The 72089-nt window shown below is 35.9% G+C and overlaps 2 protein-coding genes across 4 annotated transcripts; one reads left to right on the top strand and one right to left on the bottom strand.

Annotated features, from left to right (window-relative positions):
* The first annotated feature begins 8338 nt into the window (after positions 1-8338).
* On the top strand, positions 8339-12064 carry LOC109011616 (septum-promoting GTP-binding protein 1-like). The gene is made up of 6 exons (XM_018992895.2): positions 8339-8750; positions 8958-9078; positions 9394-9490; positions 9653-9692; positions 9866-9949; positions 11491-12064. Exons 1-6 carry the CDS (start codon positions 8421-8423, stop codon positions 11653-11655), a joined length of 837 nt encoding a protein of 278 aa, XP_018848440.1. The 5' UTR covers positions 8339-8420; the 3' UTR covers positions 11656-12064.
* Positions 12065-38089: 26025 nt separating this feature from the next.
* On the bottom strand, positions 38090-44252 carry LOC108982131 (homeobox-leucine zipper protein HDG2-like). Of its 3 annotated transcripts, XM_018953422.2 has the most exons (14): positions 43959-44252; positions 43549-43731; positions 43146-43403; positions 42389-42600; positions 42117-42234; positions 41719-41907; positions 41178-41618; positions 40967-41068; positions 40608-40808; positions 40345-40519; positions 39917-40188; positions 39296-39391; positions 38781-39181; positions 38090-38520 (listed from the first exon to the last, which is right to left on the bottom strand). In XM_018953422.2, the coding sequence occupies exons 3-13, from the start codon at positions 43248-43250 to the stop codon at positions 38810-38812; spliced, it is 2283 nt and encodes a 760-aa protein (XP_018808967.2). In that variant the 5' UTR covers positions 43251-43403; positions 43549-43731; positions 43959-44252; the 3' UTR covers positions 38090-38520; positions 38781-38809. The 3 variants fall into 3 exon arrangements, with proteins under 3 accessions (XP_018808967.2, XP_018808969.2, XP_018808970.2); XM_018953424.2 differs by lacking the exons at positions 43549-43731; positions 43959-44252 and having other exon boundaries at positions 42389-42652; positions 43146-43257; XM_018953425.2 differs by lacking the exons at positions 43549-43731; positions 43959-44252 and having other exon boundaries at positions 42389-42611; positions 43146-43248.
* Between the last annotated feature and the right edge of the window lie 27837 nt (positions 44253-72089).

Below are 72089 nucleotides of genomic sequence, written 5' to 3' on the forward strand. Positions count from 1 at the left end.
GATACAACTTGGGTGTAATGCACATTGAGAAAAACATATGCAACCTCATCCTTGGTACAATTATGAATATTGAAGGAAAGACTAAAGACAACTTCAAGGCATGTAACGATTTGATGGGACTTGGCAGAAAAGGGATCTAGAGTTATTGGAGCGTGATGTTTCCTGCCTATTACACATTGGTCAAGGATGCTAGGAAGAGTTTCTATGAATGATTGGAATCTGTCAAGTTTCCTGATGAATATGCCTCTAATATTTTCTAATGTGTGAATGAGACCGATTGTAAGATAGTAGGACTAAAGAGCCACGATTCACATATATTTTTTAAAAAACTATCTTTGCTCACAATTGGTAAGTATTTAAGGGAAGATATATGATTGGCATTGATAGAATTGAGTACTTTTTTCGAAGAACTTTGTGCTTGCATTTTGAACATGGGTAACTTGACCTAGATTCAGTTTGATATTGTTGTCATTCCGTGTAAGCTCAAAACAATATTCTCCCCCCTCCGCATTTTTTATATAATGGTCCACTTAACAATTCATCTACTGCACAAGGCCTTACTTTCAGATCTAGTTTAATATCGGTGGATGTACCATTTAGAGATATTTTTTGGTCGTTTTGCTTTGATCTTTTTGGGTTTACAATCAAAGCCTTCATTTCTTGGTGAAGGTAAAGATGCCCATGGTGATTTTTCTTATGGAGACGAAGCTGATGTCTGGAAAGTTTGATAGAATAAAAAGAAGGTTGGAGTTGGATAACAGCTTTGCAGTTAATTCTAGAGGAAGGAGTGTGGGATTGGCTCTTTTATGGAGTAGGGAGGTGGACCTTGAGATTGTAAACTTTTCTTTTTACCATGTTAGTGCCAATATAAGTTGTGAGGAAAGGAGGACCCATGGCTATTTACTGGCTTTTATGGCCATCCTGAGGTGAGTAAGAGAAGTGAATCCTAGAGATTATTGTCAATGTTAAACCTCTCTATCAATAAGCCTTGGTGTGTTATGAGGGATTTCAATGAAGTGGCTATTCAAGGAGAAAAAGTGGGGGGTAAACCAAGGGGGGATGGATTGGCTGCAGGTTTACATGGAGTAACAAGCACTCGGATAGTACCTTTACAAATGAGAGGTTGGATAGGCTGGTGGCCAATGGGAGATGGACATACATGTTTAGAGAGAGAACTATCGAGGTAATTCATGCTACTCAATTTGACCATAAGGCTCTCTTCATGAATTTGGCAGCTGGGTCCTTAAGGAGAAGAGTAAGGAAGAGATTGTTTAGATTTGAGGCAAGTTGGGCCTTGGATGAGGAGGGTAAACTTGTGATTGAGGAGGCTTGGGCAAGTAGGGTTGGAGATGAGGGGAACTTAAAGGGCATCCAAGAGAAGTTGATGGTGTGTGAGAAGTGTTTAGTGAAGTGGAGTAAAGGGAAGAGGCTGGAATCTGAGTTTGTCTTGAGGCAAAATCTCATATTGCTCCACAATGAACAGGAGGAGGAAGGCAGTCACAATGTGGGTTTGATTGATTAGTTGTAGTGCAAAGTGGGGCTAATTCTTGAACAAGTGGATATGAAATAGAGACAAAGGGCTAAAAAGAATTGGTACAACTTGAGAGACAAAAATACCAAGTTTTTCCACTCTTGTGCCAACCAAAGAAGAAAGAAAAACTAGATCAATGAATTATTTGATTCCAGGGGCAGCAAAGTGAAGGATAATGAGGGTATTGAAGATGTATTTCATGAGTACTTCAGCAAATTGTTTAGTTCTTCCAACCCTTCGAGAGAGGCCATTGAGGTATGCTTAAAAGACCTTAACCCTTGTGTTAGTTCTGAAATGAATGAAGATTTAGAGATGGTGTTTACAAGGGAGGAGGTGGACCTTACTTTGAGCCAGATGGCTCCTCTAAAGTCTCCTAGCTCTTATGGGTATGTAATTGCTTCTATAAGGCATATTGGGGTATTGTATGGCAGGAGGTCACTGCAGCTATTCTACAGTTTCTTTATAGTGAGATAGAGTTGGACAGTTGTGTTAATAGAACTTTTTTAGCCCTTATTCCTAAGGTGTCTAACCCAACTGTGGCTAATGAGTTCAAGCCAATTAGCTTGTGCAATGTCATCTACAAGTTAATTTCGAAAGTCCTAGCAAATAGGCTTAAGAAGTTGCTGCCCCATATTGTTTCTTACAACCAGGGTGCTTTTATCTTTGGAAGATTAATCACTAGCAATGTGATGGTTGCCTATGAGGCTCTCCACACCATGAAAACAAGGTTGAAAGGAAGTGTGAGAAGTATGGCCCTTAAGCTGGACATGTCCAAAGCCTATGACAGGATTGAATGAGTTTATTTGGAAGAGGTGATGAGGAGAATGGGGTTTGGGCAGAGGTAGATTAGCTGGATCATGAAATGTGTGTCCTCTGTCTCTTTTTTGTGCTTGTTAATGGGGAAGCTGGGAAGTGGTTCAAACTTGGTAGGGGGCTGAGGCAAGGGGATCCTTTCTCCTCTTACCTCTTTATCGTTTGTGCTGAGGGTCTTTCATCGTTAATTAATGGTCTTGAGGCAAGTGGCTCATTAAAAGGTGTTGCTGTGGCAAGGGGAGGTGTGAGGGTTAATCATTTTCTCGTTGCAGATGATTGTTTGATATTTGGTAGAGCCAAGTTATCTAAGTGGCAGTGCATCTATGGGTTGTTGAAGATAATGAAGAGGCATCGGGTCAAAGCTTGAATCTCAAGAAAACAACAATGTTCTTCAGCTTTAATGCTAAACTTTCCACTAGACTGAGCATAAAGAATGTGGTTGGGGTGTCTATCTGTGGCAATTACGAGAAATATCTTGGACTGCCTGCAATAGTTGGGAGATCCAAGTTTAACACATTTAGAGCTCTAAAGGAAAGGGTGTGGGCTAAGATAATTAATTGGAAGAATTCTTTTTTGTCTCAAGTTGGTAAGGAGGTTCTCCTCAAGGCTATGGCCCAAGCAATCTCTACCTTTGCTATGAGTGTATTTAGACTCCCTAAATGACTCTGTTATGATATTAACTCCCTTATGGCTAAGTTCTGGTGGGGCCATAAATAGAATGACAAGAAGATCCACTGGAGGGGCTGGCTAAAAATCAATAAGAGTAAGAGAAATGGTGGGCTGGGCTTTCGAGACTTAGAATGCTTCAACACTGCTATGCTTGCAAAGTAGTGTTGGGGATTCTTGCTTAATCCTTCATCCTTGGTTGCAACTGTAATGAGACAGAAGTATTTTAAGGATGGTGAGCTGTTAAATGCAAGATTAGGAAGAGGACCCTCTTATGTGTAGAGAAGTCTATGGTATGCTTTGGACCTAATTAGAGAAAGGGGTGCTTGGAGGGTGAGGAATGGCAGCAAGGTGCACATTTGGGGGGACAATTGGTTGCCAAGTGTGACATCCCCCATGATTTTGTCTCCTGTTAATAGATTGGATAGTGACTTAAAAGTTTGCAAGCTGATCAAAGAGGAGGAGAGGTCTTGGAATTTGAAACTACTTAATGATTCTTAGTGGAGGAGGTGGAGCTCATTAGAAGCATTCAGTTGTGCAGCAGTGTGACAGTGGATGAAAGGGTATGGGGATTCTCATTTGATGGTAGGTTTTCTATCAAGAATGCTTATCTCTTGGAGTACTCGAGCATTAAAAGGAAGAGGGGGGAGTCTTCAAGAGGGGAGGGTGATGGGGATATTTGGAAGAGTATATGGGGCCTCAAAGTGCAGCCATGTGTCAAGCATTTTGTATGCATGGAAAGCTTGCCTAGATGTGCTGCCCACTAGAGAGAATTTATGGAAGATATAAATGGTGGAACTAGAGTCTATTGTGCATGTTCTATGGGTATGTCCAGCTGCCTCTAATGTTTGGTATGAAGGTAATAGTCCAGTGTAAAAGTGGAGTAGCAGTGAAACCTGTTTCATGGAGTTGTGGAGGAAAATTATTTTGAAGTTGAAAATAGAAGACATGGAACTCGTAGCATGTATTATGAGGAAACTGTGGCCGAGGAGGAACTACTGGATCTTTGATAGAAAGTTCCTTGATACTAAAGGGGTGATGAGGTCTGCTGCGGAGCGCTACATAAAATATGCTATTGTATAAGAGCAAAGGTAGTGTTTGCAGGGGTCTGGGATCAATTGCAGTAAGGAAGATAAATGGGAAATGCCTGATATCTTTTGGGTTAAGGCTAATTGGGATGTATCTGTGAATGCTTCTCTTAAGAAAGTGGGTATTGGGGTGGTTCTAAGGGATGATGAAGGGGAGGTTTTGGCTTCCTTGTGTTCTGTGGTGAACTACTTGCAAAATCCTTTGGTTGGGGAAGCTTTAGCACTGAGAAGGGCTGTTTTGCTTTGTGGTGAGCTTGGTTTCTCAAAGATTGTACTAGAAGGGGACTCACAAGTTATAGTCAAGGCTGCCAATAGTAGTGAATCTCTCTTTGCAGATTATGGGAATCATGTGGTGGATGTGGTGAGAGGTCTACTAAAAGCCAGAGTGGATTGGAAGGTGAGGTTTGTATAGAGGAAGGTCAATAACATTGCTCATAAGTTTGCTAGATTAGCTTTCAATTTTCCAATAGAAAGGGTTTAGATTGAAGAAGGCCCTATAGAGTTTTTCAATACATTACAGTAGGAGAAATATTGTAATGGGTGACTATGTAAACGATATGAATGAGAATTGAGGTATAATTTTTTGTTTAAAAAAAAAAAAATCTGTTTTAATAGTTTAGTCAAATTTATAATTAATCCAATGTGAGGTGCATTTGAAATAGGTTAGGCAAAATAGTTAAAGTGGCTTCTTTAATTATGATTGGACTAAAATCTCGACTAAGCTAATGCTAGTAGAGCATTAAACCCTTGCTCAAGGTCCACGAAGAGGCCTAACCTATAAGAAAACTGATAAACTTACTACTTTTTTTATAATTATTTTACGACTCTATATAAAATGGAGTGTACGTAGTTATATAAACTTAAAATTAGTTCTACTGGATTGACATAATTACATTAATTGGTTGTAAAATGAGTTGTCTTAAGTTGATGACTTTGTAGATACGATAAACAATCTCGATTTTTATTTTATTTTTTATATGAAACACATGCATCGATTGTGTTTCTAGACTTTCCTTACGCGTACATGATCAGGCTTGTCTTTAATAAGTAGGCTAAATACATAAAATATTTAATTAATTAAATTTGGTTGAGTGTAGACTTAGGATTCAAATTCATGATTTTTATTTTGATGGCATGTTAAATCACTATGCTGAGAATAAGTTGTCTTAAGTTATATTAATATTTGAAAAGGATTAGTACTCGATTTATAATTAAATTTGGTTGCAATTATTATAAATCTCAGTTCTGTAAAGTGAGAGACTAATGTGAATGTGACACTCAATTAGACCTGCTGGGCGGGCCCCCGCATCTGGTTTGCTTGGCCCATCCACCTGCCCCTGCATGAGTCGAGGGGGCAATTCGTCGAGCCCAAGCAGACGAGCGGGTGTGATTTTCTTAGAAATTTAGAAGCGAGTGTGGGGTGAGAGTGGATAGCTCCACTCGCCTGTAGAGATCCAAGACTAGTCATGGTCGTAGTTTTTTGCTCAGACTCATCACCACGCCATAGACTGCAATGATTCATTTATTTTTTGTTTTAAGATTTTATTTTTTTGTTGGATTTGGTGGATGGTACTTTGGATTTAGTGAACAAATTTGTAGATCTGGGTTGTTTTGCAGATTTCGGATGGGTTGCAAGGCCATTCGTCCACCTAGCAACAGGGAGCGGGGCCACCTACCCATACACGACGGGGTCGATTGCTTGAGTCTATATGCGGCCCTCCAGCCATGCAAGAATGGCCGGGGGGCGGGGTGGCCACCTACTAGAGCGGGGGCATACCTTCTTATCATATTGATTTATTTCTACCATATATATAAAAAACTATATAATTAATCCACTTTCTACAATTTAGTGCCACGCAATTCAACCATACTTTCCTTTATTTTATGGGAGGTGCTACGTATACATAAAGATTCCACAAACGGATGGACTCGATGGGACGCTGGACAGGAGAATGTCGACTGTTCAGTTTCTTAAAAAAAAAAAAAAAAAGTGCTTGCAAACTTCTTTGGCAGCCAAATGCCTCTGCAAACTTCTTCAACAACCCAACGTCAGGTACCTCTCTCTCTCTCCCTCTCCCTCTCTCTCTCTGTGGCATTTTTTTCCAACTTTTCCACCCATTCTCTGGTTTGTCGTTTCTTGATGTTTTTTTTTTTTTTTTTCCTGTCTGTTTGTAGGGATCGCCGACGTCGTCCCTAACGTTGTCGCCGTAAGTTACATTCCTAACATTGGGAAATATTGGCAATGAAGGTGAGAAACTTCAGAAAATTAGACGAAAATAAAAGTGTTTTTTTTTTTTACCCAGTTTATTTACTTAACCTAATATCCTTGCTTTATTAGTTTATGGTTGTCTCTGTATTCTTGCTTTATTGGGAGGAGAGAGAGACAGAGGGATGGGCGGTGGATTGTTGGCGATGGCGACGGCAACGGCAACGGGTTGTGGGCTGGAAGAGAAAGGGAGGAGGGAGATGGGAAGGGAGAGCAGCGGGGGAAGTGAAAAAAAAAAAATTAAAACTGTCGGGGGAAGAGAGAGGAAGGGAGGGGGGGGATAAAGAGAAAAAATAAATAAAAATTGACTTGCCACGTCAGCATATGGGATTCCTTTGTTATTCTAGTGTTTTGCCTTATTTTATACCTTATTTAACTTCGTCATGAGGAGGACACATCGCTCTGATATCCCTTTCCTTTGGTAAACCATTATCGAGTTTGTGTTTTATCCCAACGACACGCGTTCAACTCTGATTTGAGTGTTGAAATTTTGTTGCATTAATCATGGTATGATGTCGAAGGCTGCTATACATTTTTTATTTTATTTTACTAAAATAAGATTATTCTGATACAAGTAGTGGCCATATGTCCACGTTGTTTTGTTTTATTTGTTTTATTGTTATTTGGTCGGGTTCCAAGTACCAACCTATATGATTGATGTTAACTTCAATTCTCTCCATTTTATCAAAACTATATTATAATCCATATTTTTAAAAAATAATAATCAATAATAAGACATCAACCAAATAAAATTAAAAAAAAATTAACTTTATAATATTTAAAATTTTAATGTATAAATTAAAGAACTTTTGTTGGAGTGCACCCATCAAACATATAGCAAGTTGATAGGTTTGTTAAATATGTTTGCAAAGAAAATAGCTAGGTGAAAGATAAAATGCCATATCCAAAAAAATAAAAAAAAAATGTAGATCTAGAAAAGATAAATGCTTAATACGTGACTTTTACATATTGATCATATTATACATGACAATTTAATAGATCGAGCTAAGAGAATTCTTATGAAAAGATTATCAGTCATCATGTCAAGATGTTTTCTCAATTGGAAAAAGAACGAAGTGATAAAGAAAAAAACTTATATATATATATAATATTAATTGGACAATCTCGAATAACTATATATAATTCAATTTAATCCACTTATTATTATTTTTATCCTATACAACCCACTTAAATTTTGAAACTCCAAGAATCCGTTAATTAGCCTCTCAACTTACAACTATTTTTAAATATTGTCAGATATTTATTTTTCAAATATCACTTAAATATAAAATATTTTTAATTTTAAATCTTCAACTTGTTTATCTAATCATTACAACTTTTTCAATCTCTCAAACCAAATATAAAAAATAATACTAATTTTTCAAATTTATAAATAAAAATTATATTGAAAAATTATATTCAAGCAATTTTTTAATTTTATAATATTTTAATTTAATTTTTTCTCTCTTTTCGCTTGAAACACAATAACATATTTTAAATTAAATCATTTCACTACTATTCACAGATATACTTATGAGATATTTGAAATATCCAAACAGGCCCTTAATTAGACCTCAGTAGTGTGAAATAAAAGCTGGGGATTTGGATTCTTCTAGATTATGAAGAGAAATGTTAGATCTATAAAATGATTTTATAAAAATAGACTTATAAATTGACATGACTTGATATGGTTTCAGATCTATTTTACGGTAAAATAAAGTTTACAATATGAAATATACCATGTCAAACTTTGTTTTACAATCTGATATATTGTATTAAATCATATCAATTTATGAGTTTATTTTTGTGAGATTTATGAAGAATTTTTTTATGATAAATATAAAATATAAATATATATTATTATTAAAATTAAAAAAAAACCAATAAAAGCAAATACTAAAAATACCCGCAGCGGCAGGCTTTGAGATCTCTCTCTCGTATGTGCGCCCGTGAGAGGCATTTAGAAGCAAAATTAGCTTTAGTTTCAACTGTTTCTCATGGTCAAAATAGTGGAATAAGAGAGGCTCACCCCACCCCCCCCCGCATAAATTGAAACATGTCTCAGCCTTGTTCTAAAGTTGTCAAGCTCAGCCTCAGGAAGAGAATTCAATGTCGCATGTTGATCCTCCGGCGATGGTTCCAGCGAGTTTTGGACCGTCTTCTCATCTGCTCCCTGGGGAAACCAATCCGGTACCGCATGTTACCACATGCCACCATGACGTCTCCGTCGCTGGGCGGCACCCCGGTGGGGAATTTTACGCCGGAGCAGCAAGTGACGCCGGCGCCGCCGGTGTGCCATAACCGCGACGTGGAAAGTTCTTCGGATTTAGTTTCCTTGAAGATCAGTCTCTTGGGTGATAGCCAAATTGGAAAGACTAGTTTTCTGGTTTGTATATTACCCTTTTCATCATAATTACAACATGCACGTACGTACGGACGTATATATGTATATCTGTATGCATTCTTTTGGGTTTCTGTATATATATATATATAATATATATAATGTGGTTCTGATCTTTGTTTTTTGATCCATTGATTCTTCATCTCTCTGTACATCTGAAATTTCGTTTCTTTCGATTTTCTTGGTTTGAAGGTGAAGTATGTAGGGAATGAGAAAGAACAGGAAGCTTTGCAGAAGAAAGAATTAAATTTGATGTATAAAACATTATTGGTTGGAGGTGCACGTATTTCCTATTCTATTTGGGAAGTTGGAGGTATTCTACTTTTTTCTTATATATTTTTTCTCTCTTTTAATTTCCTTGACGTCAATGACCTGTGTTCTTATATATGTTTCGTTTCCTTGGGCTGCATTTGGCTGCCCAGAGAAAATAGAATCCAAACTGCCCTTTGTTTTTTTAGGAAATTATAAAGAATTTAAAACTTTCCTGTGATGTTCATCGCTCAAAATTTGAATTAAAAATATTTAATGATTAAATAAGATAATATAACATGATAATGATTGTAAAACAAATGAGGATCAGACCCATTAATTAATTAATTTAAAAGGAAAATCATTAAATTGGTCGCAGGTGGTAACAAATCTTGGGATCACATTCCTGCTGCTTGCAAGGACTCTGTTGCAATTTTGTTCATGTTTGATCTGACAAGTCGATGTACGCTAAATGGGTGAGCTTTTAATCTTTTTGCATTTATGAAATCATGTAATTAAAAGAAAATTTGTGTTGATGGGTAGAGTTTCTTAAGCTTTTGAATTTACTGAAAAATGGAGAAAATTAAAAAATTAATGATCCTTTCTGAAACGTGGGGGTTTTCTGTGACTGCGCGCAGAGTCCTAAGGTGGCATCAAGAAGCAATAAAATGGAATCAAGTATGTGTATGACTAGCTCCTACAATTTTTTTAAAGAAAAACAAAATATCACAATTTCTTTATTAGTATTTTGGATCCACAATAGGGTTATACACAAACCTATCTGGCCATGTTTCGCTTGTTCTCAGATAATCATGTGTTATTTCTTCTTAATTTGTTTGATTCTTTTGCAGACGGCAATTCCTGTTTTGATTGGAACAAAGTTCGATGACTTTATCCAGCTTCCCATAGATTTGCAATGGACGATCTCAAGTGAGGTAAATATAACTTTCAAGTATAAGTTAGGATTGTTCGGATACAAAAATATTTTTCATCTATTTTATCTCATAATTATAATTTTTTTAAATTTTTATATAAAATATAATAAAAATTTAAAATTTTTAAATTTCAAAACAATAATAATATTAAAAAATAATATTCTAATAATATCTTATTTAACTAATATAAAATCATCTCTTCTCATTTAATAATTGTAATAGAATGAGATGATTTTAGATAAAAGATAAAAGTTAAAAAAAATATTATTTTTTATATTATTATTATTTTAAAATTTTAAAATTTTAAAAAATTAAATTATTTATTATATTTTATATAAAAATTTAAAAAAATTATAATAATAAAATACTTTTTAATCCAAACGAAGTCTATAAAAGTTCATGATACGTGAATCATCATCCATCGTAAACAATTAAAACCGGTTTGTTTTACCAAAAATATTCTCTAGTACGTAGTTTTGTGGGATTTGAATGGTCTTGATTGCGAGAGGGCAGGGAAGATGAAGATAAATAAAGAGCTAGAAAAAGGACAGACCAGTCAGAAATGGATAAGGATGGAGAAGACTGTGTGCATTACTGAGGGGTCAAGAAAGGGATAAGAATGATGTTGCATCTTTCTGCTTGAAACCCTATTTTTAAAGAAAAGAGACAATAATTGAACAGTAACCAACCACCCATGTTTTAAGGATACTTTTGGGCTCCATCCATGTTTTAAGTATTAACCAACCAAACCAACAACTCACTCCAAGGATTCTCCTCTACCATCTAACCATTTAATTAATAACCCATTTGAAGAAGTCACCTTATAGAGCCCAACCACTCCATAATTTTCAGTGATTGCATAGCATCTCCAACTACCTCTTTTAAAGGATCATTCATGGGCACTCACAAAGTAACCAACTTATCCAATTTTATTTAAAAGTTCATTCAAGTTCTTTTTAATTCCTTGTTTGGATTTAATTACTCAATTTCATATATAAATATATATATATATATATATCTGAAATTTTTTTTTTACATCACATTGCTATCTCACTATATAAAATATGTATATTTATTACTATTAAATAATTTTTTATTAGATTATTTTTTATTATCTAATAGTAATAAATATGTCACATCTTAAATAGTCGAATGAAAGTAAGATGAGAATGCAGTGTATAACATTACTATATATGAATAATGATAGTTACAATCGTGAGTGTACAAACGTCAATTAATCACTCTGAAAAAAAGTGAATAAATATGAGATCTATATGAAAAAAATTATTTTTTTAATAATAGATCACACTCTTTTTTAAAGTAATTGCACGATACTTGTATACTCTACGATTATATATAACATTACTCACTATATATATATGTGTATGACATTTAATACACATGGGAGATTTTATTATTCTAAAATCTTATACTAACGTCATTAAATACAGTAAAGCCACCTAATTTGGTCAGGCAATTGGTAAAACCTACCATATATATAATGATCTCAAAATTGTAACTTGGTTGATGATTTGTGACAGGCAAGAGCAATAGCAAAGGCCCTAAATGCGACCCTCTTCTTTTCAAGTGCAACCTACAACATCAATGTCAATAAGGTCTTCAAATTCATCACTGCAAAGCTCTTTGACCTTCCATGGACAGTGGAGCGTAATCTAACTATGGGAGAGCCCCTGATTGATTTTTAGAGGATTAATCTGTACATAGCAAAATCTTCCAAATACAAAAGAAAGAGAGTGACCAAAGTCGGAAAATTGCCGGAGTTGCCATCAGTACTAAATCTAGTCTGGCCTGTTGCTTTGCTTGCATATATGCCATGGAGAGAGGCTGCGGCGGGGGGATCGAATAGATCAGCCTTCATCTCTAACCATAAATAATATGTTTAGTTCAAGTCAGCAATTGTATAAAGATAAAGCTTTTTCCTTTTTTCTAGCTTTTTTCTTTCCGAAGATAGATTATTTTCTAACAACGAGGCTTTTCCTTGACCTGCAACCTTTCATGCGCACTCATCAGGTTATTTAGGATTTAGAGTACTATTACAGACATAAACAGATATATTATATAAAAGTAAACGTATAAATTGATTAAATTTTATGATATCTGTTAGATTTATTTTATAATAAAAATAGTTTTACACTCTGATGCATCATATCAAATCATGTCAGTTTGTAGGTTTATTTTTGTATAATTTTTTGTGACTAAAATATTTCTTAAAGCACTAAACACACTGCTAACCTCTAATGTGAAAGCCCGCCACATCAAATGGTACAAAAAATAATATATATATATGAAATGAATCTCACAAAAGTGTCATATTTACACACCAACACCGACTTGTAATTAACAGAACTTTTAAATACATGAATTCAAGTAACTATACTGATATTCTCCATCAATTAACTCACAATACTCAAGGAGAAAGGATTCCAATCAAGACATATCACATCATTCCTACAATCATGCATACACCTTTTTTCTAAGGAAAAGAAAGAAATACATTCAATCATGCACTTTTATTAAATGATTGGCCCCGTCACTTGAAAAGCGTGAAAAGTCCCATGTTTGAAGTTGCAAGAATTCCGAAATAAATGGAAAACCATTAATCTTTTGTCAAGGGATAACGATTAAACATATATGGACGAGTCTTTGGGCGCTACAGTTATACCAAGACTCTTTGAGGAACCGGAATTAGCAATTAAGTCACTTACCATCAGCCGAGATAGTTTCAAAATGCATATAGCATACGCTTCTGTAACAGGATCTTCATTTTCTAATACAGAATAGCCAACCATGAAGAATTAATTACGTACGTAAGATCATAAAAAAGTAAAAAAAAAAAATGCATAATGAAGACTTCTTACTTATTAAAGGAAAATACACAAAACTAATAGCCTCAACTATATTTACTCGATTCTGCTAGATACAAGCATTTTAGTATACCAAACGCGCATCGAACATGATGTGGAAATGTTTAGTTTTTTTTATTAAAAAGATAAAAAAGAAAGAGAAAAAGCAGAAGGTGAAAATGAAAGAAGAAGAGATTGACTGTATCGTTCTTCGTCTCCCCTTTGCTGCCCATTTTCACCATTTATGATCTTCCTCCCCTTCACCATTTAGCAAAAAAGTAGAGGTGCCTGCGGTCGTTAAATATGGAGCCAGCCCCCCTTCCTTCACTCTACAGTCCACACACAACTAACTCCTAGTCCTCTGTTTCCTCCCTCTTTCTCTCGCGTTCTACAAGACAACGGTGCGTTTTACTGTCTAGTCCTGCTTCTGGTCCACAAACCACTCGTTCTTCTGAATTTTACAGTGGGGTGGGAAAGAGACCCCAATTAGTTGGGTTTAAGAAACCGGAAAAAGTATATGACAGACTTTGAAGGGAGACTAGCTTTTTTTGCAAAGTGGGAAATTCATGGCCACATTCTCTCGTCTCCTCTTATCTTCTCTCTTCATCATCGTCTTTCTTTTGGGAATTTAAGAACATAGTCAAAATCTAGAAAGAAAGAAAAAAAGTTCTCGACTTTAGGAGGTCATAGCAGAGAAAAAAAAAAAGTTAGCTAAGCCTAACATCGACGGATTTTTACAAAGAAGGGCCTCGTGCTTTCGTCAAAATCTGGAAAGAAAAAAAAAGTTCTCAACTTCGAGAGGTCATAGAGGAGAAAAAAAATTCGCTAAGCCTAGCATTTAAGGATTTTTTTATTCGTGTGTGTACATCAGAAAGATCATGTAGAAAATTACTTTACTTCTGAATTGGATGTATTAGAAATAGAAAAATTTGGTACCAACCCGAATAGAGGCGACATTTTTACACTCGTGATAAGGTCAGAACGAAACAGAAATAGAATGTCATGTCAGAGGCTTTCAAAGGTCATATCATATCATATCAGAATACAAAACATATTTAGAACACAACATAATCAGATCATAGTCATATAATTATGCAAAAATTTTTATATTTGCTCATTTTTGCACAGTTCAGAAACAGAATGTAAAAAATAACTCATATCTATACCAATCATGACAGAAAATACTTTCTCTTCTAAATTGAGATTTCATGCGAATACAGATAAAATGATTGAGGTCGTTTTCAAGTTTTTCTTTTCATAACAAAACATGCACATCTCTCATAAAATCAAACTTGGTTCAGTCATTTTAGACAAAGTCTAGTATAGAAATTCCACTTACCTGAACTTTTTAATTTTTCAAAATTTTTTCACAACAATATCAAACGATTATTAATCTTCACCTATAAAATAATCACGTAACTTCCGTAAGTTTTCAATTGAACACGTATTTCGATACTTAAACCTGAAATACTAAAGTAACCTATTTTCCTAAAATTCTAAAATTCTCGTAACCTTAAAATATCTCCACTTCCTAAATTCATCAATATCCACTTAATTCTTCAACTATTAAACTCCAGATTATTTCAGTAAAATAAAGTATACGGCTAACATATTTACTCAATTAAACTTAAGTCCATGAAAAATAGATCTCTCCTAATTATTCACTTAACAAACAATATTTCCAACTCATGACAAGTCTATTGAAAAGAAATAGGCCCAAACCAACACCATATATTATAGGTGTTTTGTAACAAATGTAATTGGACTCACCATCCAGCCACTGAGCCAAAACCCATTAGAGATAAAATAAAACAATTCATACATATTAAAAAAAAGGAAAAAAAGAAAAAAAAAACCCTTAGAATCTTTCATTGAAAGTAGGGGTGTCAAATTGTGTTAACGGGTAGTGTTCGTGTCGTGTCAAGATATGTACATTACACTTAATAGGTCAACACGAACACGACCCATTAAGGATTTCGTATCAAAATTCTAAATCCGAACACAACACGGTAAGATAACAGGTTGACACGACACGACTCGTTAATGAATAAGAAATAAATTGACACGACGCGACACTACACGACCTGTTCCGTTTTAACCCGTTTACGTTAATGGGTTGAACAGACACGACACGACACGACCCGTTTGACTTAATTAATTTTATATAAATATTTAAATATAAATAATATCTATAAAAAGTAAAAAACTAACTACAAGTTTAAAATTACAATCCAAACAAATATGATCCACACAATTTGTAATAATATTCATTATTAAAATTATGACCTAAATATAATAAACAAAACATAGAATATAAATATATTAATGTTACAATTCCAAATATAATAAAAAATTAAAAACACAGATCTAAACAAATTTAGAACTTGAAGAAGGAAGTAGAGCCTCCTTGCCCTTTAGGTCTAAGAGTATAAAAGTAAATTTAATTTTCTTAACGGGTTATAACGGGTTGACCCGTTAAGCAATTGTGTCTTAACGGGTCAACTCGTTTTGACCCGAACCCGTTAAGGCTAAACCTTAACTCTCTTTTATCGTGTCGTGTTCGTATTGAGTTAACGGGTCGTGTCACATATTACCACCTCTAATTGAAAGCTGCACGTGATCTTAAGGGTATTACTGTAAAGATAAATAATTAGTGGTTATGAATCAAATATTTCAAAAGTTAGAAAAGACACAAATTCCAGAGAAACTACATATGGTGAGGGAGGAGGGACCGTGCGGTAACTGACCGAGAGAAAAAGGGAGAACTGTGCAATAAGAGACCTATTGGCCAGACAGAAGTTAAGTCCATGACAACTTCCCTCATGGGTGACGGTGCAGTTCTGAGTGGGAGAGAGAAAGTTGAGAGAGAAAGAGAGACAAAGAGTGAGAATACGGAAGAAGACATAAGGGCTTATAGCGGTGTAATTGCGATTGACTTGGCAGTGTCTCACGACAAGGGTTGTCGTGCGGTGCAACCTTGGTGGTTGAGAAGTGGAGAATCTAGGGTGGCTTAGAGCGGTTCCTATGGCAGTATGGCTCTCAGCCTTCTCGTTGCACTGTTGTGCAATGGGTGAAGGATGCAGCATGGTGGCTGAAGCCGGCAGTGGTGCTTAGTGCATTGGGTGTTCTATTTTTGGTAAGGGGAAACAGGGCTTTCGTGCATCGGTTGGGGCCGTGTACGGTAGCTTCCATTTGGTGTTGGGTGAGGGTGGTTGGGCACGACTGGGGTGGTGAACGTGGGGTTGAGGAAAAAGAATGGGCAATTGCAGTGTTAGTTTAGGGGTTTAATGGAGGAACTCCTTGTGCAACTACACATATATGCCATAAATATATATGTGGTACTCTAGGGCAGAGAAAGAAATTTGTTGTGTGATCTTGTGTTTGAGAGGAAGGAAAAGTGTGCATGAATGTATGTGTGTGTGTGTATGTAGTGCTACTATGAACCCTAGCGGAAGGAGACGTGCATGGTGAGGAGTTTATAAAAAAAACAGCAGGTTGGGTCTCCCGATTTAGAGCAAATGGGTGTGGGTCTTGGGGTGATCAGGTAGGTTTCATTTCAAATATTTGGGCCCAAGTCTTGGGTAGCGTATGAATCTAACAAATGGGTTGGGCGGTTAGAGAAATTCAAAATAATCTCATTAGTTTGTCCGTATTTTTATGGATTGTGCATTTAATAAATAAATATGGGTTAATTTCCAAATAAATAGATTTCACTTGGTCCATTAAATGATTTTAATATAATTATCAAGCCCAATGAAAAATCATATTCCGCCAAAAGAAATTTTGGATCAGTAGCCTATTTAAAAAATTCTTGTAAAAAATCAAGTGAGCTTCCCACACATATTAACCTTAAAAAAATTTATAGAACATGACATGACCTGGTTTGGTGCTAGGCCTGGGTGTTGAAAAGTTACTAGGTGCAGCCCTTGAATATTAGCACCCACTTTCCTAGTTTGCAAGCAAGTTATACAGTGGAAACCATACTTTTAGTTCATGAAAATAGGGGATAGAGATGATCTTCATTTTGGTTTTTTTCCATCAATCTCCAAGTTTAGTTCTTGACTTCTTTATCATACATTATTTGTTATAGCTTCACTTTTGTTCATCTCACACAACGCCTTTAATTTAGTGGGACAGTGGTGGTGTCTCTTGTGTAGTTGCAGTTATGGGTTTGTTGTTAATTTTTTTAGTTATTAGTGCAACCTATTATTTTGGGTAAGGGACCCACGAGTCTTGAAGTTTGTTACCTTTTTATTTATTTAATTATCTTTTGATTAATGAGAAAAAAGGCAGTGAAATTTCTTGCCACTTTTTGTCTTGGACTAGAACTTCCTTGAAGTGGTTAACTTCATATTTCCAGTACTTGAGAGACGTTACAATGGTATACGAGCTAGGTTGGGCACATGACAAAAGGTACTGGAACTCATTACTCATAATTAGTTGATGCCGTAGCTACGGTTAAACAAGCACGAGAGGTTTACCGGTAGAATCAGGAGTCATTGCAGTGAGCAGTGGATGGCTTTGCTCAACAACTGCAGACAATGGTGATGAGTGTGGATGCACTTGTTAAAAGCCAAGGCAAAAAAGGTGAAGATGTAGGGAATTATTTGGGATCACAAGTGGCCAACCCCTTTTATGATGATCATGGGGTATCCAAACTCCTGCTATCCGTTTGGATTTCCCTAGGTTTGATGGTGAGGATCCACCAAGGTGGGTCTACCAGGCCAAGGGTGGTGGGTCTACTAGGCTAGCATAGGGTCTTACTGGCTTCCTTCCATGTGGAAAGAAAGACACTTAATTGGTTTCAAGATATAGAGGGATATCTAGCTAGTAAGGCCTTGTGATGTCATTATACAGTAGGTTCGGCTCAACAACCTATGATGACCCTATGGAAGCCGTGATGAAGCTTAGGCAGACCACTACAGTTGAAGCCTAAAACTCAATTTTAAATCTTATCAAGTTAGTTAAGGGGCCTTCTTGAGCCATATAAGCTTAGCTGTTTCTTAACAGGTTTGAGAGAGGACATACAGTTCATGGTAAGGATGCTTAATCCCCAAACTCTCATAGCTACTTTCGGTATAGTTAAAATGCAAGAAGAGAATGTTGTTGCCTTTAGGAGATCTACCAGATTGGGACCAGGCCTAACGCGACTCCCAATCAGTTTACCAACCCAAGAAACAGAGACAATATTCCTGTACAAAGACTAACACTTGTGCAGATGAAGGAATGAAGGGATAAAGGCCTATGCTATAATTGTGATGAAAAGTGGAGACCAGGACACAAATGCAAGGTAGCTAGATTATTCATTATAGAATGTGATGATTCTAGCGATGATGAGAATGTAAGGCGTGGAAAGAAAACCAGGGTGGAAAAAGGTGAAGGAAGTAAGGCTGCAGCAAAATCTGAAATCGCAAAAGTTGAACCAAGGATATCCATACATGCACTAGTGGGTTCCCTTAATCCAACAAATATGAGACTTATGGGAAAAATACAGGGATGCAGAGTGGTGATTTTGATTAATACAGGAAGTACTCATAACTTCCTGGATCCATCAATTACTAAAAGAACCAGATTACGAACGGAACCTACCAAGGGTTAGCAGTGAAGGTGGCGAATGGTGACACACTTCTAGCCAAGGCAGATGTGAAATGGTGGAATTACACATGCATGGTAATTAATTTACTACAGATTTTTACATTTTAACTCTGGGGGGTTGTGATGTAGTCTTAGGGATCCAATGGCTTAGTACATTGGGACCTATTCTTTGGAATTTCTCCAAACTGTTGATGGGATTCCAGGTAAGGAACCATTCGGAATGACACCCTCGAGCAATCATTGATAGAAGGGGAGAACTTGAGCCCAACCTACAGAGCCTAGTGGATGATTGTAAAGAAATCTTTGAGGAACCAAAAGACTTACCTTCCCTAAGAGCTCAAGATCACCACATTAACCTACTGTCAGATACCTAACCAGTATGCTTGATAGGTACCCATATTTCCAAAAAAATGAAATAGAAAAACTAGTTCAAGACATGTTATCTTCAGGAATTATAAGATCTAGCCAAAGCCCATTTTCCTCACCCGTTCTTTTGGTTAGAAAACAAGACGAAAGTTGGAGATTATGTGTGGACTACCAAACCTTGAACAAAGAGACCATTAAGGTTAAATTTCTCAGTCCTATGGTAGATGAACTTCATGGAGCAACCATTTTTAGCAAACTAGACCTAAGGTCAGGATATCATCAAATTAGGGTTAATCCTCAAGATATTCAAAAAACAGCCTTTAGGACATCCGAGAGTCACTATGAATTCTTGATGATGCCCTTTGGACTCACCAATGCACCCTATACCTTCCAAAGTCTGATAAACGGCATCTTCAAGCAATATTTAAGGAAGTTTATCCTAATTTTCTTCGATGACATCCTTATCTATAGTAAAAACCTTGATGAACACATTCAACATGTCATAATTGTCTTGCAAATTCTACAATAGCAGCAACTCTTTGCACAAAAATCAAAATGCAGCTTTGGATGCTCTGGAATAGAGACCTTGGCCACTGATTTCTAAGGAAGGAGTTAGAGCTGATTCTAAAAACATTGAGTCTATGTTGAGTTTGACATTCCCCAAGAATATTAAATCATTAAGAGGGTTCCTAGGTTTAACAAGATATTACAAAAAACTTATTAAAGACTATGGTATGATAGTAGCCTCATTGACTGCCTTACTCAAGAAAAGTTCATTTTCCTGGACAGAAATAACTAAAGAAGCCTTCCAAAAATTAAAGCAAGTTGTTCCTAACCCCCTGTATTGGTTTTACCTAACTTTACTAAACCTTTTACTATGGGGTGGGGGTTGTACTCATGCAACATGGAAGGCTAATCACATTCATGAGCTAGGCAATTCAGGGAAAGGCACTCCAGCTCTTCACTTACGAAAATGAATTGATGGCACTAGTTTTAGTAGTCAAGAAATTGAGGCCTTATGTGTTGAGACAGACCTTCAAGGTGCAGACTGATCACCAAAGCCTCAAGTACTTTCTTGAACAAAAGGTGGGAACTCTATTCTAGCAAATGTGGCTAACTAAACTATTGGGATATGAATTTTCGGTGGAGTACAAGAAAGGCATGAAAAATGTTGTGGCTAATGCATTATTTAGGAGGGAAGAAGAAACTCAGGCAAAATTGTTGGCAATCTCGATACCTAGTACCGGCTGGTTGGAATCACTCAAGGCAAGCTATGAGTTTGATCCTAAAATTAAGAGACTTATGAAGGCATATGACAAAGGGGAATTGAATTCCCAAAAGTATCGCAAAAACAAGGGGTTGTTATTCTACAAAAAAAGGCTATACATTGGAGCTTCTTCAGTAGTGCAAGACCACACAATGCAGTTAGTTGACAGTAGTCTATTGGCAGGGCACCCAGGGTTACATAAAACTCTCCACATAGCCCGATCATAACTTTATTGGAAAGGGATGAAATGGTGTATTAAAAAACTTATCAAGGAATGTGATACATGTTAGAAGACTAAGATAGAGAATATACATCCACATCTAGTTGGCCTCTTTCAACCCCTGCCAATATCCTAACAAGTTTGGACTGACATATCTATGAATTTTATTGAAGGATTACCAAATTCAAATGGCTATAGTATTATCATGGTGGGGTAGATAGACTTTCTAAATATGCCCATTTTATTCCTATTACTCATCCCTATAATGTAGTGAAGACTACTAAGATTTTTATAGCCAATATTTTCAAATTGCATGGCATGCTTAGCTCTATTGTGTCTGACAGAGACCCAACCTTCACAATCAACTTTTGGAATGAGCTTTCCAAGCTACAAGGGATTGAACTTAAGCTTAGATCATCCTATCGCCCACAAACAGATGGGCAGATTGAGATTGTAAATAAGTGCATGAAACAGTACCTAAAATGCTATGTGGGAGATCGATCCAAGGAGTGGATGAAGTGGTTACCCTTGGCTGAGTGGTGCTACAACACAAATATCCATTTCTCTACCAAATTTACACCATTTGAAATTGTTTATGGGTATTCACACCCAAAATTACTACCTTATACTTTTGGTACATCTTCGGTATAAGAAGTGGACGATGAATTGAGGACTCGGGATCACGTCCTTAGCATCTTGAAAAGTAACCTACAAATTGCACAATAAATGATGAAGAAATTTGCTAATCTAAAAAGAACAGAGAGGAAAGTTGAGGTGGGGGACTGAGTGTACTTGAAGCTCCAGCCTTACAAGCAACATTCGATTGTGCAAAGACGGAATCTAAAGCTTTTCCCAAGGTTTTACGGGCCACACCAGGTTATTGAAAAGATTGGCACCATGGCATACCGATTGGAGCTACCACCTACCTTAGCTATCGACCTCGTTTTCAATGTATCGTGCCTGAAGAGAAAGTTGGGTAGCCGAAACCACTTGTTGTTGAGTCTGTTGGAGTTTAATGTGGAGGGACTTATACGAGTAGAGCTAGAGGAAATTTTGAACTGATGCATGAAGAAGAAGAAGAAGAAGAACAGGGTTGTGACTAAGTTTTGGTCAAATGGAAGGAATTAAAGCACGAAGAGGCAACGTGGGCAGAGTTTTAAGAAATTGAAAAAAAGACTTCCCAGATCTTGAGGGCAAGGTCTTCTGATGGGGAGGGGAATGTTAAGTGCTTTAGAGGCTGTGGGCCTCGGTATCGTAGTGGGGCCTCTGATGGGTGCAGCCTGAGTTGTATCTATTGGCATGGTGGTCCGTTAAATATGGAGTCCAATAATTTGTTAAATGGTGGTTTACCTAGTCAATTACGTGGGTTCGTAGGTACTATTTACGTGGGTCAGTAGTGGTGTCCCTTGTCTAATTGCTTTGTTGTTAATTTGTTTAGTTATTAGTGCAGCCTATTATTTTGGGTAATGGACCCACGAGTCCTGAAGTTTTTTGTCTTGGAGGAGAACTCCCTCGAAGTGGTGTAACTTCATTTTTCCAATACTTGATAGGCGTTACAAATACTTGAAAAATTGACAAAAGGGAAAGCAAATAAAGGATTTAGTTCCTAAAAATGATTACTTGGATGACATCCTCAGCATGGTCATTGCATCGATGGCCTTTGATTGACGGTGCTCCCCCTCTGGCGTACCCCATGGGCTCTCTCTCTTCAGCACCGGCCTCGTCTCGCTCATTTTTTTGCCCCTTGTTGTGCTGAAAGAGATAATGGTAGGCAGTTTTTGTCTTCAAGCCTTTACCTGAGATGACAATGTTTTCTACTTTGCACGTACATTGTTTTGTCATCTTTTGTTTTGTTTTTATGGTTTCATGGGCTTAAAACAAGATTTTCCAGATTCTCTAATTCAATTGATTCTCTATGCTGGCAGCCTATACTCGAGATTTTGGGCCTATAATCAACTCAAATTAAATCCAACATGTATGAATCAATGGGAGTACCGTGAGCGAAAACCAGAAATCAAACCCTATTAACCCTGATCTATAAGGCTCGTGTATGTGACAAAAATCATAAAATAGTAGGGGAAAATAATTTTATACAACCTACCTTATAAATTAAAGCATTACAAAATAATAAAATCTAGTTGGCTCTACCCCTGATTGGAAGGATCCAATGTATTATATACATTATGGGCCTTGATTTGCAATTACGTAGGCAAAGTTTTGAAATATAAATTTAAAAAGAAAGAGAAGAGTGCACAGTGGCCTTTGGCTGCCGAATCAGCCAAATTTGATGTGTGAGATTCATGTAGAATTAGTGGAATGCTTACATGGTGGCCTATGATAGGAGAACGATGTAAAACCTAAGTTTTATAACCTTGATAGCAGCAACTCCTAAAGAATTTTGCAAAGTTCTATCTCACGGGTGTGTGATATAGAGAGACTTTCCATTCCTTATATAAATATAATTACAAAGTGCTCTATACAGAAGGCTAATCAGCAAGCCATCCAGGGGGCCGGGGCCATCCCCCAACCCACTCAAAAACCTCCTACCCAATCACAACAGCAAAACCCAGCGCAAGCTCCACCCAGACCCGCTTATAACAACACTGCTCCTTCGGCCAATTATGATCCTCAGTAGCAACAAGGTGCTCCCAAGCGACCCTAAGACCCAATAGGGCTCACTACCTGCCATTACCCCTATCCATTCCTACCCTATTCTTGCAACAGTACTGGCACAAAAGGATCGATCCTAGCTGATCGTTCGCGAGTTGAATTCGTTCTCTTGCCATGCCTTTCACTTACTTGCTTGAGTCAGACTCAATCACTCTTTTTATTTGGAAGATCATTCATTCTTCACTCACTCGCTCTTACTCGCGGGGAGCGCAGCAACCAAGTTGCATATTATCATATAGAAACAAGCGAAGCGTATCGAATCACATAGATAAGCCCCTACTTGCCAGCGTGCAGATAGATAGGGCGGGTGAAGCACAGTATACGCAACTGGTCTTTCCTAGTAAAGAACATGCAGGATACATTTGACTTGGAAGATTTTATGGAATAGTATTCTATATGTTACAAATTTCTTGGTGCATGATTTGAGGACAATGCATGATTTCTGGAGTGACCTTGTCCTCTGTTTTGGTGTTGCTAGAATTCTGGTGGTGACGTGGATCAGAACAGAGGCCAAGTTTGATATGCAGAGAGGAAGAGAGCTTTTGGAAATGGTTTGGTAAGGATGTCAACAAGTTGGTTCGGTGAGGAGACAAAAGAAGTTTCCAAAGACCCCAAAGCAACTTGTTCACGTACGTAGTGATAGTCAAGTTAACATGCTTCGTACGTCCATGGAGAATCAGATTTATAGTAATATACAAAGCACTGAGGCTGTTACAATGAGCTACCATGGCTTATTTTTTTGCACTCCACGAAATGAGGTTGTTGCCAAGGAAGGTGCAGTAGCCAGAGGTTGAGTGACGAGTTAGAAGGCATTCAGCCTAATCAGCATTGGAGTAGCCATAGAGATCCAAGCTACTATTGGTAAGAATTCGCATACCAAAATGTGTGGTGCCTTGAACATACTAAAGGATTCTTTTAACAAGTTGATAGTGAGCCACAGTTGGTGTTGGGAATAACCGAATATCGAAGACTAATTAGAAGTATTGCAGCAGAAATAAACACAAGAAAAATAATGACAATCACACACAGTACACGAATATTTAAGTGGTTTAGCTCAATGTGAGTCTACGTCCACTAGTGGGGTCGGTATCAGAGCTTTCACTATAAAACAAAGATGGAGTGCATGAGATTTAATACAAAACTTCTTCACTAAGAATTTAACTCTCCCTCACGTCTCTCTCACAAAATTCACTGAAGTGTAAAACACAAAAATGACTGAAGAAGTGAAATATCAAAAGAGGCGACGCTTCCTATTTATAGAAAACCGTGTGGATTCATTGTTGAGAACATTGGCTCGAGCGAACCTAGGGTTTTGGCATTCCATTCAAGCTGACTGTCGAGCGGGTGTCGAGCGAAGTTTCGGACACATACTTCGATATTTTCAGTCGATCACATACTTCGATATTTAAGCCTAAAATATTAGAATAATCTATTTTAAATTCCTCAAACCTAAAATCCTCATACCCTCAAAATAGCATCATTTCCCAAAACCATCGATATCCACTTAATCGAATTCGTACTGAACAAGAATTTAATCGAACAAGTATTATGATAATTACGGAACTTTATAAATACCAATATTAAAATATCTAGAATACCAAGAATGTATTACAAATTGATAGGATACTTTAACTATAAAAAAAAAAAAAATCTTATAAAATACGTCATTGAAAACTCTTCTCTAAAAAAAAAATTTACTTTCTTTAGTTAACAATATTATTAAAAATATCATCTACACAAATATAATATTTTATAGGACTTAAAAATAAAAACCCATTTAACATAAACTCAAATAGACCCCTCATTCGAAAATATGAATCTGGAACATACACTAAGGGTAAACTGGTAATAACACTGAACTATTAGGTTAATAACTTATATATATATATATATATATATATATACACATATAACTCATAAGAACAAAACTAAAGAAACAAAACACACGGACTTGCGGCGGCAGGGACTTACTCCATGGAGACTAAGGCAAGTGTGGAGGAGCACGGCGCGACAGGGCTGGCTGGCGGGACTGTGGGGTGAGGCTGAAGAGTAGGAGTGCGGCAAAGATTCCGACGAGCTAGGCTGAGCACAAGAAGAAGAAGAGAGGGCGAGGTGAGTGAGCGAGAGGCGAAGAGAGCAATGCAAAAAAGGGGAGATGCAGCTAGGGATGTTGGTGGCTTACCTAGAGGTCGAGGTGGCGTGCGGCAGACAGAGGGTGATGGGGAGTCCTCACCGGCAGTTTTTGTGGGTCACCGCAAGGATGAGCTTTTGGTGGAGGGGACAACAGCGGCTTAAGGGGCTGAACTGCTCTATTTTCGGCTACCAAAACAGAGGAAGGCAAAGCTTGGACACAGGGAAGTTGGGCGGCAGCTTCGTATGGCTAAGCACGGTGGTGAGGTTTGGACTGAGTTTCATAGTGGAGAGTGATGACCGAACGGCTTAGGGGTGGCGGTTTACTAGGTGCAAACTGAGCCCTTCAGTTTGGTGTTTTACGGAGACACGATGGCTTGTTGTGTGGTGGTGCGGTTCTGGACTAAGGTTCACAGAAGGGAGTGGATGTTCAGAAGCGTTTGGATGGCTGAGGTGTGAATGAGAGGGCAGCGACACTGAATTTAGGGTTGAGAAAAGCATAACATATATATAGGCTATAAATGGAAAACAGATAAAACCTAAAAAGGAGGAACGGATGGATGTGCATGAAAGAGGAAATATGGCGTGAACCCGAGCGACGTGAACTCTGGAAGCGTTTTCCATGGGCCTGGGCCTGGTAGTGGGATGGTTCTTACAGGTATTGTGGGTAATGCAAAGGCTGATGCAAGAGGCTGAGGAGGAGAGGGTGTAGGTTGCAAAACTTGGTCTTCCCATTCTGAAAAGGTGCCGAAATCCCCCTCAACAGTATTAGTCCCATAAAGATTGGTTGGTTGGGTGTATGGCAGCTGGGATTGATCAAATACCACAAGGTGCAATGTATAGATACAACATGTTGGTGGGTACAGACATTTGTAACCTTTGTGCGTCACACTATATCCAATGAACACACAAGGAACATATTGTGCCAAGAATTCGAAATATTCCATAATCTGGATTTTTACCATAAAGCCGAAGGAAAGGAGAGTCCATGCCAAGTGTGGAAGATGATTGTCTATTTAACACAAAAATGGTAGTGGAGAAACAATATAGATAGAATCAAGGAGGTAGTTTAGCATGGAACACCATGGATAGATATTTACTGAAATCCCTGCTAACTCACCGCCCTCATCACTTTGAAAATTTTTGATATTGGCGTCGAACTGAGATATCACAAACGTGTGGAAGTTTTTAAAAGCAAAGAAAAATTCTGATTTGTGACAAAGAGTAACCAGCCATGGGATATTATCCTCTGTCTTTTAGATTTCTTGGTGCATGATTTGAGGAAAATTGCATGATTTGTGGAGTGACTTTATCCTCTGTTTTGGTGTAGCTAGAATTCTGGTGGTCCATTAATTTTGAAGCAGCGCTATCACTCACCTTCAAACATGGTCGTGGATCAGGACAGATGCCAAATTTGATATGCAGAGGCTGCATGGAAGAGAGCTATAGGCAACAGTTTGTGAGAATGTCAGCGAGTTGGTTCAGTGAGGAGACAAAAAGAGTTTTCATATCACTAAGAGAAATGATACATACAGTTTTAAAATGTGCAAATTTCGTATATTTATTTTAAAACTAATTATTTTCTATGGGATTCACATAATTTTTTTTTTTAATGATGGACTCTATCATATTTAAAAAATAGTGCTCGCACATTTCATATTATATGATTATATATATTATTACTCGTCTTATAGATGAATATCTAATGTTACTGCAAAATATGCATATTATTGTAGGGACTTCAATTCAAGTTTTTGGTTAAAAAGCATCGAGTAATTAAAATTTTCCTTTTGGGGAGGCGGGCCGATAGATTAAGTTGCAACTTGCACGTACGTGTGGGGTACTAGCATTATTTTCAATTTATGTACATGAGCAATTAGCTAGCAGCTTGATGGTTTCTATCTCCATCAGAGCTTTAATGGGGTACCCATTATAGCTCACGTACGGGAAAAATAATGAACTTTGGATGATCTTAATGCCCAAGCTGCATGCATGATTGATTCATGGCGTAGTACGTACCAAACATCATAATATCTTAATCAATCATGACCTTGACATTATCAAATGGTCGTCGTAAAACAATGCATGGCCATTAAACACCAATATTTCTTTGGTTCACTGTCTATCCCGTGTGTTACATTCATGGGACAGTAGTACTACTCTTGTCAGCCATAATGTCTACTTGAATTTGGGTCGATCTTGTCTGAATCTAATTATTAAAAACAGTAATCGTACACATTATAGGTTAATGGATTAGTCAGTCCATTAATGGCGCTTCCTCATATAGTTATGAAGCGGGACATTTAATTTATTGTTTTGAAGAATATATAGTATATATACAAAAATAGCTAGGTAGCCAATATTTGGTTTGTCATCAAATAGATTTTGAAGAAGTTTTGGTATATATGGCTATATATATTGATCATGACTACAAAAAAATTGTTTATTTACAATCAATTAATTTCAGCAAAATGATTATTTGCAGTTAAAATTGATTGTGAAAAATCTTTTAGTTGTAATAAATTGATCACAAAAATTCATTTTTCTTGACTTTTATATTTTTAAAAACTAGTTTTTCCTCTATTGTTAAGCAATATGGATAGATCGATTATGTTCACAAGGTCGAGAGATGCTCCTTTTATGTTATAATTAAAGGAAGAAGTTCCTGACCTCTTATTATTTTCTTGTCAATTGTAAGCCAAATTTGGACCAATTTTTCACGTCATAAATGTACGTAAAATCTCTTGCAATCGATCATAAGTGCGAGTCGCTCACTTATATTGAGGTGAGGTGTTTTTCTCTAGAAAGGCAGAGAAATGCATGATATTCATGATGTTAGCAGTTTCAATTGAAATAATTAAATTTATCTTTTCTAAAAAGTTCAAATTTTTTATAGAAGTGGTGATTTATTATGCATTAATTAGAAGAGGAATTTTTTATTCTTTAAATTATAGTCTAACATGAAATTGTCTTACCAGATCATGATTTTATGGTTTAGCTCTCGTACTTCCAATTCAATATTGCTACTGCTTGCTTATTTTGTGTTGTTAATTACAATGTGTGCGGGATGCTTGCTAGCTAGCTAGTACTACTTGCTGCATGCTGTTCCTTTTTGTAGTTCTGAATTTGCCTCTGGATTGGATACTGCTGTTATTAGCTAGTACTGGTGCGACTATGGACATCCTCTGTGGTGCTATATTGCAGCTAGATGTGCAGAATTCTAGCTGCAAGCTGTGTACGTAGTAGTACTACTGCTGCTTCTTGCTTGGATGCTTTGCATGTGTTGTTTATTTTGCAGGAATATATATGAACATCATGTACAAACACTACTGCTCCTGGCTGTGTACAGCGCGCCATTATTCACTACTCTGTATACTATCATGTGTTGTGATTATTGTTGTTGGTTATTTAATTTGTGGACTGTTGGTCTGTGTAATTGGCCTGTTTCTGTACTATCTTGTTGGTTTATATATATATATATATATATATTATTACAACAAAAAAGATGATTTTGTTTTGAGACGAAATAAAAATCATCTCAAAAAGTAAGATTTAAGAATGAATTTCATATTTCGTGCCAAAAAAACGACGGAAGAACTATACCATTCGATTGCATTCGAACGGTATAGTTAGGGACGAAATATTTTGTCCCTCATAATGAAATCGTTTGTATGTAATATTTTAATGTTTGGACAGTTAAATTTAACCGTTCAAACATAAATTTTGGCACATTAAGTAAAACTATTATAACGGAAAATTATTCTATTGTTCGAACGTACAAATTTCATCGTTCCAATGATGAATCAACATTGTTCGAACTTAATTTGTAGGATTCGACCCGTGATCATATGTTTTCTTTTGGAGAATTATATTTATATTAACTAGTAATTAAAATAAATTTATCAATTAAATAATATGAATAATATAAATCAATAATTAGTTCAAAAAATATAAAATAATACTAATTCATAATTAAATACTGAATTTACAAAGAGCGATACTACTCCCACTGGTGGGAGCTCCCACTGGGGCTCCTGCTAGTAGTTTTGAGATGAGTTTTTATTTTTTTATTTTTTTACATGTATTTTTTTAACACATTTAAATATATTTTAAAAAATAAAAAAAAATCATAATATTATTAAAAAACACTTACTTAATCATTAAGTAATAAAAAAAATCACAGCGGTAAGAATTAGGGGTAGAAACAAGTGGGAAGAGTAGTATTTTCCATTTACAAAATACTAAATATTGTCCATTCTAAAAAATAAATTAAATAAATAAATAAAAGATAGAAAGTACTAAGACCCCAACTCTTTGCACACTTCCTTGACTGTAGCTAAGCGTTCTTCTATCTGTGTCAGTCGAGTACTGATGGTGACCTGAGTTGCAGACATGGCATCAAGTTTCATACGTAACTCAAATAGGCTAGCAGTAATCTTTGTACGAAACTCAGACACAACAGAACGGACCTCCATACGCACTGCATTGATCACCGCTAATGTCTGTCCACAGATCGCTGCACGCACAATCTTGGCTATGTCCTCACGAGTAGCGTTGTGTATTGATGCATCAGCCCGTCTGGATGTCTCAGCAGCCGATACTCCATGATCTTCCTGCTACGCATCTCTCTGAGGATCAACCGAGTCTGGAACATGTCCACGAAGACGCAGTCTCAAGTGTCCCATGCTGCGTGAAAGGGTGGTGCTGTTGATCGGTCCCATCAGCTCCTGTTTACGCTTATCAACATCAGGCACGACACCGGCAAATAGCAGAAATCGGATGATCAGGATCCCGAATGACAGTATATCAGTCGAAATGTACTGGGACTCTAATCGAAACCTATCGAATATATACCCCACTAGGTCGATAGGAATGCCACGAGTGACCCATATCATAAATTTCGTCCGATCAATGCCAACCTTTGTCTTGTGCTATCGAGGGCCAATATTGTTGGTGATTATCAAATTTATGATCTTGAAGAAAGAAGATAGATCTATCTGATTGATGCTCTTCGTCCCATCATATGGAGGAGCATCTGGACCAACAACCAAATCTCTCACCTCATGATCAGCAAGGGCATCGACCTCATCTGTATAAACTGGTGCCTCTTCCTCAGCTGTCTCCACCACAGCTGAAGGATCAGACTCTCTAGGTACCACGTTCGGATATGCATCTAGCAGCCTAGGAATACCGATATACTCAAGGAGTCTGTCCCGTGAAATACAACTAGAACTCCTCGGACAGAGATCCTATATGCCCCTCCGTCATTTGGGTTGGCACCATCAATCTCTCAATAGAACTCAGCAACAATGTCAATATAGGAGACAGTCTCCCATGATTCCTCCTACTCATCTAAGACAGGTCCTCAACCACAATCGTTGAAGACTGATAGCAGGGAATGACCCTCCTAGACAAGACTCTGGAAGTCAGAAAGTTTCACTTGTCGCTCTAGTGAAACAGTCATCTCCCTGCCTGGACTGATATTAGTCTCAGCTGGATTGCATCGCTTACGTCTCGCTCTAGAAGAAGACATTATAATCAACCAGAAATTTACAAATAAAGAGCTTATCAATACAACATTAACGATAAAAATGTAATAAATAACTAATCACTAAATTACATACGAATAGTAATTTAATAAAATGAGACATTGTGAACAATAGAATTTTATAAAAATAATATCACATTATTTAATATTAATTAGATTAATATTAATAGAAATTAAATATTTAACAAAATGTGATAAATTTCTATATTAATTTAATTATAATATAATATATATTCTCGTTAAGAATTAATAGAACTACAATATAGAATAAAAATAATGATTCACTAATATTATTAAATTTAATTATATCGTTCGAACGCCTAAAATAGTGTTCAAACGATATGCAAACTTGTTTGACTCGTATAGTTTGAACGTATAAAACAACGGTTGAACGGGGTACCGTTCAAACGTCCAAAACAACGTTCAAATAGTTAATTAATAAACTTGTTTAGTTCATGCCGTTCAAACGTCCTACCCAGCGTTCGAATGGTACGTTCGAACGATTTACTTTAATACATTTAAATACTATACTAATATATTAACATATTATATTTTAGTTATAGTCTAATTAGATGACACTATATTTGATACTATATATATGTTATATATAGTCTAATGTATTAACATATTATATTTTAGTTATGGTCTAATTAGATGACACTAGATATGATACTATATATAAGTTATATATAGTCTAATATATTAACGTAATATATTTTAGTTATAGCCCAATTAAATGACACTATATATGATACTATATATATGTTATCTATAGTCTAATATAAACATATTATATTTTAGTTATAGTCTAATTAGATGACACTATAGATGCTAGTACTATAGATGACACTATATATGCTAGTACTTTAGATGAGACAATATGTTGATACTATATATATGTTACTTATAATTTAATTAGTATGATATTATATATTCATATATACTTTACTATAATATAATATATAATATGCTCAATTATATATTATAATATGATATTACTATGTTACTAAACTATAATATCATCTAATATGTCTATATATATTATTGTTGTTCTTTTATTTAAATGTATAGTGTAAAAAAAATATTATTAAACATTTACCAAACCGTTCGAACTGTTAATAATAAGTGTTCGAACGTTTATGAACCAGAGCGAGAATGCATCCATTACCGTTCGAACATACTATTTATCCGTTCGAACAGGAAACTTTAGGAGGGAAATTTTTGCACCTTCATTGTTTCACGTTCGAACGGATAGTAAATAACCATTCGAACAGGAAATGTTCTGCAAATACATGATAGAACCTCACAATCTCGCTCTCCTCCCGCTACTCACAGTCTCTCACGAACCAGCGTATTGCGTGGTTATAACTTGTGTGGAAGAGAGTTCGAGAAAACTCAGTGGTACGTGCTGAACAATTGCCTGAGATAGAGAACCACTTGAAGTAAGTTATAACTTTTTCTTAATTTAAATTCGTTCATTTACTTTAAAAAAATTCTAAAAATATAAAAGACTAGTGGTAATCATCAATTTCAGTGATCATATTAACGTGCTCAAGGAACTGGGAGTAAATGATATAAACCAGATACATGAAGAGGAGTTCCCGAGATGGTTTGAAGAATGGGTAATGACATTACTTATGTTCTACTCAATAACCAATGGAAAAATATTGATTTAAATTTTGATATAATATATGCTTTACTCAATATGTAGGTTGTACAAATTCATGCGAATAATACAAACGATATATCGGATGAACTGTATGCATTGGCGCGTGGCCCATCGAGACGCGCAGCTCGATATTCTGCATATATTTCTTAGGGAAGTAGGTATCACACAATGGATTGAGATTGTTATAGGAAAATCCAAAATAGTGGTGTCCTAGTCGAAGGAAGTTATGATGAAGAAAACATTGATTTCTATGGGATTATTGTCGATATAATTGGAATGAAATATTTGGGGGAGTTTGCGGTATATCTGTTTAAGTGTGATTGGTGGAATTTAAACAATCCTCGAAGTAGAGTCCGTGATGATGAATATTTTTTTATTGTTAATACATAAAAAAAAAAGGTATAAAGATGATCCTTTTATTTTAAATTTTCATGCATCTCTAGTATTCTACTTAGACCTGGAGTTAGGAAATCAATGGTGAGTAGTACAAAAATATTCTCCAAGAAATATATATGATGTTATTTCTCAAGCGGAAGGATAAGATGAAGAAGAAAATGACCCCTCTACTCAAGAATCATACGAAGAAAGTCAACCCACTATAAATTTGTTTGTGGATTTGAGCCAGTATGAGATGATTCCATTAAATAGAGAAGATATTGAGGCTGAAATTATTGATGCGACAATTGAGAAAAATGTTGAATCATATGAAATATCTACAGATGATGAGAGCAAATTGTCAAATAAAACTGATACAGATTATGATTGACCAATTATGTGTTAACATTACACTTGATGACAAATATTTTACTTATTGAATGTATCAGTGGTTTGAAATTATAACACCAAAGAGAAAGAAAGTTTGCAACTCATCTACAAAATAAGGTAAAAATCTAATACTCATAAAAGTTATTAATTAAGGTCATATAATAGATATATAATAGAGATTGATTATAATGTTATATTTTATAGAGCCTACAGTACAATCTCCTCAAGGTCGAGGCACCACTAGAGGCATGACGTTAAAAAAATATCATAAGGTGGATAAGATCAAGGTTAACATTCCTGACGAACATACCGAAGGCGAAGGACAACCAGCAGCTTGGTTTGCATCGCATTTGGGTGCTCTTATACGAACTTATGCACCTTTGGCAATGACTTCATAGAAGAAAGTTCCCCCAAGATGTTAAAGAGCTTATCAAGAAGCGATGTTTGGTAATGTTTAAAATATTGATTTAGTAGAATAAATTTCTATATTTTACTTAAATTTAGAATATTATAAATGATAATATGTTTGTGACTATATTTTTTTAAGGATGATTTCGTATTAAATTTTGGTCGTAGAGAGGAGCGTAAGACTGTGGAAGAGCTTATGAGTAATGCATTCCGCAAATATAAGGCGATGTGTCATGAGCATTATAATAAGTTTGAGAACAAGGAAGATGCACCCAACATCCTTTTCAGGATGTCCGACCTTCTGAGTGGGAAAAAATTTGTGACATGTTTGAGGATTCATCATATCAGGTATAATTAAATTTAATTATTTTACTTGTCCAATTTGTTATTTCGCTTCATAATATTTTCAATTTCTTTGCAGGAGCAAAGTTTTATAAGTAAAACAAATAGATCAAAATTGAAGATTAATCATCATGCAGGCTCAAGATCTTTCTATCGCCTCTCTAAGAAATTGGTATTTCTATTTTTTTATTGGATATAGTTAATTATTTGGATGAATCATAATGACTTTATATCTTAACACTTATTTATTGTAGCAAGATTCATATACCAATTATGATATGACAAAATTATATGCCGCATCACACACTGATCGTAATGGAGAGTGGACTCATCCTGATGCCCGTGAAAGTTATGTAAGTATTATAAAATGTTTTAATTAAATATATTAGAATATTTATAACGATATTAATTCTTTATCTTATATATGTCTAGGATAAAATAGTTGCCTTACGTTCTGAATCTGCGTCAGATCAAAATTCATGAACAAATGATATTGATATTTTTAGACAAGTCCTAAGTCAACGTTCAAGATATTTGAGGGGTTTGGGTCATTGTGTAAAGCCTTCTCCCTCTTCCTCTTCTTCCGGGTTTACCTCTATGACTTCTATAGTGCTAAATAATGCAAATTCTAGAATCGAAAAATTGACTGCAAGACAGTATAAGTTTGAGGCTCAATTGACGAAATAAGCAGACATGAAGATGTGCATCAAACAACATGAAGAACAACAACAAGAGTTCAGAAGACAGATGCAACTCCAAATGCAGCGGCTTATGCAATAGTACAGGCCTCCAAGCAACTGATGGTTTTTTACATACAGATTTTTGGATTATCTATTTATGTACGAACAATACCAGTCTTATGGTTCTTTATTTAGTTCGCACTTATTATAAAAATTTTGTGAATATTGAACAGTTTCTAATGTATTTTTTCAAATATTATGAATGCCTATTTGATTTTTTATTATTGAGTTTAAATAAAATAGTTATTGTTCGAATGACCGCATAACATTCGAACGCAATTTATTAAATCTTTCGAATGATCACATAACGTTCGAACGCCATTTATTTTCGTAGCGTTCGAGCATAATTTTCCATGTTTGAACGCTTATACCGTTTGATCTGTCCTTTTAACATTCGAACGGAAAGCTATATTTATACCGTTCGAACGGGTATATAATTTATTTTTGTTCGCACGGATTTTGCAATAGATAATTGTATAATTGTAACTATTCGAACGATATTTTAGGACGAATTTCAACTGTGACAAAAGAAATTCCCCGTTCGAACAGTTTCCTTCAAATCCGTCTCAAAAGATATATTTTGGGATGAAATGATGATTTTCATACCAAAATATCTTTTGGGACAATGTTGCTGGAACAAGCTCGAGATGAATTTTTTTCGTCCCAAAATATATTTTTGGACAAAATGACTATAATTTGGGATGAAAAATTTCGTCCCTAAAGAGCGTTTCTGTTGTAGTATATATATGTTGTTGGTTAATTTGTACTGGTTGGTGAGCTACACATGATGTATGTTCATGCATTTGGGTTTTGTTCTATTAATTATGGAGGATCATATATGTTCTTTTTGAACTTGAATATGCTAGCTACTGTATGTGTTTTTACGTACGCTCATGTTTTGCTGTTTGATGCTGTGTTTAATTAATAATTGCTGCTCCGCGGCCAAGTGCTTGCTTGTAAGCAAGGAATGCTGGTATTTATAAGCTACTGCGCATGCATGGATTGCCGCTAATTGATGCAACGTCTAGTTTTGTTTCTAATTAAGGTTAGTACTGATCGTCTAATTTATTATTAATATTGCATGGGAATAGTCTTTATTAAGGGTACTGATGATCTACTATTGATCATGAATACGAATCAATGCATAAATTAATTAACCAATTATACTTTTCGGTATTAATGAAGGAATTATATTAATTGGAGCTGCATAGATTCAAAACAATTGAAATATTGGTCACAGTACTACTGAGCCATATATATATACCAGCTTGAATAATCCATTTTTTCATTGAAATATACATCATTTTCCACTGATCATTGAAACAACTCAATAAATATAAAGTATTTTGTTGTCATATATAATATTATATATGTACATACAGAGAGGGCTGGTCATAATGTTTTTCAATATTTGTGTGAGGGGGTAAAATATATTATGCCCAAAATGGTTTTCAAGACCCAACTCATCAAAGGGCCATTACTAGAAGACAAAGGAAGAAAGAGGGAAATGAGACAAGAAAGGACAAGGGTATGAGGGTGTCTGGAGGTGTCAGGAGAAAATGGAAAAGAAATAGGGGGTTAGATAGGAAAAACAGACATTTTTCACAACTAAAGAGGTGCACGCAAGCAGATGGTTAGATAAAAGGGGCAGGGTTCCTACTGTTTCAAGAACTTTTCGGTTCTTCTTCAACTTCTTCTTCAATTTGAGAGCCCCAAAGAAAATATCTTCTTCTCCAACAAGTAGATCTATAGCTCCTATTGTACAGTGAGAAATGAGAGGCTATGAAAGACTGTAAACAAACTTATTATAGTGGAATCTCGCATCTCCAAACCCCCGTGGACGTAGGCCTATTGCCGAACCACGTAAATTTGTGTGTTCAGCTCTTCTTATTTTTTCTGTATTTAAATACTGCTCACCGCCATGAATGTATGCACCGACACTATACAGCCGCATCAGATTATTGCCTAGGGCTCCAAACATCTCTTTCTTCTTTTTTGAGCTGAGCATTTTTGGGCGTTAACAATATGGGTTGTGATAAAGTAGCTAGGTCGATAAAGTATGGGAAATTGGATTAAAAAAAAAAAAACAAAACAAAACAAACAAACAAACAAATTAGAATTTTTTTGACACATGCATGCTTGAGATCAGAGTTTCACTGATTAATGCTTGCAAGATGTCCCGTTATCATATCCAGCAATTCCAATATTCAAACTAGCTAGCTCTTCTCACATGCAAAGATCATTTTGTGAGATTTCAGTACGCCAGTACAGATCAGTACTCAAGCGAAAATTGAGATATTATGTTGCGAGAGATGGTATATTGTCATTGATTAATTGGCTCGAATGATTACTTCATGATCTACAAATATTAATTTATACATGTCGTGAGATCAATGCCATTGAGGCTTTTCACTCACTCAATTAGCAGCTTATCATGATAACATGTCGGATTTTGCATTTTAATTAGAGGATTTAGTACTATATATTGAAAACAAAGTTTGAGCCCCATCAATATATAATAAATCCCTTACAAATGAATTTTTCATAACGAGGGCCGAGCATATATATTATATATATAATAATTTCATGATTTCTAGTTATTTTAGAGATGGAGAGACAAAATTCCGACTATGGAAGAGTGGGTGCTAATAAAAATATTACAACCTTTTTAATTGGGTGAGCAGCTATTTGTGATCAGCTATTTTTTGTAGAAATGACTATTAATTTTTTATTAAAATGAGTCTGATTTCTTCACAAATAGTCATTATCTTCACAAATGCTCATTTAATTTTCTTGTAGGAAGTTTGACGGAAGAGTTCTGCAGAGTTCATTAATCATGAGTCGACTAAATTAAGAGCTATTCAAAAGAGTCGACTAAATTTTGGGTGATTTATTTGGTGCATTAATTACAATATTATATTTGGTTCATCGTTCGAGCTTCCCTCCATATATTATAGCTCATATGTATGTACTTATATTTTTAAAATTGGTTCATCGTTCAGATAATTTCCGCCTCTAAGTCTCATCAGCTAGCCGCCGGGTGAAGGAAATTAAATGCAATAAATTATTAAAAGTGTGGTATCGATATTTCACAACGCACATTAATATAGGTATCGATTGACGCGCATATATATATATATATATATGAAAAATTTTATTCATCATCTCAACTCTCATCATCCTCCCATCATCTCATGATGTGGTATTAAATGATAAGTTTACAAGTGAAATATAATAAATAATTTCCAATCACCTAATGCCACATCATAGAATAATAAAATAATGATGAAAGTTAAGATGATGAGTAACATTATTCTATATATATAGGTACGTATAAGCAATTGGCCGCTAATTGCTACATGTTTAGAAAAAATTATCCATCACTAACTAATGATCTAATCACACACATTTAGGTTTCTTTGGATACTGATAGTGAATTAGTATGAGAATATATAAAAACAGTTACGTTGATTTCAAACATACATTTAGCTTTCTTTGTAGTACAATATCGGACAAACAAATTAACCGGAAACGATCGAAAATATAAGACTATAAAAACCAGATGAAATGATTCATATCCATTTCAAGAGCTCTTAAAATGGTGAAAAAAGAAATCATGCATTGTCCGCTAGCAGGGGAAAGAAAACACAGAAATAAACAGCAAACAAGCCGATCGAATTAAAGGGAAAAGAAGACAGGCGTACGTCCGTACTATTTAAGCTTCACAGATCCAAAACCCTAACCCTGATGACTACAAAGTTAAGAAAGATGAAAGGGATGAGTCCAACCCTATAATATTAATTAACTTGTAACAAGAGCTCTTTGATTTTTTAAATCGTTCGAGGAAGTCAATACCCGAACCCCTAATCCTTGAACACTTTTGTGGACTGCTTAGAAAGGATCTTTTAAGGTGCGCTCTTGACTTCTCCCCCATGATCTCGATCATACATAAGCAGAAATTTCCTCACAATGAAGTTGATAAGAACACTGCAAAAGAAGATTACCCAGAAAATATCTGATCAGTAAGTACGATATTTGAGGATCAAGGAGAAACAAATAGATCTCCTTACTAATTACTAGTTCCTATTTTATAATGCTAAATCCTAAGGGGCATGCATCCAAACACATGTATATAAATGAAAGGTCAAACAACAGCTAGAGAAATGTTAAGGGATTTTTTTGGAAATTAGGAAATAAAGGAATTAATAACGTCATTAAGCTGTAAAACTTGCTTCTAACTTGTATACCTGCATGAACTCAAGGTTTGAAGAGCAGATTAAGCGTTCTCGCATGACAAAGAAGCCTTAATCCTCTCGACGGTGCAAGCAATGAGATTGTTAACAGTTGCAACTGACCCAAGAGAAAGTTTTGCTGTGGGAACTGAATCAACCAAAATCTGGAAAGCAACAGTAAGTAGAGAGCCGCCAGACTCAGCTTCTCCAATGCATCCAGCTCCAAGGGTACTTGAGGTTCCATCAGGGAGAATAGCAAATCCTGAGGGAAGAAGGGCCACATAGTCTGGGTCCCCACCATTTAGTACGAGATTCATTGCAACAATGTCAACCGGAGCATAGATCACGAAAGAGGCTGTTTGATCAGTGCAACTCTCTTGTAATATCAACATGTTGCTCTGGCTTGAATTCGCACTCTGCAAATATTATTTAATTTATAAAATTAGGGTAAGTTCAAATAATACAATATATAACTTGGCCGGGAACATGAAACAGTTTGGGATATTGATATTTTATTCATACGGACTTACATTCACTCGAAGAAGAGACACGCTGTTGCCTGTATCCCGCCCATTAGCAATATGTGCCATTTCTTGCACAACACCACCATTCGAAAGAATATCCCACTGTCATATATATACATACAAGTGAAAACTCAATCAGAATCCTCAGATGGAACTCGTGCATATATATTAATAACTTCCAATATATATAAGATTCGAAATTCCGAAAAAGGAAATTAATAGACTCACAAATTAATTAGGGACAAAATATATATCCATAACAAAATCCCATTTCCATTTTAGTTGCAGAAGTTGAGTATTAGTGCATATGCGTTATGATTGCATATATATATATATATATATATAGTGATCTGGTCAATGCTCAGCCTATATAATGATCGTCAACTACTTTATTGCTCTAGCTGTACACAATGCCGTGCTAGCTGTTTACTCGGGTTCTGGAAATTTGCCTAACATAATGGGGGTTTCCTTTGTGAGGGGTAGCTAGCCTAATATATATAAACGATGGGTGATGCATATAATAAAAAATGTAAGTCATTTTTCTTTTCCTATTACTGAAACCCTTAATTGTATTAATTGTTTCCAAATTTATGATCAAGGTTATATATATATACATATATATAATACCTCGCTTCGAGAGTTTTCATCACGCAGAAAATCAAAAACTCTCTTTGGTGGAACAGGAAGCCAGAAGGAAGTAGCGGCGCTAAGAACAATGCCTGGAGGCCTGCCTGGATCATCTATGCTCTTTCGGGTCATCACCCTAACATCATCTGCCCCGGTTCCAGACAGCGTTGTCCATGTGTGTGTAGTAGAGGCACTCACTCCGGCACAAAAGCTTATGACCATTCTCTCAGCCAGTTTCAGCATACTCTTTCTCCCTTCTTGATTTGTTATGACTAAATATTATAAACAGATAAAAGGTTTGGCAAAAAACATTAGCAATTAATTGGATGAATATTCAAGTTTCCACGAATATTATAAAACTCCAACTTAATTAGAATAAAGAATATTGCATGACGTTTATCTAATTTATATATATATAAATCAATTACCCCCAACATCACCAGTAGGAATGTTCGAGGCCATGGCGCTTGCAAGGCGTTCACATTGGCGATCTAGGGTGGCCACCCAACGTTTTGCACCAAATGCATGACCTGAGCTAACAAGCTGCTTATATAGATTGTGCACACCTCTATCATCAACTTCAACATGCTCAACCCATGTAACCTACATATATATATATAAAAGTTAAGAAAATAATTAAAGGATCGATCATTAATTAGTAATCTGGCGATGAATGTTAGATATTATATACCTTCGAGTATCCATTGGGCATTTCTTGAATTAAACAACCGGAAGGCCTTCTTCGGCTTCTCACTGCAGGGCTGGGGCGCAAATCGTCCAAGGAAACATCAACCACTGCCCAAGTCCCATCGGCATGCTGTTTACAGTACCTCACATAATAACTCTCACGAGTTGGAACCAGGGGTGAAGGAACTTGGAATTCTGCTGTCATCTGAATTACAAACATTAAATTTGCATTTATATATATTAAAACCAAGTTAATTCAAATGCATTACATATTAGGGTTTCCCTGTTTATAAAAACCCAACTTCTGATAGATAATACAGAGTACTATATAATAATTATTGATATATTTTCTATATAATTTACCACTTGCAGTGCTCCATTATAATTCCCTGCTACTCCAGTTGATAGTACTTCCAGAGTCAGAGCTCTTGAGACAATCCCAGAAAACACTGTAGACCACTGATTCTGAATAGCATAACCGAATCTCAAAGATTAGGAGTACTCAATATTACAAAATATCCATGCAGATGATAGAAAACGTAACTTTTGATAAAATCTATAGAATCAAGCCTACCACATCCATTAGAATCTCAACAAGGTTGATGTGGTTCATGATAACAACAGCAGTTTCTCGTGAAGCTTCGCATTTGAAGCTAATGGGTCTTGGTCCAATTCCCCGAGGAAATGTTCTAATATATTCGTCTTCATGCAGTGTAGAGGTGCCATCAAGGTTTGTCATCCATAAGGGTTCCCCCATTTGTGCCATTCTGACTAGTTCCTCCATAGCTGCAACCGCAAGCTCAATTATCATAGGTTTGTCGGCTTCAGTTGGTGCACTGATTGACCTAAGAAGGTCTCCAGCACCATACATCTCTCCTCCAATGCCCGCTGGCTGCCCCCCGAAAGTCCCTACTCCGAGATCAAGTGGACGAGGAGGAACTGGAGGAGAAAGAAGAGGGTAGTTCACAACAGGCTTGCCAACATACTTTGCTGCAATTGCTGAAATCCTATCAATCTGAAAACAAAAGAAAAACCTAGATTATGATTATCGATCTTTGGATAGTATTAACAGAAATAACGCACCCAGAAAATTATAAAAACTTCCATTTCCAGACCTCTTCTCTTAATCGGACATTTTCGAGTCTCAAATGATGCTCATCAAAGGACATCTCTCCGATTGCAGTCGGGCCACCGCAATTGGGACACGAGGCATTGCTTAGAGCGTCTCTATACCTCATGTTATCAGCCCGAAGCTTTTCATTTTCGGTCCTAAGTTGTGTGTTTTCATGGCGCTCATGTTGAGTCTGAGAGAAATTTGTGGAATGGACAAGCAATTAAAATTGAAAATGGGAAAAAATAAAAGAAAGAAACAATAAAAGAAGGTTGACTGATATATTTAAACCCACTTTCCTTCAAAGAAGACGAAAATTAATTTGTAACGGTAGTTGATAGCATATTCGGAGAGCTTATATTTGTAAAAGCACGGGTCAAGATTGCAGAAACACGTTTTTACCTTCATTTGGGTGCGCTTGTTTTGGAACCAAAATTTGACTTGCAACGGCTCTAACCCTAATTCACGGCTCAGTTCTTTCCTTTGCTTGTCATCTGGGTGTGGACACTCCTTAAAGAAACTAAAACAATGGGAAGAAGAAACAGAGAAGAAAACCAGAAAAGGAATCAAAGGAAAAGAAAGGAGGTTTCTTAGATTTCATAATAAAGAAGTACGTTGATCAAAACGACGAACTAGAAGTTTGAACAGCTTGTAAAGGTAGTACTGGAGCTTACGCTTCCATTTCCTGGATCTGCTGCTGAGTGTGGCGGTGGTAGCGTTTCTTTTTTGGTCGTGGATCTTGGTCGTCACCGGAGGCACCTTCATGATTTTCGCTGCCCGATTTAGTGCCACTGTCAAAGTCGTCATCTCGGATGCGGGCAATCTCACTCTCGGATGTGTTTTGAGTCATGTCTAGTGGGTGGAGCTGACCTTCCATCATGTTAGGCTGGAACATATCTACAGATCTTTAAGATTCCGAAGGCTTATGGGTTTTCAATCTAACAACAGAATGGAAATTTTAAAGCCACATTTCTCAACATATATATATATACATTAGTACAAATTTGGTATTTGCAGAGCAAAACCCATGTTTAATTATAGATACCATTTCAAAAAACAAAACCTAAAAAGTTTTGAAAATATACTCTCTAAAGAGAGGCTTTCGGCATATATTTTTAGTATATTGAGAAGGATTTTTCTAGAAATAGCACAAATCTCCAAAATAATATATTTTTTTAAGAAAAGAGGGTTAGATGAAGATCGAGTACTCGGGAAAAAATGAAAAATGAAGAGTTGCAGAAAACTGGCTGGGGAAATGAACATGGAGCCATCTTTCTAATTAACATTAATTAGGTTAATAAAAAGGGAAATCGTGATTAATTGACCAAAAGTTTAAAAGGGATCGATTGGCTGGAATGAGATTAAAAAAAAAATACCCCTTTAAAACACCAGATTTAAAGAGCACGATGATAAGAGAACTCAACCACTGACCTGACTAAGGGTAAGCCCTGAGGATGATCCATATCCACCGACAGTCCCGTTCCTCCCAATCATGGACGGCATGTTTCTCGCAGGAACCATAATCCCGGCAGGCATATTTTAAAACCAAGGAGCCGCCCGCCCTGACGAAGTGTGTAAATATATAGCTGTGGGATATATATATGTGTGGACTGTGTTTTTCTGGGCTCCTTTGAGAGGTGTTTGAAGGGCGCGTACGTATATCTCTTTCCTAGATTCTCTGGCAGTGGTCTGAGAAAAGCAAACGGAATTTCACAAAGTTAATGAACAGGCAAAGCTGACTTGAGGTTTCTTGGTCTTAGAAAAGAGATAAATTAAAAAGGCCTCATGCCTATCTATTTGCTACGTGAAAACCAAAAAAGGAAGAATAAAATACCAAGAAAGATAGGGTTGAAAAATCTTATACGGCTTTTATTTGACAGAGACCGAAATCACAATACTAAGCCAAATGAAAAATACATAACGCCCACGAAGATCTCGGAGAATCCAATTCACTCTGCCTTCTCAGTTTCTATATCTCTTTCACACCAACGTCGTTTCCCTTTCTTTTTCTTCAGCCCTATCCGCAGCAAGAGAAAACATGATGAAAATAAGAATTAATGTAAGAAGTATTTGCAAAAGAGAAGGCGTAGCGTATCAGTAATTATTAGTACATAAAAGATGGATTTTGAGACACACATATATATAGTGAAATATTTTCTGCTATTTTTTTGGGCTTGGCTCCAAAAAAAAAAAAAAAACTTGCCTAAAGAAAGAGAACTGCATGCACACAAAAACTCCACTTACCAGTACTGAAAGAACATTTAGAACCCAAGAAAAGAAGGGGCAAAAAGAGAAGGGGTCAGATCTGTTTTGAGGTTAACTGGCTGCAGGGAAACCACCGTTTGGGGTTACAAAAGTAGTTTAGGTTATAAGAGCTTTGGGATAGAGAAGAAGAGAAGGAGAACAGACTTTATGAAGAGGAAATAGAGAGTTTTTCAGAGCAGGAAATGGAGAAGTATATGGAGGAAAGGAAGGGGAGAAAGGGGAAGAAGATGGAGAAATATGTGACAGCGAGGAGTAATTGCCGAGCTTATTGAGAGGGTGCAATTGCATTTAATGGTGGGAGGAAGGGGTGTAATTGCTGAGAGAGAGAGGGAGAGAGAGAGAGAGAGAGAGAGTATTTTTGCTGTTTAATTTTATTTTCTTCCTACTACGACAGTGAATGATGCAACGAATGACGGCCACCGGACTCCATAAGTTTTTGCCAATGCCTCTGCTGCCATTACATTTCAACTTTACCGCTCTACATTTTTTGCTATATATACTATCTTTCTTTGTCCATCGTTTGGAAACAATTAGCAACAAAATTAACAAGCCAAAATTATCGATGTAATACTTGGCTAGCTAGCTAGGAGGAAAATTGAACTCATTTTCTAGAAAAACGAGTATTTATGACGGATTATTTGTGACGACAATGACTATTTGTGACAAAAACAGACTCATTTTAATAGGAAATAATCATTTTTGCAAGAAATAATTAGTCACAAATAAACATTTTTCTTATAGTGTATCATTGCAACCGACTATTAATTTATAAATTATGAGTAACCTCTGACTTTTGACAAATTTTGTTACATAATCTTGCGTACAATACATTTTTTAATCTTTATTTAGGAGTAATCTAATTGCACAAAACATTAAGCAGATAGAAATAAATACATAGTAACCAATACAACACTAGCTAGGAGTGCCCCAACAAACGAAAGAAAACATCGAGAATGGGAAAATGCATGGCTCTAACTAGCTAGTAATTAATTTGGCTGGACTCATTTCTCTTGTCTTGATGTTGGAATATTGGTCATCTTGACTCTTAGAGACGTTAGTTTTAAGTTACCTATATATAATCAATGCACTACTAGTACTACTCTTGTACAAGGTGATTAATGTTATATATACATATTGATCTACAATACTAATTACTGTGTTACATTTCAGGCATTTCCAACTTTAGAGACATTAAACTTTTGTCACTAAAGTGACATTTATCAATGAAATTAATCAATTTTGTCGCTAAATTAAAAAGAATCGCTGAATCTGTCATGCATATATTATCATGTTGTAATGTATGCATGATCCTTTGGGCATTGCAAAGTCATTTTCTCTCGATAGCTAGCTAGCTAGATTAATATCACAAAGTTGCATAATTGTATATATAATGTTTTGCACGATCCACTTCTTTTATATATGTGTGTGTGTGTGTGTATATATATATATATATATATATATATATATATATATATATGGTGCAAGTTAATTAATACGTACATGAGCATGATTTAATACAATAAAAAAAAATTTATAACTATATAGGAAGAGGAACGGTAGTCCCAAATTTATTAATTACCCTAACTTTTGGCTGAGAAATACCATATACAAATTAGATATAATATTATAAGAATTTGGGGTTACAAAAGTCCCAAACCAAGTACTCATAAAATTCAATGAAATATATATATATATATATATTCATACTTTAATTTGCTCAGAATTCAATACAAGTACAACTGCTTCTAATATGACAAATAGAGGACACATATATTATAAATACGACTATATATATATATACCGTACACATGATATTTTTACTAGTTTCAATCAATCTCACGTTTCACTTAGTTTGGGATATATTCTATCATGACTTCATGGTCAGCCCCTAAATTTTAGAACATATTTTCAAGAAACGAAATTAAAGTACTACGTACGTACTACTACATGTCATTAATTATATATAGTCAATTAACAAACAATATGACAACATCACGTGCGTTTAAAATTATTAGATTAAAATAAGTTTGTGCGTGAAATATAAGAACTTTGATCTTCTTAGAAAAAAGGAAGGAAAAGAAAATGCTCGATCTATCCCATATCATGTCACCTATAGAATATTAGCTAGTTCAAGATTCACTACAAGAAAAATGAGCATTTATGATAAGTTATTTTTTATGAAAATGATTATTTGTGACAAGATTGAATAAACACATTTTTACAAGAAATAATCATTCTCGTAATAAATAATTGGTAGCAAATGAACATCCAATATTGCAGGATATGACCAAACAATTTTACTAGCTATTTAGTTATACTAATTCGAAATTGTTTGTCTGTACATGACAAAAAATATTATCATATATCTCAATTGCTGGAAATCATGGAGGTAAAGTAATTATATGTATATATAGCTAATTTCCTTTTTCCCTAATTTCTAGTACCGTATATAAACAAATTATAACCTGGCTGGCCTCTATATATTATAATCAAATAATTGATAAACAATTACTAAGAAATAATATTTTATGATCGAATTAAATATTGAATCCATAAATTAATTAATTACATCTTTATTAACGATTCATATATGAATTTTGCTGTCAATTAATATATATAATAAGTAGAAGTAGTAGTACTGGTACGTATTTATGGTCAGTTATAAATAAGGAGGGATAAACCGCTAATTAACCAATATTAATATTGTCCCAAATGTAATGCATTTATTAGTGGGGATCATCGGAGAAAGTTGACAGATATTAAAAAATTAATTAGGATTTATTATTAAAAAATTAATTTTTTTACGTGAATTTTATATTTATTTTTTATTTTTTTAAGTGATTATACGTCGCTTGCACACTTACGACATAAGTATCATTTCTTATCTAAAAAAAAACAATTCATATATACAATTTGTCTTTGGTTTGAAGCAGTGCTACTAGCTCTTACAACAACAAATATTTCCCGTGTGCAAAAAAGTTGTAAATCTATCCGAATTAAGTCTCAAATATTATATGGAAAGAAAAAATTCCAGAGAATAAGATGAACTATCCCTGCCTTTTATAACAAACTACAAACTCCACTACCAAAAATTGTTCATGTAAGGCGTTCTTAATTGCTTGCAAACAAAGTCACTAAATACGCACCCACTAAACTAATCCGTGGTTTCTATGATTTTGAAGAATACCGCTGCAAGCTGCTTAATGCATGGTTATACAATGGAGACGAAAGCATGGAAAGGGAAAGGGGGAGAAAGAGGCGGAAAGAGATCAGAGTGCAATTATTAGATCAATATGAAGAAGCTTGGTGAATTAGGGTTTGAAAGTCATGATTTCCTCGAGGAAGACTTAGGGCTCGCTCGATGCAAGTACTCTCACGTACCATATATAATGGAGCCCAACACAGAACCAAGGGCCTTCCCAGTAGTGGTACTGCACAGCCTCTCTCTCTCTCTCTCTCTCTGTGCCATTAAATGAGACTGCGTAGCAGAGACTGTGCATGGCATACAAACATTTACTACGTTCATGCCAGTCTTGCACACCCGCTCGGAACTCGATCGCATTATATGCTTACTTCAGTTGAAATATCTGTTATTTATTAAATGTTTTGAGAGTAAATATGTAGACAGACTCACACAATCTTTTGAGTGATGGGACCCATTCGAGGAGGTGCACCACTGTGTGATCAGAGACTATGTACGCGTGGATCCCACTTCGCCGGCGCGTTAAGGAGCTTGGCCGGCCGGGTTCCTGTGAATATAAATATGTACAGTAACAAGTTACAAAACTACTTTTTTTTGGGAGGTTCTTTAAGGCAGACGGGCCCCGCATGGTGTTTTCCCCAATCACTGTTCACACCATATATAGTCAATTTCTTGCCGATATATATGGGAGACTCGATGGTAAGCCAGGACGGATTTCTTCAAATAACACGTGAGTTCCATCTCTCTTATTGGTCCATGTGGATGGCATTAATTTCAAGGTACATCCCATGACAAGTTGGCTTTTTAACTTCCATTTTGATGGGTCTAATTCTATCCAACGTATTCACTTCTCAAATTAATCAATTCTTCTGTGTCGTGTTTTTTGTATTAATAAATAAATAAAATAAATATTTAATTTTTTAATATTATATACATTAAAAAAATAACATCGAGTTTCCACTATAATATATATATATTTTTATCAATGGAAAATATATCAAAAACTACACTAAAAAGCCATAAAGTCATGTACTTGTACTGTATTAATCATACTAATCGCATTGCATTTAAGAGATCAAGTGTTATAGTCATAAAAAAGTTTTATAAAGTAAATTCATAAACTGATTATATATATGTATGTTTTAATCATGTGATACTTTAGATCTATTATTTTACAATAAAAATAATTTTACAATCTGATGTATCAAATCAAGTCACGTGATCAATTTACGAGTTTACTTTTATAAAATTAATAATTTCTAACCAAAACATTTCTCAATAAGTAATTAACATATTTTTTGTTTTACACACATATATACATATATCATGTTAAGCTTACGTTAGGCCTTAATGCCTTGTGATTCCAAAATAACGAACTAGTCAATCAGCTATATATACATATAATTACAATAATCTATTTGAGAAAGAAAGAAAACTCGTCGGTATAGCTAGTCAAAAATGGGTACGTACCACCAATGGGCATGTTTCCGATGATAACTCCGATCCATAGCTAGTCAATAATCATCGAAAATAAGCGATCAATCGACGACAGATGCAATTTTCATGGAGGGTTAAACTCAACATGAAAGACTAGAAACTTCATTACTAGGCGTTGAGACAATTAAATTAAGTTTTCTAAGATCCAAACGTTTCCTTAATTTAGTTGAATATATGCTTTTATCTTCTTTTTTTTTTTAAAAAAAAAGGTTTTGTATATATTAATACTCATGCTATATGCATATATATATATATATATATATATATATGCTAGTGATGAGCATATAATAATATGCCTTTTAAGATCCAGCGTTTCCTTAAAAATATAGGTAATTAGCTCTTTTAGTTCACGAGTAAGAAACTATAGAGGAGGAAAATGATCAAGAGAAAGAAATCATGTTTAGAAAGTATGAAAAAAATTTTCTGTTTATTGTGAGAAGCAGTAAATTAATAATCTGAAATCCAAGCTAGCTAGTCGTCATAACTAGATCAGAAGATAAATAATAATAATAATAATAATAATAATAATAATAATAATATTTAAGCGCTAGCTGTTGACTTGATTAGTTCATGCATGCGTCTTCGCTGAAAACGTTTTCGTGGTAGCGGTCTTCTGTCGGGTTCTGTACATACTGGTTAGGAATTAGCTTTAAAAAGTTGACTATATAAGGGTTTACTTTGATTTGTTCTCTACTTGATCTGGTCTATTAATTACTGTCGACGTTGGGACTTGATTTCCTCCATTGAGACCAAAACCAGACTTTATATATAGGAGATCATGCATCATGCATGCATGGATGGGAATGTCAACAGGGGCTGGCTAGGGGTCACAGCCACAGCCAGCCCAAGAAGATAGATAGAGTCAAACGACGACGAAAGGGTCCACGAACGGGTCGACGGCCTTATCATGATCAATATCAGGTAACGGTTGCGTCTTAAAAGTTTTGTTTTTGAAAAATGTAGCTAAGTAGCAGATCATATGCATGCAGGAAGAGGAACCGTACTGCCCATTGCCATGTGAGATCGATGGCAGCTCATCATTCAGAATGGGTCCAACTTATCCTGTCATACACGTTTGCTACCTGCTGAGACTTTAGGAGTACCCTAATCAATCGCACAGTCCAAACGCTTCCAACTATACACTGTTTCCTTCTTTTTGTCCTCTCTCTCTCTCCAAGTTGGGAGTGTCGAACGCAACATGACAAAATCGAACGGTTTTGATACCTCTTTATGATTAAATGACGACATGCTAGCTAGTAATTACATTTACATCATAATCTAAAGAGATTAGTGTAGTCTTTTTTTCTTTTTTCTTGGCATTTGACAATACACAAATGCTAGTTATATAATTGAATATCAACAATATAAGGAGTAGGATAGAATCCAAGATACAAACAACAAACAAAAATACAACTAAAAGTTGTAAGCCATGTTAACTAATTGTAAATTGAGCATTTCAATTGATGATTACCTCTAGGAAATGGCAAAATGCAAACAAGATGGCGTGAAAGTAAAATCTCAAATTTGCCAGAGAGTCAAACGGGCCCATATAAGATGGTGCATAGCCTTTAGCTAGGTACCTGTCGGAATGACCATACTAAAAAAGGACGACTGGTGAAGAATTTCTCGATGGCGGTGGATACAAATTAGTTAAAGTACATGGTCGTAGATGGGAGGAGCATGGGGTTGTAGTGGGCCAGGGAAAAACAATCTCAAAATTGCGAAAGAAACGAAAGAAAATCAAGAGAAATGGAAAAAACGAAAAATGTGAGAGGATAATGTAGTGTCAAATCACCATTTGTTTAAGGCAACCGGAACATTAAATTTGGAGTTATGGCTAACAATGAGCTATATATGGCCATGATCAACTATTGAACCAAAATCAAAAGGCCAAAATTAGATATGGGGCTTCAAACAATGCTTACAACATATTAAAACCCGATAAAAAAAAAAGTCACACAACTAATAGATATACTTTAAATGTATTGATTTGAGACGGTATATAATTGAACGGTGATGAAAATTTTGTGAGAAGTATAGCTAGCCAAAGAATAAATATTCTACAAGATCAAGCCTAGCATTAGCCAATGGCTCTGATACCATATAAGAATGTTTACATATTGGTTCAGTGTAATTATATATAAGAATTTTTATACATTGGTTTTAGTGTAATTGTCGCACACTAATTTGGTGGACATGGACGTTTATTTATAGACTTAAATTGTACGTGATTTGTTATTTACATAATAAGATATACACACTGATTTATCAAATAAGAAAAGAACTTATCATTTGTTGATGTGATTTTCTTTATGTTCATCTGGTTGTGTAGCAGACTTTGAGTTGGTTTCTTTTGGGTGATGTGTTCCAATACGCCCCCACAATCCCAATGGTAGATCACGTATCATGTTGAGACTGGTGCGTAGGATGGTGAAGCGTGGATTCGGCAGCAGCTTTGTAACTATATTAGCGAGTTGATTACAACTAGATAGAAACAAAACTTAGAGTTGCTTAGTGGCAACCTTTTCTTTGATGAAATGATAATTAAGTTTGATGTGCTTTGTTCTGGAATTGAAGGCCAGATTGGCAGTTAAGCGTTGTCAAAATGTTAGATGGGGGCAAAGGTAGATGGTAAACAAAGCTCATTAAGCACATTTTGTAGCCATGTTAATTCAGATTCAACATTAGTAACATCTTTGTACTCAACCTTTGTGCTCGAGCCTGAGACCGTTGATTATTTTTGGGAACTCCAGAAGATGAGATTTGCTCCCAAAAACACACAATAGCCACTTGTAGATTTATGATCATCGGGGCAGCTAGCCCAGTCCACGTCTATGAATGCGGTCAATTTGTTGGATGAATTTCGTCGGAGCCGTAGACCATGCTTGTTAGTGCCTTTCAAGTAGCAAAGGATTCTCTTGTGCCCAGTGCGTGGTGCGAGGACGATGCATGTATTGACATACGACTAACTATGAAGGAGATTTTAGGGCGTGTTAGTGCTAAATACTAAAGACACCCAATTGCACTTCGAAATAGTGTGGGATCCGTGAGAAAATCATCTTCAAGGGCAGTAACTTTAGTGTTGGAGGCCATGGGAAACGTAACTGGTTTTGCAAGGGACATGTTTTAGTGCTCAAGGATTTTGGCAATGTATTGTTGTTAGGATAAAATTAGACCCTCGGGTACTGCCGTCAATGATGAACCAGTGATGAGAATATCTTCGACATAGACCAAAAGGTGTGGAGGAAAGGTCGGACATGCAGCAAGTAAATCCAAGTGCAAGAAGTCTACTGCTAAGTCTAGAGTACCATGCCCTTGGTTCCTGTTTCAAGACATAGAGGGCATGTTATAGCTTGCAGACATGGTTAGACATTACTGATCATTGCTAGGCAGTTGTGACATGTAAATATTTTCATCGAGAAACCCACGCAAGAATGCATTACTAACGTCATACTGTTGAATGGGCCAACCTACACAAAGAGCTAGCCAAAAACAAAACCAAGAGCATGGTTACGGGTTTAACAACAGGTTTGTAAGTTTCAGTTAAGTGAATTCCGGGTTGCTGGTGGAACCTTTTTGCAACCAAAAGAGCTTTGAATCTCTCAACCGAGCCATTTGATTTTTTTCTTTATGCGAAATACCCATTTGCACCCAATGATGTTCATGGTGGGATTGGGTGGTACAAGAGTCCAAGTGTCATTTTTTAGTAATGCATTGAATTCATCTCCCATGGATGTCCAAGTGAGCACTTAGTTGCCTCATTATAGCATGTCAGCTCTCAAAGAGAAAGAGAACTAGTGGTAGTGAGGGCACGAGGAAGAGGGTATTTGATAGCTCCAGCAGTCCATTGTTTGGGACATGTGATATGGTTCTAATGGCGAGTTCGCATCGGGTGAGATCGACCAGGCACATCTAGATTAGTTGGGTTAGGTTGAGGGGCTAAGGGGAGAATGGAAGAAGTGAGACTTGACTCGACAGTAGGGGGAGATGGTTGTGGTAGAGATTGTGATACAAGTTCTTGTTTAGGGGAGGAGGGGGGTGAAGGGATGCGGATGTTGGTTGGTACAAGAGTGGGAGGTGGTGGTGGGGTTAGAACATGTGGATTTAGGGGAATGAGGTTCATCAAATGCCAGATGCCGAGCGATGTAGATGCACCCAGTGGAGGGGTGCAAACACTTGTAACCAATGTGGGGTTGTAGCCAAGGAAAACATAGAGAGAAGAGCGAAGCTGGAACTTGTGTTTGTTGTAGGGACATAACAATGGCCAGCAAGCTATACTGAAGGTGTGGAGGAATGTGTAGTCTAGATCACGATTCTAGAGACGCTGAAATTGAGAGAGACCGGACAATGATGGAGAAGACATTCCGTTTATAAGAAAGCATGTGGTTTGGAAAGCGTCATCCCAATATAATTGGGAAACATGGCTATGGGTGAGGAGATCAAGGCCACTCTCAATGAGATGGCGACGTTTGCTATAACACCTCATATTTTAGTGTAATTTTAATGAAGAAATTATTTTTATTGATTCAAAATTTATTCTCTTATTTTAAAATTATTGAATTTTTTTAATTGGGTTACTTTATGATTTTTAGTTTTCGAAAATTATTTTTTTGAAGTGCTTTCTTTAAATTAATTACTGTTATGCGTTTAAATTTCTTCTCAAATTAAATTAACTTATTATTGGGTTTAATTATTTATTTTCATTGTAATAACTGCGTTTGAATTATTTTATTTCACTGGTTGTTTTAAAATCGTTTCCGTTGGATCATTTTTTGTGACCTAAGATGTGAGGATTAGACCTCATTTCTTTCCCTACATTTTCTCTTTCCTCTTTTCTTTTTCTTCTTTTTCTTTTTCTTCCTTCTTTTCTTTCTTTTCTTCTCTTTTCCCAGTTCTCTCCTGCGCGACCCAGCCCCCCTCTCTCCCGTGCGTCATTCTTCGTCCACCCAGCCCCGCCACGTCGCGCTGCCGTGCGGGACACCGCCCGGCTCCCAAGCTCCCCCAGCTGCCGGCGACCACCACCCTCTGACTTCAGCCCCAACCGCGCCGACGTTAGCCCCCACGCGCCACACGAAGCCGCGGCACCTCTTGTGCTCGAGCGCCGCTGTCGCACCACCTTTGGCCGCCATTTCTTCAACACATCATCCTCGACCTCCTAGCGACCCATTGGACCCAACCCCACCTCCGATCCGTCACCGGTGAAGCACATTCATCAACATTTTCGTTTTGGGTATTTTTCACTTCAACCACCATTTGCGCCGCCACCCACGGCCAACCACCACCACTACCACTAGTTTCACTGACATCCCTAAGCCCTACCCTATCAATCTCGGGTCTTTGTATGCACCCGTTCAAAAGTAGATTTTTGAGACCCACGGCCACAGTGCATTTGGCACTGTTTTGTTACTGCATTGTCGCTTCTAGCACCTCCGTGATCTTTCAAAAATTACATTATAGCATTGTAAGTATTTTCACAAAGAACTTTTGAGATTTAAATGTATTTTAGCGCTAACTCATATTTACTGTGAATTGGTTGGTTGTGCCGGACTGAGTCCGAGGAGTAAGGGGATCGGTTGGATTGGATTATGGAGTTGTTTGAGTGATTGGTTTATGATGTGAGATTTATTGACAGTTTCGGGTTTAAATATTGGTGTTTTGAGTTTGACTTTGGTTATGGTGGATATTGATGATTTTAGAAAGTGATGATATATTTTTGGAATTATGAGGGTTTTAAGTTTCGAGGAATTAAAATAGGTTATTTTTTGAAGTTTAGGCTTAAATATCGAAAAATGTGATTGATTGGAAACTTACGGAAATTACGTGATTATCTTTATAGGTGACGATTTATAGTCGACTCGACATATTTGAGGAAAATTCTGGAAAAGTTAAGTTGTCCAGGTAAGCGGGATTCCTATGCTAGATTTGCATTAAAAATAAATAAATAAATTGAGGTTGGTTTGTAAAAAAAAAAATGTGCATGTCGTTTTAAAAAGAAAAAGTGAAAAACAACCTCAATATATGTTTTGCATTCCATCATGAGATACATATGAAAGAGAAAAGAAATGTTTTTGACATGAAATGTGTAGACATGAGCAATATTTGACATGTTTCTAAAATATGCAAAAGAGTGAATATGATATCATTGAGATTTTTATGCATGTGATATGAAATGATTTTGATATGTTTTTGATCAAATGGAAATGATATGAATATGTTTCGCACGTGTTTTGATAAGATATGGATATGATAAAATTTTGGCATACTTATCTGTTCTGAATATGGTTCTGAGATGATGATATTGGTTCACGTAATATGGTTGGTACCACCATGATATGATAAAGTGCACCCACTTTGAAAACAAAGTGGTCTTTTTACGTGTTCTTTCCTGTGTGCACACTCGGGATTCCGAGATTGAAAAAAGGGAAGTTCACCACATGATACTGTCTGGTTTGGCCATCGGGGATAGCACAACCCTACCACGGGAGTGAAACATGGTATATGATATGATATGATAAGATGAAAATGTTCAGTTATGTTATGCCAAAGTGTTTTTGAATATGAAAGTAATCCTTAAATATCAATTGTTGATTTTGAGTATGAAAAGATTAAAAAATCGCTCTGATTTTATGATAACACATTTTTCTGAGATCTGCATATAAAAATAAAATATTTTTGTTTCTGCATGCTGAACTTTTTGAAAATGCTCATGTTTACATACTAGTATATGTTCTCTACTTACTGAGTTGTTGATAACTTACCCCTTATCTTCACAATATTTTTCAGATGAATTGAATGTTTCAGTTGAGGATCAAGGATATGGAGCATGGGTGAGAAGAGTTAAGAATGATGGTTTAAGCATAGAAGGTTTATATGGGTATTGAGGATTTTCATTCAGTAAGATTGTTGTGCTCTGATGATGTGATTTGTTGGGAGATTGATATTTATATTAAGATTTTGTATTGTCTTAGAATAGTTATTCTGAAGTAATTGATGTAAATATATGAGTATTTTGTGCGATAGAGAAAAATTAGAGTATGTACTATGTGGAAGGAAAATGATTTTTAAGTGACATGAGTTAACTCTCCAGACCCTCGGGTACGGGGTGTTACATTTGCGCTCTACGACACCATTTTGGTGATGAGTGTAAGGACATCTGATCTTGTGCTGGATCCTTTGTGAGGAAATGAGATTGTGCAGAGGTCGAAATTCACCACCCCAGTCACTTTGGACTGACTTGATTTTGCGTGAGTGATAATGTTTGACTTGGAGTTGAAATATTAAGAAAATGTTTGTTACTTTAGACTTTGCTTTGATTGGAAATAATCGTGCATATTTTGAGTATGCATCAACAAAAGAGACATAATTCATTTCTATTGCTGGAGAAACGAGAGGCAGGGCCCCATACATAATAAAAATAAGCTCTAAAGGCGCATTGACATAAGAAATAATAGACAAAAAATGAAGAGGATGAATTTTTGTTTGTTGACATGAATCACACATAGGTGATATTTATTGGACTCAAGAGGTAAATTAAATTTGGAGACAATTTGACGAACGATGCGAAAGGCGGGATGTCCAAGCCGAAAGTGCCAATGAGTAAGAGATGTGCACTCACCAACTAAGGCCAGAGGCCAGGGGAATGTCACGGTGGTGGGCCATGGATAAAGGTCATTCCTACTCCGACCTTAGAGCGGGCATTGTCAAGTGTGGCAATCCTTAACACAAAAGGAACCAACATGAAACTCAAGAAAAACATTGTTATCATGAGTGAATAGACTAAGAGAAATTAGATTTTTGTCTATTTGAGGAACATGAAGAAGAATGTGTGGGTGGAAAGGGCGTTGGGGGGAGGTGAGAAAGGTTGAGCCAATGTGAGTAATTTGCAAACCTTGATCATTGCCTACTTGAATCTGATTTGTGCCTTGGTACTTCTCTGACTAAAGCAAGAGATTGTTGAATTCTGGAGTGAGGTGGTTGGTTGCACCCGTGTCTGGATACTAAGTAGGATCAGAACTAGGTGCCTGTGAGGCAGTATAAGCCTGAGCAGAGGCATTGGAAGTGGAAGATCCTTGGTAGGAGGGATCATACTAATTGTAGCACTTGGCAACAATATGACCAACTTTGCCGTATACTTCACAAATGGGACGAGGTGCCCACGACCACGTCCATGGCCTCAACCGAAATGGTGGTACGACCGATAGCCATTGTTGAAGGCAGCTGAGGGTGAGAAGCGTGTATGAGAGGCAACTCCATTCTTATTGGCAGTGCCGACAGTTGCTTAACTAAGGTCTAAAGAGCTCTGTTGGTGGGCAATTTGGAGTTCATGATGAGGAGATGACCATAAATAACATCAAGGGACATAGGTTCCACTCGGGTTGAGATAGAGGTAATGATAGATTCATATTCAGAGCCGAGACCATCGAGAACATAGGAGGTGATGTGATCATCACTCAGTGGTTAACCACAAGCAGCAAGGATATCAACAAGATTTCTTATTTGCTGAAAGTAGTTCGCAATGGAGATATTTTCCTTCTTGAGAGAAGCAAGTTGGGTGCAGATATGCGTGATTTGAGCACGAGAGGTTAAAGAATATAGTGTTTCAAGTTGGAGTAAGATAACATCGAAGGTTTCTTTGTCGATTACCTAAGCAAGAACAGTTTCGAAAAGAGAAGAAATAAGGGCAAAAAGAATTATTTGGTCTTGCTGGCACCAATGATTGTAGGTATTATTGGGTATAAGATTAGTTTGATTGGTTGGAGACACAATGATGGTAAAAGGTGGTGGACAGGAAATACTACCATCAAGGTAACCAAAGAGCTATTTCTTTTTAAGGTAGGGGACAACTTGTGCCCTCCACGGGAGATAGTTCTCATGTGTTCATTTGAGTGTGAGAAAGTGTTGAAGATTGGTAAGGGAAGAGGGTTGAGTGATGGGAGAGGAAGAGTTGACCAGGTGAGAGGATGTGGGTGAGGAAGGAGAGTCCATGAGGCTCGACAAACAGAGGTCGAGTTGCTCTAGTACCTTATAAGAATTTTTACACACTGGTTTCAGTGTGATTGTTGCACACTAATTTGGTGGACATGGACGCTTATTTATAGACTGAAATTGTATATGATTTTTTATTTATGTGAAAAGATAAAAAGACTAATTTATCAAACAAGATAAGAAGCTATAATTTGTTGATGTGATTTGCTTTATCCTCATTTGGTTGTTGTACTTCATCTGATTGTTGTTGAACTTTATCTTCATGTGGTCGTGTAGCAGACTTTGAGTTGGTTTCTTCATGGTGATGTGTTCTAATTTTTCAAAATGTTAAGCTGATGGGAAAATGTAAACTTGATTATTTATATTATATTCTTAACATTCTTCCTCACACGTGGGCCAAACTTTATCTCAATGAGTGGGTCCAATATTGAAATATTTAATTAAATCGGGTAAAGTGTAAAGTCAGAGTTTGAACTCATGACCTCTGCTTTGATAACATATAAAATCACCACTTATCTCAAAAGTTTAAACTGATAGAAAGATGTAAATTTCATTATTTGTATTATATTTTTAACATGTGGTAATCGGGAAACAATATTAGGATTGGAGAGGGAGGGAAGGACCACTCTCTCTCTCCTCGAAACGGGATATAGAGATCACAAAAAAGCATATAATCTCAAGCCGAAAAATGTGAACGGGACAGTGTGGGAACAAGGGAGGAAGGAGGGGTTCATTCCCTAGGGCAACAAAACAAAAAGGGAGAGTTTAAGGGAGAGAGCTTGACAGAAAAGCTATGTTTATGATTCCCTCCTCAACTCTTCTTATAAGTCCATCACCTAAAACGATTAAAATCCATCTAAAATCTCCAAAATCACTTATAAAGTTCATTTCACTAATTATATTGCAACATGACATTTTTTAGAATAATTTTGATACCTGCATTCATATTTGCAATATTATATTTTCCGAAATGGCTTGATAAACTATTAAGTGGAGTTCTACTTGCTAATTATAATGAGTTGCTAAACATTATATATATTTACTGGTTATGGGAGTAACGATTGATCATGGCCAGCAGCTAGGACGACACCAAATATTTCACCTTTGAAATTTTTTTATCCAATGGCTTTAATTATAGGTCAAGAAGAGAGACGAAAATCATTGATCAATCTTTACCTCCAATTAAATCACTACCACTCGTTCTGCAATATGCATGACCATCAAGCTACTAAAATTATCACTTTACCTCCTTATTTGAAACAATATAAGCTAGCTATCTTATAACTTGTAATTCTAAAACTCTTGTGTTGCCTTGGTTTCCTATATAAAGGTTAGCCTAGGATGTTAAGACAATACAATATTGTAAATACAAGTCTAAAAAATTGAATATATATCATTTTTATAAATATATGCATAAGTGGGGGGCGGGGCACGGGAAAATCGGGTCAAGGTTGTGCCCAGCCCACCCGCATCTGGCAGATGGGGGCGAGGTAGTGGGGTGCAGGCCCCACTTCCCATCCCTATATACAACTATTCTAGCGTACGTTACCTTTTAATAGATAATTATGCCTATTAAACTAAATTACTAACTCATATTGCAATACTACGTTTGAATGTTTTGTCATACGCTCGTACAGTCAAGTAAGTGTTCGAACGGTCCCAATAAAGGAAAATGCACGTTCAAACATACATTTTTGTGTTGGTGCCTTCTGATCCAAATAGATATATGTTTCACGCCATTAACAAAATATATATTCATACATTCGCACGTCGCTTATTCACTTTCACACGTACTAATTCTAAAGTAGTATGTGCAAACGTACGTGCGCACTATGGAAAATCTAATGTTCTACATGTTCGAATGTGACTAGTGTAACATTCAAACGTTACGTTACAATAAGTACATAGTCCAAACGTCTAGAACTCAAAATCATAAAAATTTAAAACTAACCTGTCACTATGTTGTCGTCCAACTCTTCTAACGCCACCGTTGAGCACCACCACAACCCTCACGACAAGGTTAGAGCACTCTCAATAGCTTCTTTATCTTATCCTTTAAAATACATTATCAAAATCTATTTTTTCTATTTTACATACTAACTTTTACAATATGACATATATCAGTTTATCTATTTTTTATTCATATCATTTAAATATTATACTTTTTAATTTTTTTATTCATTTCAAATATCTTCTCTAACTATCAATAATATCCCCATATCTTTTGATATTTGCAATATCTCCCTATATACAATGTCATATAATTATGTTCTATTTTAAATTAATCAAAATTTATAAGCTAAATCAAAATATAAATTAATTCAAAAAATAAAAAGATAAGATTATTTTTTCTGATCATTTCAACATTAATGAGCAACATACAGAATGTGGGATTCATTTTTACAAAATGAAATAGATAGTATCAGAAAACCCAAAGCCATCAACGACCTAAATCATTCCATGCTTGGTCTGTTGGTCAGTCCGACATTTTAATAAGCATCTCTTGTGCGAGCGACAATGCCAATAAGGCACCCAACGGATCTCATTAGTTCAAATACATGCCAATGCCTTCTATTCAGATCCAAATCATATTTTTTACAAATGAAAAGCTTCATGGTTTTGCCATGCTGAACAATTTTTTGTTTGCTTCATGACTGCAGTTATTTCCATATAAATCTTAAAAATGATGTTCTACACACTTGTATCGTTGATTTTCTCTTGTGATGGCCAAAACTAAGCCCAAGATAAACCTCTCAAACAAGCCGTTATATAACCTTTATAAAAAAGACTATGGAGAACGAAAGGAAATGGTAATAGCAAGTAACTACGCACAAAATTATTTATAAGAAAAAAAATTGCGCACAAACAAACCAATAGAAATGGATAAAATCCAAGTACTCTAGATTGAACTTTATTGTGCATACCGTTGACAATAAAGCTGGAATCTTTCTAATGTCTACTGCAAAAAATATGAAACCGAGTCACTTCCTATAAAACCATTACCATATCTTTAAAGTAGGAGGTCTATTTTCCAAATTTGAGAAAATAAAGAGCCTTTTTACTTAATTAAATTCTTTCACAGGCTTTCAAACACCCAAAACTTTTAAGACCCTTTTACTAGTTCTATAAAACCTACCCACCAACACATAAACAAACTCCAGATTCCGATAACTTTCTTGAGAGCTGAACAAAAACTCAACAGAACCTAGAAAAGGGCAAAAAAATTTCTAATCTTCACCTCAGCCGTGAGAGCAAAGCTTGAAGACAATGGATGATCGGTGATGGAGTCGACGAGCAAAGTCAAGGAAGAGGGAAGGCTCTGGTTCTGTCTTTGGCGCCAAACAAAGAGAAAACGTGGGAACGAGTGAGGTCCAAATGTGAATAGAGAGAGTTGAAGAAATGAGAAACTCAGGAGGAGGAGTGAGAAATTAATTGAAAATGTTTACATTGATGAATAGAATCCTCTACATCTAGCGGTTTCCTGTAGCTCAATGTAAAAATGTCATTAAAATGCAAGATCCGATGGAGGGTGTTTTGAGAGCATTTCTTTATATTTTTAGAGAAAAATGTATTATACAACATCCGTTGGGAGTGCTCTTAGTGCCCCTCTTCTATAATTTGTATATTGTTTTGGTTTGATTTTAAGTGAGTTTCGATTCAAACCGAAACTCATAAACTTTGCAAAAATTTTTGAGTTTTTCGGCCACTATTGCTAACCACTAGCGAAATGGTCATCATAAGAAGGCTACACATAGTGTATACTTCATATCTGCAGTGGCCATTTCCCCAATAGTGTTGTGGTTGGGGAAATCAGAGATGACTGAGTCGACTTAGCCATCTCTAAAATCCTTTCGTTTATACGTTCGAATGTATATCCATACGTTCAGACGTATGTTTCCTCATATGGACATTCCAAGGTAGATAATGTTATGTTTGCACGTTCCCTCCACGTGTGAACTTTAAAATCATTGTCGTTCGAACGGTTAAAGTACATTCAAACATAGATATTGTTCGAACTATTTGTTGGAGTTTAGTCCAAAAGGTATATTTAGCTGCTCTAACATAAGAAAGACGTGCAAATGTAACTCAAATAAAAGACATTGTTTGAACAGTATCACTATTAATGTGTTACGTAATTCACAAACAATGACACATACTTGTTCATATCTTTTGCGTTACGTTCAGACGTTATTTTTCACATTCGCATAAAACCTTGAAATTTGAACATTAGTGTGTCATGTTCAAACGTGTATGTCTACGTTCAAAAGTATATTTATACGTTCAAACTTTAAAATAACATAGTTCGAACATATGTTTGAATGTGTCCAGAATGAAATGAGTTCAATCATTTATTTTTGTTTTCTGTTTCAGTAGGATATGTCTCATTAGTTCAAAACACGTAAATGGCGCAAGGAACCTTGAACATGTCATGGGTCTACGTTTGAAAAATTATGGCCAATCGACAAGCTCAACTGCTTGACCTGGAAGGGGAGGAGTTTAAGGTCCTTCTTCATCACCAGAATGTGGACGGCCATATGTGCACTAAGGGGGAAGATATATTCGTCCATGGTCTGTGATTTTTACACGCAGATGTAGGACATGCCACAGAATGTAAATACTCACACTATATCTATACGGGGTGTTTAGTTCGAGGTATTTGCGGACGTCTTCGCCAACCTACTCGAGATCTCTCGAGTATCTGAGTCATCTACTACATTGGATTAAGCCGAGGACACACCAGATGTTGGGACATCTGGATCATTTGCTAGCCTTACCAATGCCAATCAGACATGCGTAGATGTAGACCTGTTGGATGGCAATGAGACTTAGCCTTAGGATGATGACCACAATGAGAACTTTCTCACTCTCATATGGAGATACGCACCCCATTCGATTTGAAGAACTCCTTCCACCAAAACACGCTACTACCATTTTTTCAAATGTTGCAACAAACGTAAATCTTGTGGCACATAAGGCCACCTTCAGTCGAACTAGTGCGCAGTTCCTTCTATGCTTATCACATGGAGATTGACATGCCATTACGGATATTTGTGAAGATATGCTATGAGGCTAGCGTGATCTGCATCGACAACCTTCCATATGGTGTAATTATTACTCGATTCCTACTGTAATGGAGAGTGGCACCCCGAGTTTAGTAGTGGTTAGCGGAGCAGATGAGCCCATTCGACATGAACTTACATTGGTGAAGCCTTGGACATGTAAAGGGGCGTGCTTAGAGTGAGGCTGGACCCCCACCAGATCTTGTGCCGCTGACCCAAGCTGGGGTTGGTGTTGCTCCCCACAACAGAAGTACTAGTGGGGAGCCGATGGGTGGATCTACAAGGAATGCGCACCTTGCTTGGGTCGATGTGATTGTGTGATATGTTACTGCACATGTCTACTGATAGATTGTGTCTCTTCATGCATAGTAGAGGACACTATGACCTTACTTGGCCATCATTTAGATATCCTAAACGAAAATGTCAACACCTTGTTAGACGAATTTCATACATATTTAAATAACGTGTACTCATAGTTTTGATATCCATTTTTACTTTTGTGTTTATCATTTCATGTCGTTTTTGTTATCATTTCTAAAGAACAATATCAGTTAATATATTTTGTGTTTATATATTTTAGTTCTCAATAGTCTTTAAATTTACAATTTCTTATTTAATATTATGTTATTTCTTTTGATCTGGATATTTAAATTTGCAAATTTAAAATCTAATATATAAACGTTCAAACCTTATACAGATATGTCCAAACATTAGTGCATAGCATTCACATTATAAGACATTACATTCAAACTATATAATAGTAACGTTCAAATGTAATTCAGCCAGGCAATATAAATTTAATTTTAAAACAGTACATTCTCATGTATCTCATTTAATGTTCAATAAACTATATACATTCACACATATCAATGTTTGCGTTCAAATGTACTGATCTTAAAAATGATGACATATTGTTAACGTGCATATGTATAACACCTAATGTTCGAATGTTGGTCGATTCATCTACCAACTTTAGTGACGGTTTGACTAAACCATAACTAAATGTTATATTTGGTGACGGTTTCTGGACCATCACAAATTCTAAACCGACACAAAATCTCAAATATGTTGTAGTGTGATATCTAACATTCGTAATTAATGTTCTATATATATATATATATATATATATATATGTATAGTTGGAGTAAAAAGATCACTTTCTTGAAGAAATTAAACCGCGCGCCCTATTTTAATACCAAGGTAGCTTTTATATATATGAGTGTGTTGTTCATTCTTGCCAAAGAAGAAAATAGTACACAGGTGATGGATCGTAGGTACCGCGTACTGGTACGTGGTGGTGGTGGGGCAGATGGAAATGATGGCGGATTGAAGTTAATTTGGGAAAGGTGATGGAAGTGTTTGTGGTGCATGGTGGGTTGCCAATGTAAGGGGCAGCTGCTAGCTATCCAGCATGCATTGATGTCGCTTGCGGCCTAATAGATAAATGAGCCAGCAGGCAAGCAAGTTCAATGCAAAAGAAGCCGTCGATACTAAAGCTCTCTCTCTCTCTCTCTCTTTCTCTCTCTCTCTCTCTCTATATATATATATATATCATCTAGGTAACTTCATGATCAGTAGAACTTCTTAGAACAGTGAGTTAGGGTAAATCAATATAAATGGCGCAAGGAAGGAACCTCGAACATGTCATGGGTCTACGTTTGAAAAATTATGGCCGATCAACAAGCTCAACTGCCTGACCTGGAAGGGGAGGAGTTTAAGGTCCCTCTTCATCACCAGAATGTGGACGGCCATATGTGCACTAAGGGGGAAGATATATTCGTCCATGGTCTGTGATTTTTACACGCAGATGTAGGACATGCCATAGAATGTAGATACTCACACTATATCTATACAAGGTGTTCAGTTCGAGGTATTGGCGGACGTCTTCGCCGACCAACTCAAGATCTCTCGAGTATCTGAGTCATTTACTTCATTGGATTAAGCCGAGAACACACCAGATGTTGGGACATCTGGATCATTTGCTAGCCTTACCAATGCCGATCAGACATGCATAGATGTAGACCTGTTGGATGGCAATGAGACTTAGCCTTAGTATGATGACCACGATGAGAACTTTTTCACTCTCACAGGGAGATACGCACCCCATTCGATTTGAAGAACTCCTTCCACCAGAACACGCTACTATCATTTTTTCAAATATTGCAACAAACGTAAATCATGTGGCACATAAAGCCACCTTTAGTCGGACTCGTGCGCAGTTCCTTCTACGCTTATCACATGGAGATTGACATGCCATTACTTTTATTTGTGAAGATATGCTACGAGGCTAGCGTGATCTGCATCGACAACCTTCCATATGGAGTAATCATTACTCGATTGTGGCACCCTGAGTTTAGTAGTGGTTAGCAGAACAGATGAGCCCATTCGACATGAACTCACATTGGCGGAGCCTTGGACATGTAAAGGGGCGTGCTTAGAGTGAGGCTGGACCCCACTAGATCTTGTGCCATCAACCCAAACTGGGGTTGATGTTGCTCCCTACAACAGAAGTACTAGTGGGGAGCCGATGGGTGGATCTACAAGGAATGCGTACCCTGCTTGGGTCGATGTGATTGTGTCATATGTTATTGCACATGTCTACTGACGGATTGGGTCTCTTCATGCATAGTAGAGGACACTATGACCTTACTTGGCCATCATTTAGATATCCTAAACAAAAATGTCAACACCTTGTTAGACGAATTTCATACATGTTTAAATAACGTGTACTCATAATTCTAATATCCATTTTTACTTTTGTGTTTATCATTTCATGTTGTTTTTGTTATCTTTTTTAAAGAACAATATCAGTAAATATATTTTGTGTTTATATATTTTAGTTCTCAATATTCTTTAAATTTAAATTTTTTTATTTAATATTATGTTATTTATTTTGATCTGGATATTTAAATTTGCAAATTTAAATTCTAATATATAAACGTTAAAACCTTATACAGATATGTCCAAACATTAGTGCATATCATTCGCATGATAAGACATTACATTCGAACTATATAATAGTAACGTTCAAATGTAATTCAGCCAGGCAATATAAATTTAATTTTAAAACAGTACATTCTCATGTATCTCCTTTAATGTTCAATTAAACTATATACATTCACACATATCAATGTTTACGTTCAAATATACTGATCTTAAAAATGACAACATATTGTTAACGTGCATATGTATAACACCTAATGTTCGAATGCTGATCTTTTTCACATGCTCATCAAATATTAAAGTAGTGGATGGTATTAGAAATTAATTAAAACTATATATATATAAGTTTATAAGGCAGTAGTAGATCATCATGATCATGAAGTGCATGCATGACAATTATGTATTAGTTTTATGAGGCCAAAATTAGAATTAGATGGCGGAGAATGTAGGTAAGGGATATTGCTCCTCGCACCCTCGATCTGCTCCACTCATTTAATTAGGACCTTATAACTTATTATGGTGCCATTTATGCCAACTGTCTTTGTCTTTGCAATCACACAATTATGGCGTCTGCAGTAGTACTACTACTTCTTTTCCACGTAAGATTCTCTCTCTCTCTCTCTCTCTAACGTAACAGATCATCTTGTGAACAATAATTCCTTGGGGTTTCGTTTATTTAAGGAATTATGGAATGACTTTTTTCATTAATTTATTTAGAATTTATTATTCTCGTGACACTTCGGTGACAAATCTTTAATATATATATATATATATATGCTTCATTTTCTTTTATTTATTTATGTATTTATTTATTTTCATTGAGTACTACACTAAAGTCATGACGAGTACGACAAGTCACATGTCGGGTACGTATCCGGAGATCAGAATTCGACGGTGCGAGGATTTTGAAATTAATTAAAATGCCACCATTAATTGAATATATTGGTGTGAATTTGATCAATGTATAGCTGACTTTCCCCCCTCATTATACATTGTCCGATTGTCGGACAGGAACTTAAATTTGTTCAATAACTTTGCACGCTAAAAATAAAAAATGGATGAAAATTACTATGAAAATAATGATTAAGTGAAAAAGAAAATAAAAAAAAAATACACTTCAAAACTAAAAGGTTGAGTAACTATCTTGCCAAAAGAGAAAAACTTAAGTAAACACAAAGAAAATACTGAAATAAAACAATGAACAAAAAAATTATAAATTAAAAAAAAAATCCAAATTTGCTGGGGAGAAAGGTAGGAATCCAATCTCTTAGGGTTGCTGCGGGATGGCCCATGGCCACCCCGTGCATGGCCAAAAATTCACTTGCAATAATGAAGGGGGGCTTTGCGAGCTAGCTACTTCATAGCCGGAGGGAGAGGAGGTACGTAGTTCCGCCTCGATGATGACCTGCCCTAACCATGTAGTGGTTGATGTGGCCATCCTGGCCACCTCTAGCTGGTTAGAGAGATTTTGTCGGTGGCTTGATCATTTTTCAATCTTGTTTGTATTTGTTAGCTTATTATTTTTTTTTTCTTGATTTTTATTTTATGATATTCTTGATATTTTGAATAAATCTTTTTATTTTTCAACATTTTTCAAATTTTAATATATAATAAAACTAATAACAAATATGAGCATAAGTCTAAAATTATAATTTCAACAATAAAAATAATAAAAATATAGGCATACTGAAAAATACCAATATTACAACTTAACAATAATTAAATTTTAATTTTGAAATAAATTATAAACGGATCAAAACGGGTTGATTTTGTGTTAAGCAGATTGATCCGTTATTAATCTGTTTATAAGTCGTGTTTTAACGGGTCAATCCGTTTTGACTCGAACCCATTACTGTCAAATCCAAACCCATTAATTTCATATCGTGTTCGTATTGAATTCACGAATTCTGTTACATACTACCACTTCTAAAGGTGCCCAACTATTTAAAGCCAAATAGCAATATTTTGTGTTGTTTTGTTTTGAAGTGGTCCCGCTCGCTCTACAACTGTTTCTTGTTTTATTCTTCCTCGCTAGATAATGATGTCAAAGGCCCCGGCCCCTCTTGTACCTGTCATGGCCCCGACGGCGAAGCCAAGTGCCTCTCATCTTACTCATAATGTGTACACCTTGATAACTTGTAGCTAGCAAACCCTAGAATATAATTAAGCCACAATAGTACTCTCTCTCTCTCTCTCTCTCTCTCTCTCTCTCTATATATATATATATATATATTGACTTGTTCAAAACTAAGAAACTTGACCTACTCTACAGTTGTTTAAGTCAAGTTCAGTTCTACCATCGCATGCAGTTGAAGGTTTCTTTTTTCTATCTTTCCATTTTTCTGTCAAATCGGCCATCGCCGCCGAGATTTTCTACTTACAAGTTAATGATGCATATATACGATACATTCTATTATATCAACAACGTGAATCTGCATGTGTCCCTTATACCGAATTATATACAGAGATAAGTTTTTAGTCTAAAAATTAGCGAGTGGATTAACGACATTTTAGCAAGTTCATGATCATGATTACATATTAATTTTGATTTCAATAGTATTGAGACTCAGCTTGTGATAGTTAATTCAGACTCTTGAGATAGTTAATTAATTTCATGATGGGCAAGTTATTGCATGCTGCTAATAATTGGTATATATAAATAATACATAGTGTTATGGATCAAGGGGCGTACGTAAATGAGTAGTACTTGAGTTTGAGCGAATATTAATCATGAAAGGCCAGTGATCAGCTTGTTCATGTAATTTTTATTCGAATACAAATCGAGTTCGAGTTTATTATCGAATTACATATATATATATATATATATATATATATTTATGTTCACAACTAGCTTATCTATTATATATTCAAATGAGCTAGCTCGAACTTGCATGTTCATCACGAGCTCTTAATTTCATTTTGACAACACATGAAGTTGTTTGTATCATATCTTTTAATTTAATTTTTATCTACAAATTTTGACATTTTACTTATATCCTTTAATTCTATAATTTATACTGATTATTTGAGTTTTTAGGGTTAGAGATAATAATTAGTTTTTATAAGAGCGCGTTGTGCCGTTCAATAATCAATCAAATAAAAACAACTTATTTAATGAATTGATATCGATAGTAGCTAGCAGCAGCTTATAGAATATTTATTTGTCTTGTTTATTTATAATTAAGTGTACATGCTAATCAACGTTAATTTTCTCACCTGTAGGAATTAGATACCTCATGATATATATAATTCTTTGCTAATCATGAGGTATATATACATATATATATATATATATATATAAAATAGGCCGTATATACGTAGAATAAGATGTCGACTTTCGTGCTTCTAACCCTAGCTATAAGCTAATTAATACATCTATGTATGATCTCATTATAATCTGTTCTTTTTCCCCATGATATAATATAGCACTACCAAAAATGACATCAAACTTGTTCTTTTAATTAATTGCAGGAACTTTAATGTAAGGAATACCCAATATATATAAATTAATTACGTACCAATATATATATATATATAAATATTAAATGGCCAGGGAGATTTAATGTATGGAATTAATACTTCTTTAAATGCCTTCTCATTATATAGATGTTCTTGGTGGCTGATTTATTATGATATTTATAAGAAAAATTCTATTTGCAGTCCTGAAGTGAGGACTGCATATGCAGGCACATGCTTAAATGAGAGAAAACATTATTTTAGGAGGAATAATTTTGTAATTTTATAAAATTTTAAAGTTAAAATAGCCTAAGTCTGCACATGCAGTCCCCAAGTGGGGACTGTACCTAGCATTGCTCTATTTATAATCATATTTCTTTATTTTATTCTGTTGGTACGAGACACCGAAACAGGACATTTCATTCCCTACGGAAATGCCAACGCTTTTATTGGGGGATCGATCCTAACACATTAAATGTTTAGAGCGCTAATTAATTTACACGTAAATTTTTTGGTACGTACTATCAAACATTTTATAGAAAACGTGCATATCTTGTGTGTGTGTATATATATATATATATATATATCTTAATTCTATATATTTATATACATATATATAGTCACCAAAGGCCTAAGGTCTGGTTGGTATAATCTCCAGCCTCTAAAAAAGAAGTCTAGAGTTCGAAACCCCTCCTCTAAATAAATATATATATATATATGGTCCATAACTCCATTAATATATATATATATATATATATATATTAATCGAAGACTCATCATGTTACACATACATTAATATTCAACTCACAACTATTTAATTTATAAGTATTTTATAATAAAATATATATATTTTTTAAAATCTAGCCACATCAAAGTCAAACTAAAAGTCAAAAAGAAAAAAGTAGGAAAACTAATATTTATTGGGTAATTCATGTGCAAAAGTTGTATAATAAATATAAATTCTAGAAACGATATATGTGGGATATTGGACCATTAAGCATGCACACGGTTTGTACGTACGTTGTGCGTGCTTGATCACTTCCAAACTACCCATGATAATTGAACTTTGACAATATTATTAATGTAGTTGCTTGTACGTACTACATGAGTCCACCTTAATTATTAATCGACTTGTGGCGCAACGAGGTTGTGCTGTCGTGCTCCAGCTTGCAATCAGATGATCAATAGGAAAAAGCTTGAAGATTTAATAATGGCTAGCTCACTTCTCTTGCGGGACCTGTCACACTCTTCCATGGCCCAATTTGGTTTCTGCTCGGCCCATTTCCCTACTAATTGGGCCAAGTTGGTATTTCCTAAGCATATCTCATTTTGGGCCAAACTTATGATTACTAAGTACATATATACTTCTAAAGTCAGAAAAGATAATCTGGTATTGCAATATACTTTAAAAAGCAAATATAGAAATGGAGCAATCCAACTCCTCGACATTAAAACCCAGAAGCCGATCAACATTTTGCATGTAAAGATTTCTAAACTAACAATTGATACTCGAAACCAACTCCTCGAAATTAACCAATAGAAAGGCCGAAACATCTCACCCTAACCCAATACATAACAATAGCAAAAGGCCCCAAAAGAATCTTTTTTGAATAAACTCCATCTTCGCAAATCATAGACATTTTACAAACCACACACTCCCACTACTATTCTCAAGCCCCGATGCTGATTCCATCGGCCCCAATTTGACCGCCACAATTGAAATTCTAGATAATCCCAATCCAACCATTTTAATCCATCCCTAACACTTGTTCAAACCAACCATCAATTCAATTTATCATAGAGTCTAGGAATTATCTATTGTCCGGTGGTGGCTTGAAACTTCACACTAAAAAGAGTAGGACAGCAACCATGAATGGTGAAATCAAACTGAAAGACCTTATACAGAGAGAGGAAAAGAGAGGGGAAGAGAGCGACAGAGATAGACTTATCGAGATTAAGATTGAATGCATAGGAGGGGGCAGTAGGCCTTGCGGTGCGAGAAGTTGCTACATTATTGCAATGGAGTGGCTTGGCGACGTGCTCGTGCTCGGGAGGAGCAGTGTGAAGCCATGACCGAGAGAGAGAGAGAGAGAGAGATGGAGTGACTTACTAGCATTGACGGGAAACCTGTAATCGAGGGAGGTGCTTTGAGTGGTCCAATGGAAAAAGAAAATCCCAGAGGAGAGTGCAAGACAAGGATGGACGAAGAGAGAGGAAGAGAAAGACTTACAAGCAAAGCGAACTCGATGTTGGATGGTGAGGGGATGGCGGCGACTGCTACGAGACGTGAGAGAGAGAGAGAGAGAGAGAGAGAGAGAGAGAGAGAGAGAGAGAGAGAGGCACTAAAGAGAGAGAAAGAGACAGAGGAGGAGAGAGGACTTATCAGAGGTGAGTGAAGCTGAAACCTGCAAAGGCGGTGTGGTTATTGCTGAACCATCACAAATGATGAGAGAGAGATGAGAGGGAGAGAAAGAGAGAGAGGGGAGAGAGATCGAGGGATGAAAAGAGAGACGTTGGGGGTGGATGTAAGAGACAAGGAAGAAAAAAGCAATGCTACACAACCTCTCATCCTCCACAACATACCATTCTTTTTTTAAATTTTAAAATTTTTTATCATTTTTAAAAAAAAAAATTTTGAGTTTATTTTTTTAAAACTAATTCAATTTTTCTATTCATTATTTATATATTAAATATTTGATAAAAGAAAAAAATAATAAAAATTAAAAAAAATATAATGTGCGGAGGTTGTGTAGATTTTTTTGAAAAAAGATGAGAATAAGATTTGGGGCTCATCCAAAACTGCACGTTTTGGTTTTTTTTTTTAACTAGCAGGATGGATCTTCAAGGGACTTGGGCTTGGGCCCTACGGATCGGGTATGACAGTACAATTGTTTGTAATGATTTTATTTTCATTGAAACTTTAATTATTTTTTGTAACCATGCATGTAGAACTCTACAAATACTCAT

Source organism: Juglans regia, chromosome 10 (assembly GCF_001411555.2).
Source record: "Juglans regia cultivar Chandler chromosome 10, Walnut 2.0, whole genome shotgun sequence".
NCBI lineage: Eukaryota > Viridiplantae > Streptophyta > Magnoliopsida > Fagales > Juglandaceae > Juglans > Juglans regia.

Coding starts and splice junctions, on each gene's coding strand:
- LOC109011616 (XM_018992895.2), top strand. CDS start 8,421: ATGTCTCAGCCTTGTTCTAAAGTTGTCAAGCTCAGCCTCAGGAAGAGA. Junction 8,751..8,957: donor TTGGAAAGACTAGTTTTCTG/GTTTGTATATTA, acceptor CTTGGTTTGAAG/GTGAAGTATGTAGGGAATGA. Junction 9,950..11,490: donor AATGGACGATCTCAAGTGAG/GTAAATATAACT, acceptor GATTTGTGACAG/GCAAGAGCAATAGCAAAGGC.
- LOC108982131 (XM_018953422.2), bottom strand. CDS start 43,250: ATGCCTGCCGGGATTATGGTTCCTGCGAGAAACATGCCGTCCATGATT. Junction 41,069..41,177: donor TTGAGATTCTAATGGATGTG/GTAGGCTTGATT, acceptor TATGCTATTCAG/AATCAGTGGTCTACAGTGTT. Junction 39,182..39,295: donor TGTCTCTTCTTCGAGTGAAT/GTAAGTCCGTAT, acceptor TAATATTTGCAG/AGTGCGAATTCAAGCCAGAG.